This window comes from Petromyzon marinus, chromosome 27 (genome assembly GCF_048934315.1).
Source record: "Petromyzon marinus isolate PM22_M1 ecotype Great Lakes invasive population chromosome 27, UKy_Petmar_22M1.pri1.0, whole genome shotgun sequence".
NCBI lineage: Eukaryota > Metazoa > Chordata > Hyperoartia > Petromyzontiformes > Petromyzontidae > Petromyzon > Petromyzon marinus.
Genome location: NC_133693.1, coordinates 11,949,009 through 12,021,097, shown reverse-complemented (window position 1 = coordinate 12,021,097; position 72,089 = coordinate 11,949,009). Strand labels below are relative to the sequence as shown.

The 72,089-nt window shown below is 46.5% G+C and overlaps 1 protein-coding gene across 4 annotated transcripts; it reads right to left on the bottom strand.

Moving 5' to 3' along the window:
• Positions 1-20,998: 20,998 nt before the first annotated feature.
• Positions 20,999-64,763, bottom strand: LOC116946531 (zinc finger transcription factor Trps1-like). Of its 4 annotated transcripts, none has more exons than XM_032961501.2 (7): positions 62,776-64,763; positions 53,238-54,148; positions 51,555-52,348; positions 49,154-49,784; positions 34,920-35,042; positions 28,824-29,174; positions 20,999-25,381 (listed from the first exon to the last, which is right to left on the bottom strand). In XM_032961501.2, exons 2-7 carry the CDS (start codon positions 54,144-54,146, stop codon positions 24,503-24,505), a joined length of 3,687 nt encoding a protein of 1,228 aa, XP_032817392.2. In that variant the 5' UTR covers positions 54,147-54,148; positions 62,776-64,763; the 3' UTR covers positions 20,999-24,502. The 4 variants fall into 4 exon arrangements, with proteins under 4 accessions (XP_032817392.2, XP_075926246.1, XP_032817393.2 ...); XM_076070131.1 differs by lacking the exon at positions 62,776-64,763 and adding an exon at positions 62,080-62,115; XM_032961502.2 differs by lacking the exon at positions 62,776-64,763 and adding an exon at positions 56,197-58,144.
• Positions 64,764-72,089: the final 7,326 nt, after the last annotated feature.

Genomic DNA, 72,089 nt, shown 5'->3' with positions numbered 1-72,089 from the left:
TTTGGGGGTGTTTTTCTGCTAAGGGGACAGGACAACTTCACCGCATCAAAGGGACGATGGACGGTGCCATGTACCGTCAAATTTTGGGTGAGAACCTCCTTCCCTCAGCCAGGGCATTGAAAATGGGTCGTGGATGGGTATTCCAGCATGACAATGACCCAAAACACACGGCCAAGGCAACAAAGGAGTGGCTCAAAAAGAAGCACATTAAGGTCCGGGAGTGGCCTAGCCAGTCTCCAGACCTTAATCCCATAGAAAATCTGTGGAGGGAGCTGAAGGTTCGAGTTGCCAAACGTCAGCCTCGAAACCTTAATGACTTGGAGAAAATCTGCAAAGAGGAGTGGGACAAAATCCCTCCTGGGATGTGTGCAAACCTGGTGGCCAACTACAAGAAACGTCTGACCTCTGTGATTGCCAACAAGGGTTTTGCCACCAAGCATTAAGTCATGTTTTGCAGAGGGGTCAAATACTTATTTTCCACATTAAAATGCAAATCAATTTATAACATTTTTGACGTGCGTTTTTTTCTGGATTTTGTTGTTGTTGTTATTCTGTCTCTCACTGTTCAAATAAACCTACCATTAAAATCATAGACTGATCATTTCTTTGTCAATGGGCAAACGTACAAAATCAGCAGGGGATCAAATACTTTTTTCCCTCACTGTATGCTACAGACTGCACAATAATACATGCGATTCATTACAGGTAAGCCTATACCGGCTACATTATCAATCACCTGCATACCACCTGCAACGTCGTCAAATTTTAATCAAAGGTAATACAAAAACACATTGTTATTTATAATGTATGTATTGTAGTTATTGTTATTATACGCTTCCAATCCACTCCCCCATGTTTGCTCGTATCAGGAACGTGATCCCATTGTGTCTCCATTGTAAACAAGGTTTCTGCATTCGCGAATACAGGGTTTACTGTGTACACCACATTATATTAAACATGAACACTTTTAATCCTTAACTGCATCAAACGTCTTTTGATTGTTTGTGATGTCTATCGACTCCTTGGAGGTAACATTGGCTCTTTTAAAGATCCTCCAGACAACGCAGCGGGGCGGCTTCAATCGATATAAATGTTTTGCTGAGAGATCAATAATTGTGGCTTGTGCATTCAGTCAACAGACTGCCATCGGAAACTTATCAGTCGTGAATAGTCGCGATGTCACTTCAAGTTCCACACCGCGACCAGCCACGAACTCGCAGTGGATGTAAAATATCACGCCCAGAGCCTGTGCCGTGCCGAACCTGGTTCAAGAAGATCACAGGGCACTGAGGTCACCTGTCAGGTGTGACGTCACGCTCACGCCTGTCAGGCGTGACGTCACTAACACGCCTTTCGGGTGTGACGTCACTCTGACACCTGTCAGGTGACGGCGGAGTGCGGATCCATGTGAACAGGTAGAGATGCATGGAACTGCGTTCAGAGGGCACGCTCGCCGCCACTGGGACACATGTACATCGCACCTTCGATTCGCACACTTGGTTCACGTACGGTGCGAAAGAAGCTCAACATACGTTCGTACATACAGAGATACAAATGCACCCTTGGAGGGGCTCTCTACAGCTCCCTCCAGCGGATGCCCTTCCCGCTGGCAGTGACGTGACCAGCGATTGCAGGGCCGCGCCTTTGCCTTTCACCGTGGCTGGGAAGACTGCCTCTTACCGGCCCATCACCACGAGCGGTACGGCGAAACAGCACCGCTGGGATTGTGAGCGGTGGATTGTGCACGCTGTCGCCGTAACAATGAAGGTGGCCAAGAGTAAAGAGATGAAGCGAAACGACTGCCTACGAAGGGATAAGGGTCGATCGGCATTGAGCCGATCGTTGGGTTTCCCCATGCAAGCGCCAATCGAAGCGAGGAGGCTCGGCCTCTGACGTCCGCCGTTGGGAAACCGTGGATAATGTGGCCTAAACATATAGAAGAGCGAGGCAAACCCCGCGAGAGAGGTCGATATTACGAGGTTATGTCACGAGGGTGACCCAGGCATGAGGCCGTGGGAGAGAACGCTGGATGATGGCTCAAGAGATAGCCCTATCCTCGGCTCGGTTGAATCGAGTCAACAGCAGCCGAATGTCCACAAACACTCGGGTGGGCGCGGTGCACTTAATTCAGGTAACCCTCGATTCACGAAAGGGATGCGATGCGTCCACCGAAAAACCTGCGTGAAAAAATAAATTTCTGAAATCGGATCGGCTTTTCCCATTATATTAATAGAAAAATATTGTTTAACACGTAGTAGTAGTAGTAGTAAGAGGAGGCTTTCGCGACCAATATTTCCATCATAGAGGTTTTTTTGGGGGGGTTAGGTCGCGTAAATATAAGTGTGTCGTTAAACTCGCCACCACCCGACGCAGCCAATTCGTAAGGTTTGTCTCGTAAACAAAACATGCCAATTCGTTACTAGTGTAGTGTCAACGATTCAGATAAAGAGTTTATAGGAGGCACTTTCTTTATTTAATACTTTCACGGTCTCGTTCGCACACTCTCCACTGTAGCTCAGCCCGGCCTGTACACAACACCAGCCGTTTGACACTGACGGTGCTGACTGAGATAGCCAACTAGTCTCCTTCGTAGCGCGATATCTAGCGGAGACGTTTAGCGACGACGGTGACGAGACGACAGTGACGACGAGACGAGTCCATTTCCAGAACCGGCAGCCTCAAGAACCCGCTTTTGGATCCTTTTATGCTCCCAGCACGGCCCTGGCTTCGCCCTGACCGCGCCTCCCTTCTCGAACCTGCTAGCAGGTTCCAGGGGCCTCAAGACGGGGTCCTCCGTGACCCTTGCCCCAGTTCCTCCCTCTGCCAACACCCCGTGCACACTCTCACCGGCGTGTGTACTGTCTGTCCACCACAGTTGCCGCTGCTGTCCACCAGCCGGCGCTATTACACTACATCAGTACAGCATACCGGTTGTGTGTTGGAGAGTAAACCCGTAACATTTTATTCGAATTAAGACGTTTCGCCGGTAATTACAACCAGCCTTATCAGACGACAACCAGAGTTGTGGAGACATTCTCCTGTTTCAGTCTTGAATCCCAACAACTTCATGTGTTTGACGACCGCAGGACTGATGCAGCCTTTGGACCGGTGCTCCGGCGGAAGCCGAATTAGACGCACGTTTATCCGGATCGCACTTCGTATATTTTCTGTTTTTATTACTGTAGTTATTAGCCATGAAAAAAGAAAATGTATATAGTTCAGTATTTGCATTAAGTTGTTGCATGTACTGTATATACTATTTAGCGCTGAAAGCAAGCGTAAGCTGCCTTTTTTGTCACATACATCGTGCCAATCGTCAGACTGGTACAGCCTTTGGAGCGGTTTTGCCGGTTTTGCCGCATGCGATATGTTGGAAGCCGGATAATCGATGATCAACTGTAGCTGCGTTCTCAATCCAGCAATGTGTGAGAGCCTCCCCGACAACTATGTCGGTCATGGGTTGTTTTTTTACGATATTACACCACACTGGTCAGTGCGGCTTGGTGAAGGTGGAGAGGGATATCACGCGCCACTGTTAGCCATGCCTGGGAATTCAACTCCGGTGGTCAGGTCCAAACTGCAGAGCGCTAATCACGACCACGGCTCAAACTCCAGCATCATTCATATTACTATTAAAGTGTTATTATCATTAATTACTTTCATGAACAAGAAATCCCTATAAATTCGTACAGCATGTACTGTATTTAAAATTATACGCATTTGTTTTTTCTCACACCAAAACAAAATCGGCGTGTTTCATCGCCACCGTGGCTGGGCTGGCTCACGGGGGAGCGGCGATGGCACCCACGTCAGCGTGAATGTTGATCCACGCATCTGCGCAAACGGAGTGTTAAAGTGCTCGGGGCGACAACTCCCAATCTCCGTTCTTTTTTTTCCGCCGCATTGGCGTAGAAGGGCCGCGGTAACTTGACGTGAAAACAACACAAGGGGTAGCAGAATTCGGCATCTAGCCAAATACTCCGAGCGTCAATAAGTGCCTACACCACAATACTCGCAGGTGTGGGCCGTTTGATAGACTCAATGATCGGCAATCGTGAGATTTTAAGATAATTTTCACGGCCGGGTTAAACTCAAACCATCGTCTTTTTGGGGTGGTTAGTAAAATGGGTACAGCCGGGTAAGATACCGCTTGGAGGACGATCAATAATGTTCGTCCTTTTGCGATACCGGACCCTGCCGGGGAGCTGTGGAATGTGCACCACTGGCTCAGAAAACACGAATGCAGTGACACTTCGATTCGGACAAAGCAACGCGAGGGCCAGAGTGACTTCAGGACAGGCCCATTCCATGTTCCTGTCATAATTTTTTAAAGTTTTTTGTTTTATCATCTGAGACTTTCCCCCCCCAATCCCCAATTTCTGTCGGTTGTCAGATGAAGAGTCGAATTTTTGCCCTACGGGGAATCCCTCGCGTCGGCCCCGTGTTACGAGATGACCAGATGAAAGCGATTCCACGGAACCATTTCTGAGATCATTTGAAGTGACCTCTTATCAGAGTGGTGACCTCTTAAACAAACCCCACGCACCCTTCCATAGAGGAGGATGGCGAGCGAACTGATGTGTCCTTTATTATCTCACAGCTTGAATTTTACCAAAATGAAAAAAAAAATGGTCTATATGACAGTTGTTTCATGTGCGATAATTGGAGAGTGGGCTGAGATCGTCAATTCGCGACACTTAAATAACCGGTTTAATGAAGAGGGGCTGCTGAGATCTGCACCCAGGATCTTGGCGGTGCCCACTCAGTGTTCTGACCCCTAAATCACGAAGCCGCTTCAATCCAATCATTATTTAAGGAAAATCCAATACTCTCCTGACATTTTAAAGTATTTTTATATTATTCATATTTCAGCATTTTATCCCATTTAACCGAGCAGACACGATGTGAATTATATCCCACGGCGCTATTTCTTACCTTATGTAGAGATTTATACAGCGACTTTTTGTCCAAAACGGTCGTACGTTTAATATTTGATCCGTTTATTAAGGTGGTGGGGACAGATTTGTTGAAGAAACACACAAGGGTGTTCACAGCTCGTCTTAAAACTGCACGCTAAGTAATGACTGTGAAAAACTTAGTTGTGCTTTTTTTCTACGCACAACAACAACAATTTCGAGTTCTCTCGGTGCACGTGACCACCGCGTCACTGCTGACATCCCCGAACTGCTGGGACTGCGAGCGGATCATGGAAACAAAAAAAAAGCATCCGACAAATAATTCGATTTGAATCAACGATGTTGTATTGTTGTCGTTTTTGCACGACGCATTAATTGTGTGACCGGGGGTTAAGAGTCTCCAAACTCGGGGGCAGTTTCTCTTTCTTTCACTTCAATGCGAATAAAACTTGTGCACACACCGCAACGTCGAACGCGTCGCGTACAGCGAGTGCGATAGGTTACGCTACAACTCGAACTTGGGCCACCGGCGGCCGTGCTGCTGCTGCTGCTGCGTAGCTCTCCGATGCGTCTTCGCGTTGCTCGGCAGGGCGCTTGCCCGTGCCGGGGGAGCTTCTTCGGATTCAGATGTCACTCGCCGGCGAGAGTTTACCGCACCTGGGAATCAAACTCGGGCGGCTGGGCTCATCGCGCGGCTCCGCTAACCGCTGCGCCACCGCTCCCCGCTTTGTACTTCGCACGACGCTGCAGCGTCCGTAGCGCGAGTTTGCGCCGGGGCTGGGTCGCTGTCCCATTGAACGTGCGCTAACGCCCTTTCCGCAACGTCTCAGTTTTTGGTGACATTCTCTCGGGGGGGTAAATTTTTTTTTTTAAAAGGCCGATAAATCAATGTAAATAGGTCTTCAACCACTAATATGAAAATGGAGTGGCTAAGAGAGGTGACCGTGCCATATAGGAAAAGGCAAATGCATCAGCGCGATAAGGCCAAGGTAAACGTCTGCGTAGCAGATGGGCACACTTGAAAAGTCACTGCTCAATGCATGAGCGGCTTAGCGGGGCCAAAGTGGTGGAGGCAATTGATGGCACCATGCTGATTTACCACGGAAAGTTCCATCCTGTCAGCTGAACTTAATGAGGTGCAGTTAGTTTCCCTTTCTACCATACATCACCTGAGGCACGGGCCAGTCCATTCAGAGGCAGCAGAAATATGGTCAACGCAATTTATAATCCACCTCCGAGCCAGAAAATCTCAATATTATCGAGAGCAAAGCGGTCTATCAAAACGCACACTGTGTACGAGGGCACGCGTGCGAGTTTGTTGTGGTGTTCGCGTTCATTTGCTTTAAATTGCCTACGAGAATACCCAGCCTCACCTTGGGAAACAAAAATCAATGAACGTATTTTTTTAAATGGGTATTTCTTGGCCACGATAATTTATCCAAAATATGGAATATGATTAATATAATGCACCGGCGCACAGAGCTAGAAAACGATTTCAAAATAACTTGTCATGCTGAGAACGAGTTGTTTACAACCCCCCCCTCCCCCAACCCACATGCATTCATTCCAAAGCAAAACGGTTGGACGAATTTAATCGAATGTTGCTGGGTGTTTTTGTATGAATCCTCCAGCTTGTAACGCACCTTGCACCTACGTCTTACGGGTCATACATGCCACCTAGAGGGATCTGCAAACAGTGTTTTAATTCCCTGCATGTTTAAAACATGCGCGGTACACGCACGTGCAGTCTGCCACTGCATTTCGGGCCAGATTTAAATGTATAATTATGTCTAAAAAAAAATCTAATTTCTCGTGGCAACGTTTAATAACAGAAGCCGCGTTAATGGAAATTATGCACGTGTCGATTACTTTATTTTGTACATTTATTTGGCAGGATACCTGGCATAATGATAATCAATAATTTGTAACAAAACACACAGATACCTTTAAGTTGATGAATGATGCAAACAAGCATAAAGGAAAGGGTAAATGAAGAAACCTATGTCATGTTTTTTTTTATTAAAGGGTAATTCCATCTTGAATGCCCTAACTTCCCCGTACACAAAGGATTTTAATTAACTAGTGCATTTAGGAAACATGCGGTAATTGGAATTTGGAAACAGTTGCTTCTGCACAGTGGCTGGGTAGTGGCCATTCATCAATGTCAGCTCCGTGGTTTCCTTAAATAACAAAAAGCCAGATTTTTGCGGCTGTGCGGGAAATGCTGATTTTTTTTTCTTCTTTCACAAAGCCACTAAATCCAATGAACATTGGGGTTTTACAGCAATAAGCATGGACCGGTCAATCCGCCCACAATACGTGGATGAGAGCAATTGCAGACTGCATTGAGTTAGGCAGCCGTGTGTCATTCCTAAACCTCGTCTCCAGCTACCTCCGCCCTCCTCCTTGGGGTTAATTTCAAGTAAAACGAGTGTTGGGGACCGTAGGCACTGCCGGGAAATGAAATTGCAACACCTCGGCTGAAGCGCGCACACACACACACAAGCAAACGAGACGAATTGAAGCCAGATATATATTTTAAATATATTCTTGTCGGACAGCATCGGGTTGTTTTTTTTTTTCAAAAAACATTTGTTTCGGGAACAAAAATAAACCATCAGTGGATTGACCACTGACGAATGAGAACAATCTGATAACGGTTTGATCTCCATCTCACCAGTGAGCTGTCACAAGAACGATTGGCGCGTTCAAAGCTTGCACACGTGATCGCTGTATCGGTTTGGTGGAGGGGTTTACGACGGAGATTTGGCCAGGTCATCACGTGTGTCCAAAATACGAATAATGCATGTCAAAATATTGGTATCGAAAGCTCAGATCTCTGGGTTATACATCACGACTGTGCTACCATTGTCTGTCATCATGTTCTACCATAGTTTGGGCGCCACGGTGGCGAGATGTTAACTACCTCGCCTGGTATACAGGAGGTTGTGGGTTTGATCCCGACCCTGATGTTTGTGTATTTGTAGTTTGAATGTCTCTGTGTGGATTTTTCTCCGGATCCTCCGGTTTTTCCCTCCACATTCAGAAACATGCGTTTGGAGTATTTGGCTTATTTACATTTCCACGTGAAAAGCCACTTCGTTGAGATATAATTTCTGGCCGGATCGCTTCTGAAAAAGAGTTATATAGCTCAGTGGGTCTTACCTGGTAAGATAAAAAACATATATAGTTATTTGATTTACATCTGGCTATCGTCACAGTTCATTCTAAACCTCTCCGGGCCTTGAACTATTCTGGAAACCCAAGGACGAAACTTTGTGAGAATTCAAGTGGAGCCTTGCGACCCAAAAGTGGCACTGGGCTCTTAGAGCCAGCGCTGTGAAACAGAGATTCATTTCAGCTGGGTCGACAAGCCTAAACATTTTCCTGAACCCCGGCACACCACATCTAGTATACCATTTATATGGCTGCGTCATATGCCACCTAGTGACGCGTCAAATGTTCCGTGGGAATGTGACGTCGTGGCCGTGATCTTATTCAACTGTCGTGTGGTGGTCTCCGTGCGTGGAGGTGGACGGCGCGATGTGTACAGATTGTTGTGTGTAGATTGTTGCGTGTAGATTGTTGTGTGTAGATTGTTGTGTGTAGATTGTTGTGTGTAGATTGTTGCGTGTAGATTGTTGTGTGTAGATTGTTGTGTGTAGATTGTTGCGTGTAGATTGTTGCGTGTAGATTGTTGCGTGTAGATTGTTGTGTGTAGATTGTTGTGTGTAGATTGTTGTGTGTAGATTGTTGTGTGTAGATTGTTGTGTGTAGATTGTTGCGTGTAGATTGTTGCGTGTAGATTGTTGTGTGTAGATTGTTGTGTATAGATTGTTGTGTGTAGATTGTTGTGTGTAGATTGTTGTGTGTAGATTGTTGTGTGTAGATTGTTGCGTGTAGATTGTTGCGTGTAGATTGTTGCGTGTAGATTGTTGTGTGTAGATTGTTGTGTGTAGATTGTTGTGTACAGATTGTTGTGTGTAGATTGTTGCGTGTAGATTGTTGCGTGTAGATTGTTGCGTGTAGATTGTTGTGTGTAGATTGTTGTGCTTAGATTGTTGTGTGTAGATTGTTGTGTGTAGATTGTTGCGTGTAGATTGTTGTGCGTAGATTGTTGTGTGTAGATTGTTGTGTGTAGATTGTTGTGTGTAGATTGTTGTGTGTAGATTGTTGTGCGTAGATTGTTGTGCGTAGATTGTTGCGTGTAGATTGTTGCGTGTAGATTGTTGTGTGTAGATTGGTGCGTGTAGATTGTTGCGTGTAGATTGTTGCGTGTAGATTGTTGTGTGTAGATTGTTGTGTGTAGATTGTTGCGTGTAGATTGTTGCGTGTAGATTGTTGCCTGGAGATTGTTGTGTGTAGATTGTTGTGTGTAGATTGTTGTGTACAGATTGTTGTGTGTAGATTGTGGTGTGTAGATTGTTGTGTGTAGATTGTTGTGTGTAGATTGTTGCGTGTAGATTGTTGTGTGTAGATTGTTGTGTGTAGATTGGTGTGTGTAGATTGTTGTGTGTAGATTGTTGTGTGTAGATTGTTGCGTGTAGATTGTTGTGTGTAGATTGTTGTGTGTAGATTGTTGCGTGTAGATTGTTGTGTGTAGATTGTTGTGTGTAGATTGTTGCGTGTAGATTGTTGTGTGTAGATTGTTGTGTGTAGATTGTTGCGTGTAGATTGGTGTGTGTAAATTGTTGTGTGTAGATTGTTGTGTGTAGATTGTTGTGTGTAGATTGGTGTGTGTAGATTGTTGTGTGTAGATTGTTGTGTGTAGATTGTTGTGTGTAGATTGTTGCGTGTAGATTGTTGTGTGTAGATTGTTGTGTGTAGATTGTTGCGTGTAGATTGTTGTGTGTAGATTGTTGTGTGTAGATTGTTGCGTGTAGATTGTTGTGTGTAGATTGTTGTGTGTAGATTGTTGCGTGTAGATTGTTGCGTGTAGATTGGTGTGTGTAAATTGTTGTGTGTAGATTGTTGTGTATAGTTTGTTGTGTGTAGATTGTTGTGTGTAGATTGTTGTGTACAGATTGTTGTGTACAGATTTTTGTATGTAGATTGTTGTGTGTGGATTGTTGTGTGTGGATTGTTGTGTATAGATTGTTGTGTGTAGTTTGTTGTGTGTAGATTGTTGTGTGTAGATTGTTGTGTGTAGATTGTTGTGTATAGATTGTTGTGTGTAGATTGTTGTGTGTAGATTGTTGCGTGTAGATTGTTGTGTGTAGTTTGTTGTGTGTAGATTGTTGTGTGTAGATTGTTGTGTGTAGATTGTTGTGTATAGATTGTTGTGTGTAGATTGTTGTGTGTAGATTGTTGCGTGTAGATTGTTGTGTGTAGATTGTTGTGTGTAGATAGTTTAAATGTGTGTAGATTGATTAATGCCACCTCCCACCCCGTACAACCTGTGGCTACTTCTCTCTGAGCTTGCCGCCAGTTGCCCAAAGAAGTGATGAGATTGTGATGAATTTGAGTCTAGATTCCCAAAGACAAAGATGCCCCGTATAGCTTCAACAGGCTGTTGGGGCAAGTCCTGTTAGTGAGCACCTATGAAAGCCAAAACGGCACACGACGGGGTGGGTGGCCAGCAACACGCCCGGCCGCCTTTGTCTCCCTAGTGGCAACGTTTTTACACATCGCACCAGGTACTCATTACAGGCTGATTCGACCTAGGGAAGGCCCATGACCGGTTCCGATAATAGTCACTGGTGTTTGCTGTGATCGGAAATCGAACTCGGGTCGCCGCTCCCAACACGCACACACACACACATAAAGCCGGCCCGTTTAGGAGCTAAGATGTCGATTTGATGAAGGACAATGAAATCAGCCGACGACTTGCTGGGGAACGAGAGCGGGCGAGAGATTGATGTAGGGAGAGATCATTGCACGCATCCGCCAGTAGAGTGCGCTGCTGCTTTGCTCTCATTGCGCGCGCGTCCGCCCGGCAGCACTGAGCCGGAGTCACCCTTCTCCCAGGTGATGCCCGATAGAGCCATCGTCGTAAATGATCAACAACAACAGCAGCAACAAAATAACACGTTCACGCCGCCATATCGTGTGACGGGACGGTGTGATTCACGTTGACGCAAGGCAACCTCCAACGCAACGAGAACACGTGGTGGAGTATACTCTTTGGTTCTATTCGGGATCAGAGAGTATGGATCCTCGCAGTCACGAAAGCTTCAAATCTAGAACGTGGTGGAGTGTGTCGTGGTCGATGTTGCGTCTACGATTTGTTGTTCGGAAATGTTTTAAGAGAAGTGGGTTGTCGAGAGGACGGTCAAAGCCTGTGATAGCAAATGCTCTCTCCTTTCTCTTTGCGCCATAATAATAATGATAAAGGTCCTGATGGGCAGGGCAGTATTATCCAATATGCTCAGCAGTTTGACCATATTTTATTTTATTTATATGTAACCAAAGATACTTTCTTGAATAAATATATTTATATAGCGAGGATAGGCACAGCGCATGTAACAAGGTGAGAGAGAAATTCGGCACCTGAGATTAACTTTTCGAGATTTTTGTTTTCATTGCAACATTTGCAAAAACGTCTTCAAATGGTGTTTCCCGCACATTCTCATTGGCGAGTAGTGCGAGGGAAGACAAGCGGCGTCGTTGGTCTATGGTTGATTGGAGGCAGTTGTTTGTTGTTTGTTACCAGCGTTAGCGAGCCACAGCGGCGGTCGTGACACGGGGCAGCAGCAGCAGCAGCGGCAACTTTCAGAGTCATCACTGAAGGCCAACGAAACAGAAGTGCTTAGGGCCTACACGAACCTTCATCCGGCCCTGCTCTTGGGATGAGTTCAAATCTGAAGGAGTCGTCACGTGGTTTCCCGTTCAGTTGTAACTCTCATCTCCTGTTCACAACCCAGAGCCAGTGACGGAAAAGCCACATTCCTATGCCGGGGGCGCGGAAGGGGGGGGGGGGTGATATTTCCATAGGACAACCAACTGTGAACTTCTCCACAATGTGATACCCATTTTATTCATCCTGTAATGATGATTGGCTGAGTTAACCTCTGACGAGGATTCGAACTTGCAAGCTTTCACTGCGCCACCGAGCCGGGCCACCAACTTTAGACAATTGATGGCAATAAATGCATTGCCACGGAACAAACACTGAGTTGGGGTTGTTCAACAATAGGGTGGTATTCTTTGGGTCTTTCGGTAAAGTCACGTAGAACATTTTTTTTCTTCTCCTGATGACGATTGCTTGTGTTGCGATCGAAACGTCGTAGTTTTTTTTGTAAAAAAAATAAAATGTGTTCTACGTGACTTTACCGAAAGACCCAAAGAATATGAACTCCTGCAGTCACGCAAGCTTTAAGTCGAGATTTAATAATAGTGTGGTATTCAGTGCAGCTGCGTCTATTGATCTTACGAAGTGTGTGGGATGCTTCCGTGGCGTAACCAGTTGGCCACGCTCGACTCGCAATCCAGAGGTCGCCCGTTCGATCTGCCGGCGCGGCAGTCAAAAAGCTGGGCAAGTTTCTGAACCTACCGCCCCGGCATCTGTCCACTCAGCGGTTAGTTGATCGGTAGGTAGCGTGTGGTGGGGTAAAGTGTTGGGTGCTCCCACCTCTTCCAAGGCATCTAACAAGTGCGTAAAGTCGACAAAATATCCTCTCACGGGACATCCATTGAGTACGCATGGAGGGGGGTAACCCAAATGTGTACGCTTGTGTATGGGGGGTCTACTGACAATGTACGGACAGGAAACGGGGGGAGGGGGTGGGGGTGAAGCCTCGATAATAATTTGTCTACATTGAAATCAGTTAGTCCGGCGGTGGACTATCTGTTTGCTTCAACACGTTAATATTATTAATCCTTGATCGTTTCTGCGTGGATTAAATATCGGCCGTTCTATAGGATTCGGGGGGGGGGGGTGCGTCAGGCGTACTCAGGTGGGCGGGGGGGTAAAAAGTCCGCGTGCGTACAGGGAGGTGGAGAAGGGTTGAGTTTTGACAGATTTTTGCGCACCTACTCAATCGATGGCCCCTAAGCCAGGATTCTTCATTGCAACTGGTGGCCCCTGGTGGCCCCTGGCGGCCTCTAGTGCGGGCCCTGACGTGCGGCAAACCCCGACAATACACGGACGGTGAAGACACCCCCCACCCATCATCATCATCGTCCTCGTCGTCGTGCTGCTGTCAAACCCGACAATGGTTCCAAATGGCGTGGCGGCCACTGACGCTCATGATGTCTCATCGGCGATAGTGACCCCACTCCTCGCCCCGGCCCTCAGTAAATGAGTGAAGAACGCCGCTCTAGAGGGGGGGGGGGCTCTCCGCTAGAGGGGGGGCTCTCGAGCTCCCCCCCCCCTCTAGCGGAGGCCTTTCCGCCAGTAGTGGCGTGAGCGAGACATTGCAAGGCTGCGCCTTTACCTGTTTCACGAAGGGGGGGGGGGGGGGTGGTGGTGCAGAGCGGCACCTCTGGGCGCGGATGGCATCGGCCATTCGTCACGGGCGCGAGCGCAGTGCTCCATCACCGTCAGCGTCGTCCGTCAACCCCCGCCAGCCCTCATTATGAACTCCACTGGAGACGATATAAATGGATGGGCATCCGTGATTGCCTGTGATCGCGGTACAATAACCTCACTGGGTCATCGTAGTCGCAATCAGCCATCACTCGTCTCGCGGGCGAAGCTGAATGCGTTCAATCTTGACTTAAAGCTCTCGTGACTGCAGGCATTCATATTCTTTGCCTCTTTCGGTAAAGTCACGTCGATAGGTTCAAAGAAAATAACAAAAAACGACGACGTTTCGGTCGCAACACAAGCGTTCCTGATGACGAACGCTTGTGTTGCGATCGAAACGTCGTTCGTCATCAGGAGCGCTTGTATTGCGATCGAAACGTCTTAGTTTTTTTGTTATTTCCTTTGAACCTATCGACGTGATTTTACCGAAAGACCCAAAGAAAACTCAATGCGTTCCCTCGCTTCGTTTTTTTCCCCCCCTGGACGTTACCACTCCTCGCTCTTCCTCTCGGCCGCGATTAACCGTGGGCAGGAGGATGAATTCCACCGCCGATTGCTACAAAAGGGGTGAAATCGATAGCACGTGCCATTCATGAACTTTTTTTTTTATTGGCCACGATTTAGAGGGTCTCGCGGACCGAAGCGTTTCAAGGCAATTTTTGACATCGGAATTGCGTCCTCACTTCCAATGGGGAATGTTTTAATATTTCCCCAACGCAATACCCATGGGATGAATAAGTCACGAACAACAATTCCTGCTCGTGTTTGTTTTGCAATTCCCCTTCCATTCAGCATACGCTTGGTGACAAAGGCCTCTTCAACGGACCAATGTCATAACCATAAACTTTAAGACGAAACGTTTGAAATGTTCGTCGGATAGAATGTATGCAAATGGAGGGGAACGGTCAACACGCACACACACACAAACAGGTAGACCGAAACAGCGGTGCTTGTGGTGCTGGACAGAGACGGAGGGAGTTAATACGGCCCCCATCGCGTCTCTCGTGGTTCCCGTGGCTCGTGTTGACTCAGTTAGGAGGGTCCTGCCACGTTGGTTTGCATTAAGAGGGACGGGGTGGTGGGAGGCGATGATTGCCGTGTATAATTACAAGGCATTTACTGAGTTTATTTGCGGCTAACTTTTCAAATTTGGCATATCGTTGCAACCCAGTATATAGTCAACAAATACAAATATCCCCCGTATAGCCTTACTAGACTGTTGGGGCAAGTGATGTTAGCGAGCACCTATGAAGGCTGGAAACGGCACACGAGGGGGTGGGTGGCCAACACCACGCCCGGCCGCCTTTGTCTCCCCAGTGGCGATGTTTACACAGCGCACCAGGTACTCTTTTGAGGCTGAGCATATATCGACATACACACGCGCACACCGTACCTGGCCGATATTATTGACGTGCTTTTCTTTCCTATCCTGTGCACTCCTGTCACGCTTTTGTGTTGTTTGTTGTTGTAACTCTCTGACCTGTCCCTGTTAGTCATCTGTGAAAAAAGAGCTTCATAGCTCATCGTATTCCTCCAGTATGAATATTACGATTCTCTATCTGTGCGTTTGTTAAAATAAAAATCTTCAGTGATTGTCTATGGATGTACCGGCTCCCATCACAGGAATATGTAATTTCCACAACTGCCTCAGGGTCAGTGGCAGACACTTTGACTCTGAACAAAGCCAAGATGCTGCAATGTGGATGGGAGATGTTAACTATCTCTCGTGGTATTCAGAAGGTCGTGGGTAAGATCCCGACCCTGACGCGTGCTGTATATTTGGAGTGTACGTGTCTCCCTCCCCGTGGTCGCGTGGATTTTTCTCCGGGTCCTCCGGTTCTTCCATCCACATGTAGAAACGTGCGTTTAGAATATCGCACTGCTGTAAGTGTCCACGGGATAAGCCACTTCGTTGAGCTGTCATTTGCGGTAAGGTCGTTTCCGATAAAAAAGCTACATATAGCTCAGTGGGCTTTACCTGCTAAAATAAAAAAAAGATAGTATAGTTTAGTTTAGTAGCTGCTGGTATATATTTTGATGAAAGCGGTTATAAGAACGTTTCCCAAGGGATGCAGATGGCGTTTTCATCTAGGATTAAGGGGTCATGCAAAAATATGGGTTATTAGGCGCTTTGGTTATTTATACAGTGGGTCCAATCGCACAGTAATATTGCCTGTAATAAAAACTCAGCGGGCATATTGTATAAAAGGCTGCCTCTTCAATCCTACAATTACCACTTGCTGAGAGTCTTATACCGTCATAAAATGAACGTGGAATTTTATTTGCAAATGTAATATGATGTACCGAGTAATATCGTAATAACATTCACAAATAGGATAAAAAAATTACATTTAACTTTGCATGCCCACACTTACAATTGCTTCATAATCATTGTCTGAATGCCTTGCGCACTGCTCTCTGCTAATGTACAGGGTGGTCCAGATGTTTTAATCCCCTAAAACTTCATATTTGTTTTGCACACCAAATGGGGGTGAAAAGAGAAATGAATAAGCAAAGGAAAAATGAATGCGAGGGGTCAAATAATTGTGGTTCACAAAACATTTTGGAGCCACGCCTGCACGGCGTGAGTGTGGCCGCTGCGTCACCTGGCCCCCCTGCAAGAAGTCGCTCCGATGTGGCCACTTGCCACGTGGACTCTTCCCCGAGTCCTTCCACCACCTCCCTTTCCTTGGTTGCTGCTGTCCAGCGGTGGCCCTGCAGGCTCCATTGCTCTCTGACAGCGCATGGCGGGTTGTAACAAACTAAAACAAAAATCCGTCTCATTCCAGAAGTGCGTCCGAGGGTCACGTCCAGCCACGAGAGATGGAAGCAGTGAAGTCCGGCTCACATTTCGCGGCAGTTGTCGGATGGATTGCTGCATCGCAGGATCGTGAGAGGTGGCGACGGTTTGGGGACAGGCGGGGCCTTCATCCAGCAGCGGATTGAGCATTGCTGACGATGAGGATCATTATGCGACATGCAGAAATAATAAAATGTATATTCCCCGCCAGGGTTTCAAACGCATACGAGACTAACGTTTTGATTTAAAGCTTTCGTGACTGCAGTGATTCATATTATTGGTTCTTTCGGTAAAGTCACGTTGAAGGGAAACAATAAAATAATAATATATATAAAAACAATAAAATTCTCACGACGTTTCGACTGCAACACAAGCAGTCATTATTGTATTGTTTCCCTTCAACGTGACTTTACCGAAAGAACCAAGAATACGAGACTAACGTTGTTGAGAAGGGCCCCCTTCTTCAGAAGAATGAGAAAGCTGTCCTGTCCTGAAGTTGGACACATCACCGTAGTTTGTCTCTCTGGCGGGGAGTATTCTCACCAACGTCAATGTTCACGTGAAGGTTGGCGGGTGAGCAAGTAGTAGTATTCAATTTCAAATTGAAATCGCTATTTGAAACAATTCGATTAGCAAATCGCAAAGGCTACGATTTTTTTGCGATTTGAAAAGTCCTATTATACTTACTTATTGGAAGTGTTTTATTTTCTTATTATTATAACTTTATTTATTTAACTTAACAATTGTTCAATGGTTTGATTGTTTTATATCAATTAAAACATTTTAATAAACAAATGTTGGAAGCAATTCATATCTTTTAAATTCTCATCCTTGCATTAGAATATATAGATCAGTTCATATTTTGATGGTATCATGTGGTAATGCCCCATCACATGTTTTAAATCTATTACACAGTGAATATTGAACTGAAGCTTGACTTGAAAAAATGTAATCGCAAATCAAATCGCAATCGCAATATCTGTCAGACAAATCGCAATTAGATATTTCCCCCACATCATTCAGCCCGAGCAAGTGGACGGATTCAGGGAGTAGAAAGCAAGCCTGTGGCGAACCCCCTCCGATCGAGGAGTTGCCCGTGCCACTCTTGCCTATCCCAAAAGCGATTCCAGGTCGATCGCTTGCGGGTGGTGAGGTTGCCACCAACCCCTAGAAGTTGAGATGGAAGAGTTCAGGGGCGAGGGATACCTGAAGGCGCTGCTGCTGCTGCTGTCGCCGCCGGCTGGCGAATGGGGCAGTGATGGTGAGCGCGTCACGTGGGTGCACGTGGACATATATAGAGAGAAGGTCGACTCAGCCTCAAATGAGTACCTGGTGCGGTGTGTAGTAAACATCGCCACTGGGGAGACAAAGGCGGTCGGGCGTGATGGTGGCCACCCACCCCCTCGTGTGCCGTGCCCGGCCTTTATAGGTACTCGCTAACAGCACTTTCACCAAAAAGTTTTTTTAAGGCTACACGGGGGCTCTTTATCTTTTTTTTGTGGGGGGGGGGGGGGGGGGCTGTGGCGTAGCGGTTAGCGCGCTGCTATACGAAACCGGAAACCTGAGTTCAAGTCCCGGTTACGACCACCAACACCAGTGACGATTATCTAAACCGGTCCCGGGCCTCCCCTAGGTCGACTCAGCTTCAAATGAGTACCTGGTGCCGTGTAAACATCGCCACTGGGGAGACAAAGGCGGGCCGGGCGTGGTGCCGTCCACCCATCCCGTCGTGTGCCGTGCCGGCCTTCATAGTTACTACTCGCTAACAGCACTTGCCCCGACAGTCTGTGACTGGCTGTACAGAAAGCTCTTCTTCGTCTTTATGATGATATAATCGAGGCGCTGGACACTGGCGCTGTGGTTGTGACCTCCCGACGGAGGTGTTCGCGTTAATGGCGATAGCATCAGGAAATGAGATGTAGTGGATTAATGGGATTACGGGAGGAAGAATCGCCACTTCACGTGGTGATGCCGCGCGCGCCGTCCCATTGTCTCGAGGCGTGATTCAGCTGTTGCCACACCACGTGCTGCAATTCAGAACACGCCCACTCTATTGTCTTGGAAGGCCCGCACGCACAATGCAATCCCCATGCAAATCGGTGAGATGCAATCCTTCTTTCGTACGGCTGATGCAGATGCAGAGCAACGACTACAATTTCACATTAAGTTTGTCAAGCCCAGATAACCGCGTCACGAGTGACGGAGTGTACCGTCGCTGCGATGTCTCCTTATTTGTGGACCGGGCATTTGCGTCGCTATACGTTGGACGGTCTGTTCCGGATGACCACAGTCGCGCACTACTGGAGAGTTTTTTCATTTTTCCATTTGTGCATCCACTATCCGCATCTACTGCCATGCTTCGTGGAGCGGATGCGGCCCACTCTGTTAGGTGCGAAATCAACGACGAAATGCCATCAACGCTGTGACCGAACATCGATCGCCAATGTCCCACTCTCCCGAGCAACAACACGAGATGCAATCCTATCGATGGGGAGACAGATTTGTGCCACGCACGACTGCGTCGTTTATCGCGCCAGGAAATCGGTTGCAATCCCGTTGCACGCCGTCCCGCCCCTGCTGAGTGGACTCTTCTCAGCCACGGCACGATCGCGATCCAACGATCATGCAAACAGTGCTGGGGTCGGCGTCGCCTAGCCGGAGGACTATCTCATGCGGTGACTACTGCGGATGTAAACCACGTGCGTCGAAGTATGCTCGAATGAACATTATGAGACCTCCTTTGCCAGAAACAAGATATAGTAATAGCCAGTTAAAAGGGTAAAACCTATTACTATATGCTCAAATTCTTTCGCACCGTACATAACCAACCGTGCTGATCAGAGGTGCGGGATAAGGACAACAAACTAAACACCAAAAGTAAGAAATGAGTTTTCAATCCAGATTTTAAAGTTCATAGCCACCAGCGGGCTTATTAATATCGGAAGAGCATTCCAGACGGCCGCAACAGCGCATCTGGGGATGATGCATCGTGAACATCGTCGTCCACTCCGGCAAAACACGTGGCAGGACCCTCCTGAAAAAAAGGCCTGAGACTCAGTGAGGCTCTCCTGGTTAAAGAGTAATACGTGTTTATGCGTGTGCATGTGGGTAGCGGTAGCGCAGTGGTTAACGTGCTGCGCCAAGAACCAGGCGCACCGAGTTCGATTGCCGCTCACGGACAACACCGATGACGACTATCTGAATAGATTCAGGGCCTTCCCGAAGTTGACTCAGCCTCAAATGAGTACCTGGTGCGGTGTGTAATCATCGCCATTCACGAGACAAATTTGTACTTGGTGCGGTGTGTAATCATCGCCATTCACGAAACAAATCAGTACCTGGTGCGGTGTGTAATCATCGCTATTCACGAGACAAATGAGTACCTGGTGCGGTGTGTAATCATCGCCATTCACGAGACAAACGAGTACCTGGTGCGGTGTGTAATCATCGCTATTCACGAGACAAATCAGTACCTAGTGCGGTGTGTAATCATCGCCATTCACGAGACAAATGAGTACTTGGTGCGGTGTGTAATCATCGCCATTCACGAGACAAATCAGTACCTAGTGCGGTGTGTAATCATCGCCATTCACGAGACAAATGAGTACCTGGTGCGGTGTGTAATCATCGCCATTCACGAGACAAATCAGTACCTGGTGCGGTGTGTAATCATCGCTATTCACGAGACAAATGAGTACTTGGTGCGGTGTGTAATCATCGCTATTCACGAAACAAATCAGTACCTAGTGCGGTGTGTAATCATCGCCATTCACGAGACAAATGAGTACCTGGCGCGGTGTGTAATCATCGCCATTCACGAGACAAATCAGTACCTGGCGCGGTGTGTAATCATCGCCATTCACGAGACAAATCAGTACCTAGTGCGGTGTGTAATCATCGCCATTCACGAGACAAATCAGTACTTGGTGCGGTGTGTAATCATCGCCATTCACGAGACAAATGAGTACCTGGCGCGGTGTGTAATCATCGCCATTCACGAGACAAATGAGTACCTGGTGCGGTGTGTAATCATCGCCATTCACGAGACAAATGAGTACCTGGCGCGGTGTGTAATCATCGCCATTCACGAGACAAATCAGTACCTGGCGCGGTGTGTAATCATCGCCATTCACGAGACAAATCAGTACCTAGTGCGGTGTGTAATCATCGCCATTCACGAGACAAATCTGTACTTGGTGCGGTGTGTAATCATCGCCATTCACGAGACAAATCAGTACCTGGTGCGGTGTGTAATCATCGCTATTCACGAGACAAATCAGTACCTGGTGCGGTGTGTAATCATCGCCATTCACGAGACGAATCAGTACCTGGCGCGGTGTGTAATCATCGCTATTCACGAGACAAATGAGTACCTAGTGCGGTGTGTAATCATCGCCATTCACGAGACAAATCAGTACCTGGTGCGGTGTGTAATCATCGCCATTCACGAGACAAATTAGTACCTGGTGCGGTGTGTAATCATCGCCATTCACGAGACAAATGAGTACTTGGTGCGGTGTGTAATCATCGCTATTCACGAGACAAATCAGTACCTGGTGCGGTGTGTAATCATCGCTATTCACGAGACAAATCAGTACCTGGTGCGGTGTGTAATCATCGCCATTCACGAGACAAATGAGTACCTGGTGCGGTGTGTAATCATCGCCATTCACGAGACAAATCAGTACCTGGTGCGGTGTGTAATCATCGCCATTCACGAGACAAATCAGTACCTGGCGCGGTGTGTAATCATCGCCATTCACGAGACAAATGAGTACCTGGCGTGGTGTGTAATCATCGCCATTCACGAGACAAATGAGTACCTGGCGCGGTGTGTAATCATCGCCATTCACGAGACAAATCAGTACCTGGTGCGGTGTGTAATCATCGCCATTCACGAGACAAATCAGTACCTGGTGCGGTGTGTAATCATCGCCATTCACGAAACAAATCAGTACCTGGTGCGGTGTGTAATCATCGCCATTCAAGAGACAAAAGCGACCGGGTGTAATGCTGGCAACCCCACCCCCCTGGTGTGGCCTTCCGGCCTTCATTGGCGCTCGCTAACAGCACTTGCCCCAACAGTCAGTCACGGCCACAGGGGTGATATTTGTCTTTGTTACGCACAAGGATCATTCTTTAGCATCAAGTGTAATTTGTTGTTCCGCGAACACCGCGCCGATTCTCAAGGACTTCTCAGGAGGGATCTGCATTGCGATGCTTGGCCAATTCCTTAAATTGCTCTCCCTTCCTTACCCATCACTCTCATGTGTGCTCTTTAGTTTATTGCCTGGGCAGCAATGCCTCCCGGATGGGACGAGTTTTGCGCTTACTTTTTGTCGGTTTGCGAAAAACCGTGTTTTGAGTTCAAGCATGACAGTGCAAACAGATCACACAAGTGACATTTTTAGTTTAATAAAAAACGTTTTTAATTAACATATTGTAAATCCTACAGTACTCGACAGGCACTGTTAAGAATAAACAAAAGCATTAAAATGTTTTCAACATTTGACACGTATTACACTAAAAAGTTAGAAAGAAATGCTGAAAATGCACCAAGCAGCTGCAATAACGGAGAGTACCTTTCGGGGGGGGGGGGGGGGGAAGAGACCAAGCCAGCTTGCATTAAAACAAACACTTCCTCTGTGCAAAAAAAAATAACAAAAGAAGTAAAATACAGTATACTTTACGTAGCTAGTATTTTGAAAAGTATGTACTCTACGCACATCAATATAAAGTAATCGCAACTGCAATGTGTGTGTGTGTGCTTTTAACCAATGTAACAACAATTCCCTCCCTATTGCCGCACGTGGTCCGTGTTAGAATCTATACGGCAGACCCCCCAGTGGGTCTCAATTCAAACTACAATCCAGTATGTATCGCCAATTGTGTAAACATGGCACATGCATACATATCAGGTATATATATTTTTTTAAACGTTAAGACTGAGAGGCAATACAATATGAATGTAATAAAATGTTATACATATGTTATTCTGGGCTCAGGATGAAGATATACACGGAGTCTTATTTATTAAAATACAACTGATGTGCGTGTATTATTTTGCAATGGTGACATGCATTCCACGAGAACTTGCAGATTTTGAAAAGTGAATGTTTGGAATGTTGAGAGTATTTTGTGCTCAAAATACAGGCTTCAATATATATGTTGAATGTGCATTTTGTTTTTTACACATGCATATCGATATATATAGTAAAACAGTCATGTGCACTATAGACCAGCTAAACTTAAGATTTGCTTAAATAAATATTGGTATGTCAAACGGCAGAAATATCAAAGGGGCCTGTATTTTGGCAATAGCATTACAAAATAATTTAGTTCCAAAGACATGCTTTTGAACAGCAGTACAAAATCTGTGGAAAAATGTGGATTGTTTTAAAGATATATATAAAAACTAAATATGTATATATTTTAATACATTGTACAGTGCAATCCTGTTGCATTTTCATGTGAATACGTTCATTTGCATATACTAAATGTTTTCCTTGCACACTGTAAACTTCGTATAATTGTCTGCTTGAGTAAATTCCTACAAAATAACTAAAAAAAAACAGATATGCTTCAACCACAAGGAGGGGATGAAAAAGATATTGATTGGCAAGTTAAGCTTGAGTGATCGCTGCAGAAGATGCTATTTCACCAAATTCAAACCGATCGCTCTCCATCTTAAATGATAACAGAAGAGCAATACTTTGCGTGGCTTTGGGTACTTGTAAGCAAGTGTAACGTATAACGATCGACTTCTTAACGTGTTGTCACCGGACGTTAAATGCAGCCGTTTGCGTTTGCATTACACTCTTGCCAAATAACGATGATCGATTTTTTTTTGCATTGCATTTGTATTCCCTGTACAACAACAACAAAACAAGCACACAGGGCGGCAAAAAGGTTCTGGTGCCTTTCGGCAAATGTGCGTAACGCAAAAAAAACCACAGCATTGCCCGTCGGCTAAATTACACGCGACTGCTAGCACGCATTTGACTACAGCACGCGGGAGACTCGGGCACCGTCACCAGCGAGAGAGAGAGTTCAGGGAGGATGCTGACAAGCACTCAACAACGTGCTCAGCACTCACGATTCTCGCAATTACTTCCACCCCAAAAACGGCATGGACAGCACGTAACATCATCCCTTACCTGTCGCGGTTGTAACAGGCCCTTGCGCAAGTATTCGTGCGAACAAGCGACCACTGTGCATCACGTGAACTATAGCACGAAAAAAATCCGGTTCATTAGCATGCTTACTTCTAAAGAGTACAAATAGTCAACGGGGCCTTAGCTCACACCGCCGCCACAAGAGCGACGGGCTGCGCACGTACAAGCACAGAGGCCCACGGTGTGCAAAGCGGAGAGGTGGGCGGGCGGGCGGGCGGGCGGGCGGGCAGGCGGGCACCCCAGTACGAGCTCGTGCGAACCATTGGCAACTGCAGTCGGGGGCAGCGTCCCACGATACGCACGTACAAAAATAACTGTGACGGCGCGCGCGAGCGCTCTTCTTCTCTCGTGGCCAAACAGTGTTACGCACGACAACACGAGCGGCCCCTGCCGATCGCCGAGTTCGGCCCCGATCAGCCGTGCTGTGGTGATACAAAGACAATTCTCAAAGACGGCTTTCGCTGTCCTATTTTGTAAACTCCCATCGAGAGCAGTATTGACCCAATATGCTTTACAAAGGCACTGGTAACTCTCCATTCACTCGCAGAATGGCATTCGTGGCAGCTGCTACTGCCTACAGCCGCATCCGAAAAAATGTTGATATTTAGCAAATCATTGTTTTAATGCAATACATTGGTAACTGAAGCCTTATCGCCCAATCGGGCGCAGCGGTATCTAGCGATGCTGAATTCTTAAAGTAATGTTTTGTTTAACGGTACAATGTATCAATTCTAATTTTCGTTAAAATTAATACTTGACAAATCTTGAATAGCTGCCATTGCGATGAGAGCCAACTCTTACAAATGCAGAAGCGGAGTGCAAGTTGAATCTGCAATTATCCAACAAAATACTTGGATGTTTGCAAAAAAAAATATACAATTTAGGGGAATTTCAAAAGATGCCCGTACAAAAGTGGCCAATTTAGTGTCGATTTATTTGACGGTTGCTCTACCAATTACCTCGCGCCGTCTGAAATGGGCATAACCTTAAAAAGCAGGATTTAAAGGCAGGATTTCATATTCTTAGTTCTTTCGTGACTTTACCGAAAGAACTAAGAATATGAATTACTGCAGTCACGAAAGCTTTAAATCAAAATTTAAAGCAGGATTTGTCAAGTAAACCCGAACGAGAAGCCGTGTCCTTTTCACTGGCTGCCAGGCCTCTGCGGCAAAGGCACCGCAGGCGAGGTCTTGTGCAGGCCACGCTGGATGTGCACGGTGAAGTCGTATTTATCGAGACACTTGTGCTGGCAAATGCTGCACTGGAAGGGGCCCTCGTCCCCGTGGCAGCTCATGTGCAGGGTGTGCAACACTTCGTCCTGGAAGATGATCCCGCAGCGAGCGCACTTTGTCGAGCAGCCGTCCTGCGTGCCCCTCTCCACCGTCCTCGGCCGCGATGCGGCAGGCGGCGGCGGCGGCGGTGCCGGAGCCGCCGAGCCGGCGGGCCGGCTCTCCCGCCTGGCCGCGGCAAAGGATCTCGCCGAGACGCCCCTGTCGGGCGTCGACGTCTTCCTTTTCTTCACCACGAGATCGAGGGGCCCGTCGCTCGCCCCCGCGCCGCTCAGGTGAGCGCCCAGTCGGTAATAGGAGGCGTACGCCTCCCAGTCCGAGAGGTGCATGGGTGCCTGGCCGGCCGGAAATCCGCCAACGTAGCTCTCCGGGTTGGCCGCCATCATCATCCTGTACTTGCTCCAGAGTCGCAGCCACTCCCCGTTGAGCGGGTAGATGGTGCCGGACAGGGCTGCCTGCAGGGCGGCGGTGGGGACAGCGCCGGCGGCCGTGGAGGCGTACTGGTACTTCTCTATGGGGCTCCCCGGCGGGGTGCAGTGTGGCCGGTGAAGGTACTTCTCGATGGGACTGCCCCGAGACAGAGACTCGCGCTCCTCCAGCGGGCTCACGTAGCACACGCGCCCCAGAGGGTGCTGCCTCTCCGCAGGGGCGGCGGAGTCCGTCCGTGCCTCCCGCCAGTTCGGAACGCCGTCGCCGTCGCTCGAACCTCCGTGGAACGGGTCTGGCTTTGTGCTCTTGAAAAGCGGAAATGTTCCAAAGTTAGCACACAAGTTGGAAAAATGTTAAGCCTCAACTATAAATGCGGACATTCGCGGCATCACGTAAACTTGATTAACACACAATGAGGTGCACTAATGATTGCGATTTCATCTAGCAAATACAGAAATGTGAAACGCAAATACAGGGGGCTTCAAAAAAATGTTAACACTTGGGAGAATTTGCAACAACACCACAATAAATGTGCTGCTGCCTCCGGACTCTGGAGACCACCTGGAGAAGATTCCAGGTCACGTGTTGACAGTGATGGCGAACAAGAGACTCTTTGACTTTTTGAAGCTATTAACATAATTCTGTTATCATGTTATTACAGTGTATAATCGGTTATTTTTCCGTTAAAAACGAAAGTCCCACATAAGTGTTTCCTTTTTTTTAAAGCACCCTGTTCAGCGTGTCCTTGAAATAATGTTAATGGCTAGAATGGATTTTTGAAAGAGAAAGGTCAAAAGTGAACAATGCGCAAAGCAGCACTGCTTAGTCCTGTCAGCCGTGTCTCCATGCTATGTCAGGCAGCGCCAGGCCAGTGCTGCACAATGCAGAAACTACTGCAGCATTGGGCTTGCAGGCTTTATTTGGGATTTTAAGAAGTGTTTTTACGCCATTGCTTACTATACAGGCGGTGCATCGCTTTTACGACACACTGCAATCCTGGAAACGTGTGTCGTTGTAAATCGAGACCCCTATTTTCCCATTAAAAACAGCAGAAACATCACCCGTTTTTTTTTTACTTTTTATACCAGTCATATTTAGCAAGAGTTTAATCGGTAAAAAAAAATCCACACAAAGAACCACTTGATAATAACAAAAGCTCCACGCCGAGTCACTTTGGAAAACCAGACCGGCTCTGTTCAAATGTGTCGCAAATAAATCCTCCGCGTCGTCAATATATCCACGATGGTGTTATGTCAATGTCGTAAATGTGGATTGGACCGTCGTAAACCGGACACCGGCGATATAAATAACATTACAAACTGCGAATGGGCAAATGTTGTGCTTGTGGAAATTAACGGGGTTATGTTAAGGAAATATTTTGAGGACAGGCCGCAGACTGAGTGCACACCAGTGGCAAGGTTATTGTACGCCATCGGCATGTGTCTCTCCACCGCTGTAAAAAAAACACCACAAGGGTTTCCAAAGAGAGAAAACTCCTCTTCATAACAGAGGTTTTTTTTTTGGGGATTAGATTGCATAAATGTAAATGTGTCGTTAAACTCGCCACCACCTGACACAGCCAATTCGTAAGGTTTGTCACGTAAACAAAACGTGCTAATCAGTCACTCGTTCAGCACGCCGGTGTGTTGGAGAGTGAATTCCTCTTATTTGTGCATTGGCTTATCCGCCGAGGAGACTGTGCATGAATCGTGTATATATACGGAGGATTATTTTCCCCGTACGATGATTTTTTTTTGCAGTGAGCTGGAGGCTTCCCTGGGCTGCTTGCGAAAGCCATGAGATCCTTGGTAATGACGTAACATTGGGTAAGGAGACGATTTTGAAGGGGGAACCACGTTTTAGAAACTTGCAGCTGAAACTCATGGGGCTGGGATAAATCAATTATGTGAACTCTTGTCACTGGACCCTACCCCCTGTATGTGCCTCTGAACACAGTTCTGTATTTGGCAAAGGAGGAAATTTATCATGAAAATAGTTTCCGAATTAGAAATGCACAGCTTGTTGTCCAGAACCACACAGAGAAGAAGAAGAATTCTCAACACCGATCAAACTACCAAATCCTTGTGTTTTGTCAAAAATAAGTTCAACAAACATACATCATCCAAAATGTTTGGCTACTACTTCCAGGTTCACCAGCACAAGATATTTACATAAACCTTGGCCAATTAGGAACTCCCTTCTCAACCAAAAACAGGAAATATTAAACAGAAGCGAGACCATAAATCGTGCAACACTGAGGCCGCAAGCAACCAATAGCCCACAAATAAAATAACATGAAAATTGGACCTATTTGAATAATATAGTTGTAACATATGAAAGATGGAAAGTTTCCACATAAAATAGCACTGTAGAGAGTTTTATTAGGATTCCGACACTCCTTCAGACTAGGGCCAGGAATCCAACCACTGCAGTTAATTTAACACGAGTCACTGCATAAGTAAAACAGAGATCCATTATACAAGCAAAGCATGAAAAGAGAACACGTGTAAGAACAGGATTAAAAAAAGACCAATTGGTAGATAAATGCAACAGATTCAAAGACGCTCTACAAAATTACATTTAATTTAATACCACACCATCAAAACCCATTCAGAATACCCTCAAAAACCCTTAGCAAATAGGGGATATCACCACAATTTACCAACTCGTGTCCCCTCTGCACAGCTGTGCTCAGAGTGGCTGACAATGCTACTGGCCAATCAAATGGGTGTCTTTCAATTGGCGTCTAACCTCTGCAACGACCTTTATTGATGAGGTGATCAGACCAAAGCAAGCTGGATCTCCAAACTCGTAGAGCTGTTTTAACCCCCCCAGTGTCATACGGTTCATACGCTACACACCTCTCCTGTTTCGTACGGATGCATCACTTCACATGATAAGTTTATTCAATGCAATTAACATATATCCTATTTGCCCCATTCTACAAGTGTATGGCTATCACAAAGGCTTCAAGTTTCACGGGTGATTAAAGTTTTCCAGTCGGGGTGATGCTGTACGTGATTTTTACCCAATTAGGTAAATCGCGAGTAAAATGTCACGCTTGGGAAGTTTTGCGAACGTGACGCTGGCACACATGGACTACTCTTTTTTTCATAACTTCACAGGATTGTTTAACGTCCACTGCAAAGCAGACAGGGAGTGCTTTACGGGCAGTACGCCCGCATAATTAACCATGGGGTGATCCTCTGGGCTGGGAACCGTGAACCTCTGCAACACGCGGACAATGCACTTCCGCTCGGCCCACGTGATTCGATAGGGGGGGGGGGGGGTTCACGGTTTCTATCCACGCTCACAATCACAATGACGAAATTAACTCGAAGAAATCCACGTTGGGATGAAGGCCACCCCACGCTGTGTCAGTGGCGGTGGCTGTTTGGCCACACTTGAACCAGGTGGTCTATTTTGGGTTGGTTAAAGAATGGGCCCAGGACCGGTTCAGATATCTGTCGCCACTGACGGTAGACGTGTGGCTTGCTGGGAACTCGAGTCATCGGCTTCACAGCACAACGCTTTAGCCTCGTCTCTCCCATCTCTCGAAAATATTAAAACATTTTATTCACAACGTGTACAGCCTACCTTCAAAAGAGATGAAGCTATTCTTCAATATACATTTCAGAAACGTTTCGAAACGGATTTAAGCTCATTAACAACACTGTTATGTTTCCCACCCCCCCCCCCCCAAATAAAATAAACGTACACATATATTCCATCCACCAAGGGACATACCTGGATGCTAAGGTCAGCGGGCGAAGTCGCCGTAATGACGGCGGACGTAGGCACGTGGACGTGGCTTGCAGACGCATGAATCCTGCTCAAGGATGTTGGCACTTTGGGAGGATGTCCAGGTGAGGCTCTCTGCGGCCCCTTCTCCCAGCTTAAGGCACCGTTTGCCATCCTGTTTTCAGCGGTATGGCCGTCGCTGTTGTGAGTGCTGTTGCCGGAGAGGCATTTCTGCTTGCCGCTCATCCCAGAATGCTGGTCTCCGTGCGGAGGGTCTGGCAGCGTCCGCTTGCGGGTGCGGCGTCTAATTATCTGCTCTCCGTTATTTTGCTTGATGATGCTCAACGGTCGAGGTGCCTACGTTTGCCGGAGACAGAACACACGTGAAATGCACACGCGTGAGAATGCACCTCGCACACGTCCCACAAGACACAAGCGCGGACAGCCCACGGACATGGCAAAGCCTTTCGAGGCCAAGCATGGGTAAACCGGAATCTGGTGAATGTTGAACAAGCGGCCACAAAACAAATATAGAATTCCGGCCAGAACGCCATTCGCACCGTGATTAAGCTGTGGTTAGAAGGTTATGAGGGTTGAATGCTCTGTGGTCATTAATTTGTCAAATATATAACAAATAACTAATGTATTTTTTTTATTCACAGTACTGTGTTTAGATCATTAATGTCCAAAAGCGGGTGAGCCAAGGTTATTAGCCAGCACAGCGGTGGAAGACTGCTGCCATCGGCAAATCCGTGCCTTGCTAATTGGAACTATGTGTTCTCTCGGTATTTTACATTTATTTTGCGAATAAATGATTGTAGATGAGTTCTAATTTAAAGATATTAAATTAATTAAATGTTTTAGTCTACAGTTTGAAGGCATTCGTCAATCGTTACTACGAATAAAGATTTCAACTTCTAACGTGCTGCGGCAGTTATTCGCTCCCTCTCGCAGACGGAAAACAACTCGCGAGGAAGTGCAGAGGAGCGGGAAGGCAGTGGCCAGGCGGTGAGCTGATGGAAATCTCCCCAGCGCCCCCCTCCCCACCTCCCAAGCTTTGCGATCCTCTATATATGAAGGTGTTATTGGCCAATTAATGAGTGGTTCCATGTGGGGGTGAAACCGGGGAACCGAGAAACGCCATGCTTGAGAGGGACGATGCTCAATCCCATACAGAATAGACATATTAGTCCACACTTTGCTGAACTGCCTTCTCCCGGGCAAGCCGGGGTACGGAGTTTCACAACGTTTGAATGATTCATCAATCATGGCTGCATTACAGGCGTGCATACAGTGAGGGAAAAAAAGTATTTGATCCCCTGCTGATTTTGTACGTTTGCCCACTGACAAAGAAATTATCAGTCTATAATTTTAATGGTAGGTTTATTTGAACAGTGAGAGACAGAATAACAACAAAAAAATCCAGAAAAACGCATGTCAAAAATGTTATAAATTGATTTGCATTTTAATGAGGGAAATAAGTATTTGACCCCCTCTCAACCAGAAAGATTTCTGGCTCCCAGGTGTCTTTTATACAGGTAACAGCTTGTTACCTGTATAAAAGACACCTGTCCACAGAATCAATCAATCAATCAGATTCCAAACTCTCCACCATGGCCAAGACCAAAGAGCTCTCCAAGGATGTCAGGGACAAGATTGTAGACCTACACAAGGCTGGAATGGGCTACAAGACCATTGCCCAGCAGCTTGGTGAGAAGGTGACAACAGATGGTGCCATTATTGGCAAATGGAAGAAACACAAAAGAACTGTCAATCTCCCTCGGCCTGGGGCTCCATGCAAGATCTCACCTCGTGGAGTTGCAATGATCATGAGAACGGTGAGGAATCAGCCCAGAACTACACGGGAGGATCTTGTCAATGATCTCAAGGCAGCTGGGACCATAGTCACCAAGAAAACAATTGGTAACACACTACGCCGTGAAGGACTGAAATCCTGCAGCGCCCGCAAGGTCCCCCTGCTCAAGAAAGCACATATACATGCCCGTCTGAAGTTTGCCAATGAACATCTGAATGATTCAGAGGAAAACTGGGTAAAAGTGTTGTGGTCAGATGAGACCAAAATGGAGCTCTTTGGCATCAACTCAACTTGCCGTGTTTGGAGGAGGAGGAATGCTGCCTATGACCCCAAGAACACCATCCCCACCGTCAAACATGGAGGTGGAAACATTATGCTTTGGGGGTGTTTTTCTGCTAAGGGGACAGGACAACTTCACCGCATCAAAGGGACGATGGACGGGGCCATGTACCGTCAAATCTTGGGTGAGAACCTCCTTCCCTCAGCCAGGGCATTGAAAATGGGTCGTGGATGGGTATTCCAGCATGACAATGACCCAAAACACACGGCCAAGGCAACAAAGGAGTGGCTCAAGAAGAAGCACATTAAGGTCCTGGAGTGGCCTAGCCAGTCTCTAGACCTTAATCCCATAGAAAATCTGTGGAGGGAGCTGAAGGTTCGAGTTGCCAAACGTCAGCCTCGAAACCTTAATGACTTGGAGAAGATCTGCAAGACGAGTGGGACAAAATCCCTCCTGAGATGTGTGCAAACCTGGTGGCCAACTACAAGAAACGTCTGACCTCTGTGATTGCCAACAAGGGTTTTTCCACCAAGTACTAAGTCATGTTTTGCAGAGGGGTCAAATACTTATTTCCCTCATTAAAATGCAAATAAATGTATAACATTTTTGACATGCGTTTTGATGGATTTTGTCGTTGTTATTCTGTCTCTCACTGTTTAAATAAACCTACCATTAAAATTATAGACTGATCATTTATTTGTCAGTGGGCAACCGTACAAAATCAGCAGGGGATCAAATACCTTTTTCCCTCACTGTAGCCACCACCGCCGGCTAAAGACTTACTCACATTGCCCACTCTTCCAGAAAGAATGGCTCTCCACCCAATGAGTCTGGCTTCCACATGGTCTTACTGCACACGTGCTTAAAAAAAACCTGGGCAAATACAGGGCGCAAGATGCTATGGGAGTATAACCGAAGGCAGTCATTGGAGCATATCGCAAGCTGTTACCACAGGAGGTGGTAAAACGTAGCTGAACGTGTAGAATTTCGCAGTCGACATTCTGATTAAATGATTGATTTCCGGGTTAGTCCACGGAATGGTCTGGCCAGGTTTCTGTCTTGAGACCATCAACTGCCTGACACAGCCAAGCAAATAAAATTGTCACATGGTGTATGTGCGTTTAAAAGCGCCAACTGTGATTGTTTCAGCTCACTGGTCAAGTCAAAGAAAATAATCCACACAACCAAATTTAGCAATGGGATACGAAGTTTAAATTGAAACTACACAGCAAGCATCTGCAGGAACATCCAGCAAGTCAGAATTAAATCGAGTTCAACAAAGCTACCGATTGTGTTATGTATTGTATAAATGTTGCCTTAAACTTTCGTGACTGCAGGAATTCATATTCTTGGTTCTTTCGGTAAAGTCACGTAGATAGGAAATAAAATAAAAATTATAAAATTAAATTAAATGCAAAAAACCCACGACGTTTCGATCGCAACACAAGCGGCCTTCATCAGGCGCCTGTTATTTTAATTGAATTTGTATTTGTTTTAATCTACGTGACTTTACCGAAAGAACCAAGAATATGTATTGTATACTTTTATTGTATCTAACTCAGACCAATAACTTATAGAGAGGGTCCTTGATTATGACATCTGGCCATTCACCAGCATCTGTTCAAGCAAAGCCTGACTGCTGATAAGACACTGTCGAAACCGGTCCAGAGTTTGCTTGTTTTTTAAATAATGCTGTTGAAGAACTCCCAGGAGGCCTTATTAAAAAAAATCTCTTTTTTACGGAGGGACAGATGTGTGAATAATATATATTTCCTCATTATTATTTTTTGCATGTAATAAGAAACTAATTTTCTAGACTACTGAAAAAAATCAGTGCTGCCCTAACACCAGGCATATTTTATAAAAATGCTCGCTTATTTATAACAATCGCATTCCAGTTGTGTCGTCCGCATCAGTCAGGACCAGAAAGGCGCTCTAATTGACATAGCCACTAGACTGCGCTCTTTACCTGCGCTGATCATCTGACAATTGAGACGTCGGCAGAACGTGTCTGCCAAAAATGCCAAGCCTAGGCTTGACCAAATCACAGCAAGTGCAAAACCAATCGTTTCCGATGTTGTTTATTGTTTGCGTAGCCATGAGTGACGGAGCTGAGGACAAACATCAAATGTAAAATGAGGTTTTCCTGGCGGGGCCTGTGGTTTTCTTTACCGTACACAACTATTACACCCTCGGAGACACCAGGTCACCTTTAATATAAAATAAACATTTCTATATCATTATACTCATTATAATATACAGCCCTCAGTAAATCAACTACTGAATGAATGCCGCCCCATGTCGTATCGGCCATGGGGGCTGTTTGACCATACTTCACCACACTGGTCAATATGGGGCTTATTGAAGGGGGAATGGTTTAGATATCAACTGTTACTGATGCTAGCCGTGGCCCAGAATTCAAGTCATGTTGCTGGGTTTACAATACACAGCACCATGCCGGTCAACCCATATGGTTTACTCGTAATCTTGTACAGGCAAATTGAGTTTTCAGGTCCATTCGGCGTACAGCCGTTTCAATACGGGCTTTGTAGAATTAACGCTTTTTATAAGGGCACGGGGTGGCTAATAAGGTCTGAATTGGTCTGTAATAAGGTCGGCACTGATAAGGGTTTCTTGACAGGTATGGAGCACCAAACACGGCACCACAACTTGGCATATTATATGATGTACTGTACAGTAGTGAGATGGATGGGAACGGTATGGGAAGACGTTCGTATAGCAGTGGATAGATAATGATTGTACGATAATTATGTCATGATAATAAAAATATATATGACAACCTGACGTCCCGTAAAGGAACGCGCCCTTTGACGTTGGAAACGGAATGCCGTTCAATTAAGATCTCGAACGGGAAGGAGTTGTCTGGACATTCCTGCCCACGGCATTAACAACAAGGTCACTGCGTCCTATCTGTCGTGGCCCTCACCACTAACAGACGTTCAGTGCGAGTGTTGTTTTTTTATTGTTGTTGCTGATTTGCGCCACTGCTTCCGCACGCGGGACCGCGCGGTTTGCAATGGAGAAAGCGCGCAGAGACATTTACGTGAGCGGAGGGGGGAGCTGGGGCGGGGGGGGGGTAACGACGACGTGCCATCGAATAATTGTATTAAAACACCGCAGCACTTCTGTTCTGAGTGTTCCACAATGACACAAATGCACTGTAAGTGTGAAGGTCCGCCTGAGATAGAAACCAGCTTTTCCAGCTGGTTGTTCAGTTGATCATTTAAGTGCCATTATTGAAGCACTTCTTTCAAGTCTGTTAAAGGCCAGTGGGTGTGGTTGGCAAGGGCGTGGAGGGGGGTTCCTGTCATTACATTACAGGTTCAATTCACTCATGAGAATTCCTCCGCGTACACACACACACAAGAACACACACACACACACAAGCACACGCTCAACGGTTTCTTTGAGATTTATAATATTTGAACAAATCTCCAAGTGAACAAATATGTATACATGCTACTTGCAGTGTTGCGAGCCGTATGATTGGCAGGCGTGTATGTGGAAGCGCTGCAATGATAACTCAGTGGCTACTGTCATTCCTTAACAGCAAAATACAAGACATTAAATAATCATCCCTCTAATTACAGCCAATTCACGACTACCAACCCCAATGACAGCACGTTATTTTGCACGAGTTCAAACTGCGAATAAATGACATTAGAAGTTCAAATAATTGTACATGTATCATCGCAGGGTGTGTCATTAATCACCAGCGAAACGTCTCAGTACTCGAATTGTAAATGTTGTGGGTTTACTCTCCAACACACCGGTGTGCCGGAGCAGTAATTAATTGGCACGTTTTGTTTACATGACAAACCCTGCTAATTGGCTGTGTCGGGTGGTGGTGGCGGATTTCACGACACATTTATATTTACGCGATCGAACCAAAAAAGAAACCTCTACTGTGGATTATATTGGTCACCAAAGCCCTACAACTGCTACGTGCTAAACTGAGGGTGGGTGCGAAAGTTTTAAAACTTACAGAATGCAGTTTTTCGTAGAGGCCACAGGCATTGCAAACGTAGACACCGCCGGCGTTCTTCCTCCAGAGTGTCGTCGTGGTTGTGAGGCAGTTTACACAAAACAGCCCCTGCCCTCTCTTCCTCTGTTTGGAAAAACAGAGAACACATTTAACGGGCGCCATGGTGGTTCAGAGATGTCAACTGCCTCGCCTGGTATGCAGGAGGTCGTGGGTTCCATCCCAACCCTGGTGCCTGCTGTATATGTGGAGTTTGCGTGTTTCTCTCTCTCTCTCTCCCCTTGGTCGTGTCCAATTTCTCCGGTTTTTCACTCCACATTTCGAAGCAACATGTGTTTTATAGTAATTCACTTCGTTGGGCTATCATTTGTGGCTAGGTCCCTTCTGAAATAAAAGAGCTATATAGCCCAGTGGGGCCTTACCCGGTAAAATAAAAAAAATAGTTTCGTGAAAAACTTTTTTGTTTAATTAGTTACCATTTAAACAGGTCCACTGCCCATGTAATTATTACAATGCACGCTTCCTGCACGCAGCACAACACGACACTCCACGTTCATCCATCGTTGGTTTCGTGGCTGCGTAGCTTCGCGCTATCCCTGTCCGTTCGGCTAGCTTTAAAAAAACAAAACAAAACACAATTTTAATTGTTGCTGCCAAACGGTAATTTGTGCAGGAAGACAGAAACGGCTGCTTAATGTGCATGTTAAAGACCCATGCCATCATTGCGAGCTTCAAAGTGAATCAGGCTTACACCAACATCTGCAAGCATGCCTATTGAATGTCAACTTCTGCTTAAATGAGGGGAAAGAGACGGACACAGAGCACATATTTACCCCAAGACCTTATAAGATTTATCAGTGCGCACAAGCAAATACAAAGCAACTTGGGACCTCATACTGGACCTAAAGTATCCACTTCACAATTCCCATTTTTAACCCGTTCCGAAATGTCTCAAATTTTTGGTAAAAAAAAAATAGTGAAAAGTTAAATGCACAAATCTTTGTACAAGTCTTTACGACAGGGCAAATTAAGAGTTATTCAGTCCACAAGCTAAGTCACGAGATTTAAATAATCTGCTATTAAATAAATACAAAACTTGTTGTTTCGTATGGCATCCATATTAATGTAGAAACACATCATCCTGCACAACAAGTTTCATAGATTGCTCTCCATGTTAAAATGTAATTTCACTCCACACGGAGTGGCAAGGACAAAGTGCCTTTAAAGAGAATGTGTGGGCAGCCACAACATTGGATCCCATTACTTTACAGATACTGTATAGATAGAAAACCCATTCTAAGTTACCATGCACAACAGAGCACAGAGTAAGTAGGTAACTATACAATTGGAGTTAAAATAATAACTGAAGCTATCAACAAAGTATACTGACTGTTGCTATCAATGCATACAGAGACATTCACGCATTATTTACTTTAGAACATTGCTTCAAATGTAATTCATACAAAGTGGCACACCTTTTACACAGTCTGGGAGATCACATGTTCAAACTACGCCTTTTTGACCCTTGACATATTTTCGTCTTATTGTTTCCCGAATTCCTTTCGAAACGTATTATCATGCAGAGTCCTTAGTCGATCCGTTGCTAGATGAAGGAAGGCCTTCCCCAGGCTGTGTGGGTTCATTACAAACCACGCGGGTCAGTGCTGGTTCGTGGATGGGTTTGTCCCGTTACCCCCTGCCAGCGGGCGTTCAACGCTCCACGTGTCCTTAAAGCGCACATAGCCTGGGCACAAGCGCCGTGGGGACGTCTCCGCCGCTCAGTGGAGAAGGGCGGTTGTAGTTGTTGTGGATGGGCACAGGACGGGATTATAGATCGCTCACATGGACGTGTGCCGCCACTGGGAATCGAACTCTGGTCGCATGCTTCATAGCGCGAAGCACTGTGCTAGGATCCCAGTATCACGCACGCACATAAATACTCCTCGCGTTATCTGTCAACCAAAATAGTGACCTTATCTGCAAACGCTTATCTCCATTATTGCAGATAATTAGATGAACTTAAGAGTACAACCCCTCATTCATTTTTGTGAAAATGACTAACAGGAAGAGACCCTTTCACTATTAAGCTCCAAAGCCAACCTAGAATAACAAACTATTCTGAAAATTGCCGTGTGCACACAGCCCAGAGGTATGCGGCAATACAGCTTCACTTTACCTGAACGGTGAACCCTGCGTGGAAGAATTTTATTTTGTTCATACAAAAAGTGAACAAAGGGGGACATCAGCCCATTCTCAGTGCTGCTTAACGCCGTGGCATCGCCCCACGGGCGTTGCCAAGCGGAGAAGACCGCTGGACCCCCCCCCCCCCCCCCCAACGGAAACGCCAGCTCGCCTGGTACCCTCGCACGCTGTTAACTACCTCGCCCGGTGTACAGGAGGTCGTGGGTTCGATCCCGACCCTGACGCCTAGTGCATTTGAAGTTTGCGTGTCTCTCTCACCGTGGTCGTGTGGATTTTTCTCCGGGTCATCCGGTTTGTTCCCTCCACATTAAGAGACTCAACACCGCGCGTTCAGAGTATTTGGCTGCAGTGCATTACCACGCGATAAGCTACTTCATTGGACTATCATTTGTGATAGCCAGGTCGCTTCTGAAAAAAGAGCTACATAGCTCAGTGGGCCTTGCCTGGTGAAATACAAAAAGTTTAGTTTTACTTGTCGACAGTTGAACTGCAGCTTTTGCACCCCCTCCCCCCCCCCTGTTATGTACTATTATGGACCTAGTCTACACCCATTGCGTGGGGGAGTGATCGCGGATGCCCGCGAACGCCATTGAACGCGACGAGCCCAGCAGCAGCAGCAGGCGGCGTAGAACGCGTTCTAGACGGCAGTCACGATGTTGTGCGCCGTGCACAGCGTGCCGAAGGTGTACACAGAGTGGGCGCTTCCACGATCGATGACTGCGTTGCTGCTCTTTTGACATCGACACGGTTCAGGTGTTGTGTTCACCGCTTCATGAGCAGGTTCATGGTTCGTATCTGGGAGCCCACCGCCCTGGTTAATACTATGTGAAACTATTTTCTATTTTACCACGTAAAGCCCACTGAGCTATGTTATTTTTCAGACGCGACCTGGCCACACATTATAGCTCAACCAAGTGGTTTATCACGTGGGAATGTATAGCGGCCAAACACACGTTGTAATATCACTCCAAAAATTATCTCACTTGGGAAACACGTGATGAACATCACCCCCATCCCTGTGAAAACTTGGCAGGACCCTCCTAAAAGAGAGGCTTGAGCCTCAATGAGGCTCTCCTGGATAAACAAGTGTGGTAGTAATAATGATATAATAACCCTCACTTCAGTAACATGTGGAATTTGTCATGCGGCTCCTCTGTACGCGAAAGAAGGAGTAAGTAAAGTAACACATTCTACATCTTATCGAAATATTCAAACGAAAAGAAGCCCATCGACAGATACAAATTAATTGAAGATAAGCTCACGGATAAAAAGGAGCGATTGTTATAATGTACAGAGCGGCTCTGATATTTATTGGACTGACTTCCGTAAGTAATAAAACAGCCGCTCCACACGTGATCATTGATAAATCATCATCGGATGTAGTGCTGACAAATCCTGCCTTATGAGTGTTCAAAGTACTGTGTAATGCGCCAGTACAATTAAATGCCTTCCATTCAAATAGCCTATTATACCGGTCTACGATTTTTAGACGTCTGCTTCAGAGATTAAATGTGCTGTTTATTATGGATTTTGATGTGCTGAATTCAATATGATAATAAAAAAAACCTCATTGACTACTGTTCCCAAGATATTTAAGTTTTTTACATTTTACGTCTATGTATATAGGGTTTTACTCATAAATTGTAAGATGATTATCTTAACGCATTTCAGCAACTTACGAGAATTGCTGTGACAAGAAAAATTTAAGTGGTGTAAGATGAAGTAAAATGCATTGGTTTAAATCAACTGGCATTTAAAAATAACCCGAAGCATCACTTTTGACACTGAACAAATTCGTTTAGGAGATACTCGGTTTGCACAAATAACAAAACACTCAACGCATTCGTCAAAAACACTGCTCTAACAACAACTGAAATAAACACACACATACCAGGTGACGTTTTGGGCAATGGCCCTCACGCATGGCACAGGGATGTACTGCGATACAGTACATAGGCATTGCTATATTTACACTCGCGTGAACCTCGCTGTGCACGCTGATTTAAAACGGTCACGTGGAGTTTGTGTCAACACACTCAATTTTCATGCTCCTCGGCTGCAGTGTTCCCGGCTGCGATGTGTGGTGCTACAGCACCGACGGACGTGAACGCAGTTTTCCATCCTCGTGTCCAGCGCGGTAATATTTAGGTTACGGCTTACAAACCGAGGTGCACAGCTTACGTTCGCCATCCTGCCGGCGTTTGTTACGTGCCTAGGAGAAATGGTGTAGCAGTGGTGTCATCTTATGTATCCATTCCAAGAAGCTATTACTATTTTGTTGCCTTGTACTGTTTTTAATGTACCAGGTAAGGCCCAAGAATGATCAAGTAAAGTCTCGTCCCTTCACCTGATGAAGGCCGCTTGTGTTGTGGCCGAAACGTCGTGAGAATTTTATTGTGTTATTTTATTTGATCAACTTATTATTTTATTCTCATTCTACGTGACTTTACCGAAAGAACCAAAGAAGATGAATCCTTGCAGTCACGAAAGCTTTAAATCGAAAAATGATCAAGTACACATTATTATCCACTTTCATTGTCAATTATTTATCAACTGACGACGGAAGAGCGGTGGCGAGCGGTGGCGCAGCAACTACAGCGCTGCAAGCGACGACACCGGAGTTTGATTCCAGGGCACAGCTAACATCAGTGGCAAGTTTATCTGAATCAAACCGTGGGCCCGTCCCACCTTGAGTAACCTGCACTGACCAGCGTGAAGTATCGTCAAACAATCCCTACGACTGACGCAGAGTGAACTCAAGTCGCCAGGTCCATAGCACAGTGCGCGCACCCACCACAGCACCACCACTCAACCCTTTCAATAGTGATTAAATGTCAATATATATAGATTTTTGTTTTATTAATTCGACCTATATATGTCCAAAGCACATGGAATGTGTTCGATTCCGTCAGGTCTCAGGATCGAAGCAGGGTTGGAGTATGAACCGTGTAGTGCTTTAATGATTGACCATCATGCGAAATGCATGTTTGGAGGCTGTTTTGGGGCTGCAGTGTCGGCATAGTGCAGTGTAGCTAAAATCCATTGCCGTACTCTGCTAAACTCCAATGTCTGTGCATCTCACATTCACTGACCAGCACTGGTCAGCATGGTGAAGTATAGTCGAATAACCGCCATGAACCACACGGCGTGGATAGCCTCTCATCCAGCAGCGGGATTGACAAAAGGTATGCACTTATCTTACAAAAGGGATGCAATTACTTATATTTATAAAAAAAACGGTCCACATCACACGAGTCTCAGAAGCAACATCAACTTCTATCAACAGGAGGTATTTAATTAACATGATTAACAGACACAACACGGTAATACCACGTATTTATCTGGGGGAGCCTCGCCATGGTCCAAGACTCCATGTCAGGAGGATCCTGTACTGGGATATATTTGTCCAATTCCATTTCATGAGTGATTCCCTTTTGTGGGAGGAAAACGGAAATCCCCCACACTCGGGCAGAAGGACGTTAGGAACCGGAGTTGCCATATTACCTACCATCTCCTGGCCACCTCGCAGCCACAGGGAGTTTCACAAATCTGCCCGATCCACCAATGCTTGCCTTTAAAGTGGTGATCGCAGGCTTTTCACAATGTGCGCTTAACATTTAAATCCATGTTAGATTTGACCAAATACATAGATATTGTCAGTTTGAGCATTATAACCCAAAAAAAATGACGGCATGTGCAGTGGACGGACTATCTGCCCGTGGATCGTGATGATGATTAGCTTCATATCCACACGTACTAATTGGATTTAGAAAGCGAAATAATCTTGAGAAATAAAAAAAAAATTACCCCAATAAAGATGCAAGGTCAATGCCATTGGCTCGTGGCAGGATGCATAAAGTCCTAGACCAGCAAGAGGGCAGTAATCACCATTCCTAGACAATTAGTGTCAAAGTGTGGACAATACTGTACCAACAAGTCACCTCACTATGAAGGAGTCTGGCTCTTCAGCTCACCGAGCCAAGTCTCAGCCAACGTCCATCTTTGCTGGTAAATCGAGGAAGATTAAGTGTGTTGTGGACGTTTTCTAAATGTGCACTGCATCAGAAATTATATTGTACGCCTCCTTTCTTCACAGAAAGGAGAAACGTTGACCACAGCTCGAGATTATAAACGCGTGCATTGCTTGTGACACCACTTGCTGTGACGTAGTGGCAGATGCTATTTGTATATCAAAACGGTTAACTTAAAACCAAGTTGTACTATGGTGACTGTCAAGATTCGAGCACATTTGAATTTGGATATAGAAGTCAAGATGATTTAATATAATAACAAAGACTACGTAATATGTTGCATATAGTAACTTATAACCAAAAAATCATGTGCCCATTCAGCAATGTGCACATTCATCTCAATCTTATACGTGTCTGGCCTCGGTTAAAGTCACGTATGTGTTTGTAAGCTATTACACTACACATGTATAATGGGGAGCAGCACGTGTAAGGGTTAGCGCACTGCGCTACGAACCTGGCGACCAAAGTTCAATTCCTGCTCACGGCCAACACCAGTGACAATTATCTGAACCGGTCCTGGGTCTGCCCTAGGTCTACTCAGCCTCAAATAAGTACCTGGTGCGGTGTGTAAACATCGCCTCTAGGGAGACAAAGGCGGCCGGGCGTAGTGCTGGCCACCCACCCTCTCGTGTCGTTTCGGCCTTCATAGATGCTCACTAACGGCACTTACCCAAAAAGTCTGTTCAGGTTATACGGGGGATATTTGTCTTTGATTTGTCTTTGTAGAACAACACATCAATGGCATTTTTTTACGCGGATGGGTTCTACATCTATTTTATCATGGATAATGGCAGTGATTGCAAAATAATTGTGCAACACAGTAGCTAATTAAACGTCAATAGCCTGGGTAGGTCTGAGTAAGCTGTAATTGTTTACCCAAATTCACTGCAATTGTTAGGTCCAAAGATCTCACTGCATGGTGAAGTCTTGAACGAGGGCACCCAGAAATAAGGTTTGTAGGGTAGGGAACACGTTTCTTGAGTAACAGCTCAGCCAGAAAATAGGTTTGTAGGGTAGAGAACACGTGTTTTTGAGTAACATTAGCTCAGCCGGAAAAGAGGTTTGTAGGGTAGAGAACACGTTTCTTGAGTAATATTAGCTTCAACGATAGCGGTGTGTGGCAGGTGTGGAGACTCAACAATGACATTTCATACACCAAGAAATGTGGACGTGTATACACACTCGTGTGTGCTTAAACATGCAAGATGTCCAGTGTCATTATTCGCATGGTAAAGGTATCCATCGCTATGTTTGTGCACGACGTGGATAAAACGCAAACTTTTAATCGCTCGTCGCAAAATGCAACCCGTGTCGGTTACGTAAGAGATTTGAAACTGACTAATGATTTTAGGTATTTAAGTTGTCATTAACGTGATGCTTATTAAAACAATGGGAAAATTGAGATATTTAGTGTCCATAAATCAGTAGAATTACATTTTTATTTGGTCCACTCATTCATCCACTTTTATTCTCATATTGCCACCTTGACTGTAAATTTAAAAAAGCCTTGTTCCATGTATTTTAGGTCATGCAGATCGATGTGAAATTATTGCGTTGAAGAAACATCCCGGGCTGCAAGTTGGACATGGAGTTGCAGATGAAGTTGCCAACGTGGCATTTTCGTTCAACAAAAAAACGTGAATTAATTATTAATTAGGTTACTAAGGGATTGTACAACTTTGAGAGTATATTTCCAACAACCCCACACATCCTATAACCAAATGCCCACATTCATCGAAATGTCTATTGAACAAGATTACCGACTGCACAGTTATGGAACACCTATTTTTGTACTTTTTGTGAACATTCCCATAGTTTTCCTTTATACAACAACAACAACAAACTTTCATTTCTACGGGGATGAATCGAGAAACCAAACGTCCGCATAGCTTTGTTCACTTGAGTTGCATTTAGCCCCACCGATGTGTTTCTGGGTCATGCCACGTTTGATTCGAAATGATGCGCCCACGTTTACGCCCCACATGTTACGTGGGTTCATGGTACTATCCTTACTCAGTCTAACCCACAGTAGAGTCATGGTACTATCCTTCCCCAGTCTAACCCACAGGACAGTCATGGTACTATCCTTCCCCAGTCTAACCCACAGGACAGTCATGGTACTATCCTTCCCCAGTCTAACCCACAGGACAGTCATGGTACTATCCTTCCCCAGTCTAACCCACAGGACAGTCATGGTACTATCCTTCCCCAGTCTAACCCATGGTACAGTCATGGTACTATCCTTCCCCAGTCTAACCCACAGGACAGTCATGGTACTATCCTTCCCCAGTCTAACCCACAGGACAGTCATGGTACTATCCTTCCCCAGTCTAACCCACAGGACAGTCATGGTACTATCCTTCCCCTGTCTAACCCACAGGACAGTAATGGTACTATTCTTCCCCTGTCTAACCCACAGGACAGTCATGGTACTATCCTTCCCCAGTCTAACCCACAGGACAGTCATGGTACTATCCTTACTCAGTCTAACCCACAGGACAGTCATGGTACTATCCTTCCCCTGTCTAACCCACAGTAGAGTCATGGTACTATCCTTACCCTGTCTAACCCACAGTAGAGTCATGGTACTATCCTTCCCCTGTCTAACCCACAGGACAGTCATGGTACTATTCTTCCCCTGTCTAACCCACAGGACAGTCATGGTACTATCCTTCCCCTGTCTAACCCACAGGACAGTCATGGTACTATTCTTCCCCTGTCTAACCCACAGGACAGTCATGGTACTATCCTTCCCCTGTCTAACCCACAGGACAGTCATGGTACTATTCTTCCCCTGTCTAACCCACAGGACAGTCATGGTACTATCCTTCCCCTGTCTAACCCACAGTAGAGTCATGGTACTATCCTTCCCCAGTCTAACCCACAGGGCAGTCATAGTACTATCCTTCCCCAGTCTAACCCACAGGACAGTCATGGTACTATCCTTCCCCTGTCTAACCCACAGGACAGTCATGGTACTATCCTTCCCCAGTCTAACCCACAGGACAGTCATGGTACTATCCTTCCCCTGTCTAACCCACAGGACAGTCATGGTACTATCCTTCCCCTGTCTAACCCACAGGACAGTCATGGTACTATCCTTCCCCTGTCTAACCCACAGTAGTCATAGTACTATCCTTCCCCAGTCTAACCCACAGGACAGTCATAGTACTATCCTTCCCCAGTCTAACCCACAGGACAGTCATGGTACTATCCTTCCCCTGTCTAACCCACAGTAGAGTCATGGTACTATCCTTCCCCAGTCTAACCCACAGGACAGTCATGGTACTATCCTTCCCCTGTCTAACCCACAGTAGAGTCATGGTACTATCCTTCCCCAGTCTAACCCACAGGACAGTCATAGTACTATCCTTCCCCAGTCTAACCCACAGGACAGTCATAGTACTATCCTTCCCCAGTCTAACCCACAGGACAGTCATGGTACTATCCTTCCCCTGTCTAACCCACAGGACAGTCATGGTACTATCCTTCCCCAGTCTAACCCACAGTAGAGTCATAGTACTATCCTTCCCCTGTCTAATCCACAGGACAGTCATGGTACTATCCTTCCCCTGTCTAACCCACAGTACAGTCATAGTACTATCCTTCCCCTGTCTAACCCACAGGACAGTCATGGTACTATCCTTCCCCAGTCTAACCCACAGGACAGTCACGGTACTATCCTTCCCCTGTCTAACCCACAGGACAGTCATGGTACTATCCTTCCCCAGTCTAACCCACAGGACAGTCATAGTACTATCCTTCCCCAGTCTAACCCACAGGACAGTCATGGTACTATCCTTCCCCTGTCTAACCCACAGGACAGTCATGGTACTATCCTTCCCCTGTCTAACCCACAGGACAGTCATGGTACTATCCTTACTCAGTCTAACCCACAGTAGAGTCATAGTACTATCCTTCCCCAGTCTAACCCACAGGACAGTCATGGTACTATCCTTCCCCTGTCTAACCCACAGGACAGACATGGTACTATCCTTCCCCAGTCTAACCCACAGGACAGTCATGGTACTATCCTTCCCCAGTCTAACCCACAGTAGAGTCATGGTACTATCCTTCCCCAGTCTAACCCACAGGACAGTAATAGTACTATCCTTCCCCAGTCTAACCCACAGGACAGTCATAGTACTATCCTTCCCCAGTCTAACCCACAGTAGAGTCATGGTACTATCCTTCCCCTGTCTAACCCACAGGACAGACATGGTACTATCCTTCCCCTGTCTAACCCACAGGACAGTCATGGTACTATCCTTCCCCAGTCTAACCCACAGGACAGTCATGGTACTATCCTTCCCCAGTCTAACCCACAGGACAGTCATGGTACTATCCTTCCCCAGTCTAACCCACAGGACAGTCATGGTACTATCCTTCCCCTGTCTAACCCACAGGACTGTCATGGTACTATCCTTCCCCAGTCTAACCCACGGTACAATCATGGTACTATCCTTCCCCAGTCTAACCCACGGTACAGTGATGGTACTATCCTTCCCCAGTCTAACCCACAGGACAGTCATAGTACTATCCTTCCCCAGTCTAACCCACAGTAGAGTCATGGTACTATCCTTCCCCTGTCTAACCCACAGGACAGACATGGTACTATCCTTCCCCTGTCTAACCCACAGGACAGTCATGGTACTATCCTTCCCCAGTCTAACCCACAGGACAGTCATGGTACTATCCTTCCCCAGTCTAACCCACAGGACAGACATGGTACTATCCTTCCCCAGTCTAACCCACAGGACAGTCATAGTACTATCCTTCCCCAGTCTAACCCACAGTAGAGTCATGGTACTATCCTTCCCCTGTCTAACCCACAGGACAGACATGGTACTATCCTTCCCCTGTCTAACCCACAGGACAGTCATGGTACTATCCTTCCCCAGTCTAACCCACAATACAGTCATGGTACTATCCTTCCCCTGTCTAACCCACGGTACAATCATGGTACTATCCTTCCCCAGTCTAACCCACGGTACAATCATGGTACTATCCTTCCCCTGTCTAACCCACAGGACAATCATGGTACTATCCTTCCCCAGTCTAACCCACGGTACAGTCATGGTACTATCCTTCCCCAGTCTAACCCACGGTACAGAGTAATCAATAGCTGGCCTAGAATACCTCTCCTCACCACGCCACGACCAGGCATATTTCAAACAATCACCCCCTGCTTAAAGACAGATTTGTTTCCAGAGGAAAAATAATCAATGCAACGACAAGTGCTGCGTTGTTTTGTTCTACTCTTCGCTGCAAATGAAAAAAAGACATGAGCTAAACAGAGAGAGAGAGAGAGATCGGTGTATGACTTTAACAAAGGCAGTCGGAAATACCACGGCAGGCGAGGCGGAGGATACAAAAAAATCAACAAACGGAATTAAGATAAATTGCACAAGAACATCCGATGACCACAGTCATCACCCGCAGTGCACCCCAATCATCGTCAAATCTCGGAAGCCAAAGCAGCGTCGTCGAGGTTGGGTCCTCGTGCCAGCACGCGCGATCGCCATGCATAGACCAGGTGTTATAGTCTGTGGGGGCCATGCGGTGGCCAGCAGAGCAGAGAAGCAAGGTCAATTGTTCTTCTGTACTTCAGTGTGAATGTCACCCCGCCTTCAGAGAGCCGCAGTGGGTAGCGCAATTAATGAAGTATGGCCATATAACCCTGGCATGACCCGCAGTGTGTGGGGGGAGGCTCTAGCATCCAGCAGTGGATCAATAAAGGGCTGTGCAAAACACTGCACAGCAAAAAAAGCTACGATTCAAGGGATTTTCTGTATAACTCATTTCCAAATGATACTTCGTATAAGCAAAAGGCAAATCGGTAAAAATGACCGACAAAATCTCCCCAATCACATACGCGTACGTGGAATACGGCATTGACGTTGAAACGATGAAGGTTTTTATTATTATAAATGAGCAATCGCTGATATTTCCCCACCTTCTCACCAACAAATGCCACCCAGAAGAGTTTTTTTCTTCAACGGTTTTACTTAACTTGATTCCTGTGTCGTGGTCAAATCTTGTCTTTAAAAGTTTGTCTACTTCCTGTAGTCCAATCAATTCCACATTTTGCACGCGTACTCAGATCCGGCGACAATGCATGCCTCTATCAAAATCGGCATCAAATAATCAATGCATTCGCTACTTTAAAGCAAATTACATTTCCTATGGATGCCTTATTATTGAACGAAAAATATTGTGTAGATCAAAAACGCCGCATGTCACTAAACTCTCGAATCGCCTGGCCCACGAAGCAGGCGCCACGTGTCACAGTCGCGCACGCTCCGTGTCAACGAGTTACGGGCACCCTCACTCCACACAAACAAAGGTTGTACATTGAAGATTCATTCATAAAGTTATCAATTAATTCAAGTAAGCGTTGATGTTGGAGCAGGCGCCGCATCATTGACGTATTTCTCGACCGTTGTTTTTAAACAAACTTTTTTAAAGGAGTTTTTTTTTTAATGTGATACCAAAACAGGATTTCTCCACAATTCCGACTGGCGTGATGATGGTGTTCGTCATTACCGGTGAAACGTCGTACTCGAGTTGTAAATGTTGTGGGTTTACTCTCTAACACGGTGTGCTGAACTAGTAACGAATTGGCACGTTTTGTTTACGTGACAAACCTCACTAATTGGCTGTGTCGGGTGGTGGCGGGTTTAACGACACATTTATATTCATGCGATCTAACCCAAAAACCTCCGTTCTGGATAATATTGGTAGCGAAAGCCGACCGCGTGTTAAATAAACGCCACCCACCTTCCCCGTGACAAAATGGCCATTTAAAAGTCGCACGGCGTGTGAAGTTGAAGGAAGGGGATCACCATCAGAAATTGTTAGGTAGCCCTCCTCTCAACTCAACGTCGGAAACTTTTATCAGGGCATCGTTTTCTCCCGGCCTGGCTCCGCTGTGCATCGTTTGACTTCCCCCATAACCCTTGCGGGTCGCGTCTGAGCCGCCGCTTCTCGTGCTGTGTGACGTTCAAGCCGTTTCGGACGAAATTTAGCATTTATTTAAGGGCGATATATGTTTTAACAAAAATGTAATCACTTATCGTAACTCGTATATAAGAATGGAGGGGGGGGACAACGATATGGCCAAACAATACTGCACTCTAATAATCGCAAGAGTTTAAACGAGACAACTTAATTTTATTAGAAAGTGTTTGAAAGCTGCGTCGGAAATTACTTTTATGAATACGAGTATGTGTATATGTATATGGGGAGCACAACGCACACTTTTTCACGCAATGTTATTTTGACATTATGTAACACGATCTGCTAAAACCCTCTACAAGTCTCATTACCCTTTGCTGTGATCCAGAAGTCACGTGCGGGTTTAAAAAAAAAGTTTACAGCTCTTTTAAAACACCCATCATTATGGCATTACATAAACAACTGGACTAGTTTTTGGGGGAAAAAACTATTTAAAGTAAAGTACTGCATAGTATTCTTGGTTCTTTCGGTAAAGTCACGTAGAAGGGAAACAATAAAATAATAAAAATATAAAACAATAAAATTCTCACGACGTTTCGACTGCAACACAAGCAATGATCATCAGGTGTTTGCTTGTGTTGCAGTCGAAACGTCGTGATAATTTTATTGTTTTATATTTTTATTATTTTATTGTTTCCCTTCTACGTGACTTTACCGAAAGAACCAAGAATATGAATCCCTGCAGTCACGAAAGCTTTAAATAAAAAAATACTGCATAGTAGTTATGAAAGGTATTCTTTGACGAAAGCCATACACCTTTAAAACACAATTACAGTATATTTTGGGTATCCAAATAGTTTTTTTTTATTTTGCAAAGAATTCCTATTTTATTTTATTGAATCAGCTATATGTTTACAGTAGACCAGGCTTTATATTTAAATTATGAACATGACGATTTGGTTGATTAAACATTTCTTAGAATCAAGATACAGCTGCACGCGTGTTAGTCTCACTTTTTTTTTGTACAGTTAAGTAAATATTACTCACTCTGAGTGATGGGAGCTCCTCCCTGGATTTTTCACCATCCGCAGCTGGGAAGGTCATGAAATCCATGCCGGACATCACGCTGCCTCCGTCCTCCACAGGAGCCACATTGTGGCCCTTAAAGTTCTGAGTCCTGGCGCTGAGGTCGGAGGTTAAATGTGGCGAGACGAACTGCGTCATCGACTGCCTCGTCGCGAAGTAACCTCGTGCGGCGCTCTGCGCCGTCAAAACGTTCTTGAGGACCGTTTTCGATGCGGAGCTCTCGAGCTGTCGAAGGCTTACCCCGTGCTCTGAACCGGACGATCCAGATCCCCGAGTGCCGAGAAGATTGTTTAAAGACCTCGCGCTGAGCTTGTTTGACTGCAGGCTTAAGCCGTTACCTGTCAGATCGCACGGCTTCTCGCTCTTAACAGGCGCCACCAAGGAGAAGCCAGATGTGGCCCATGTGGCGAGCAGATTGGTATAGAGTGCCGAATGCTCGGACTTGATAGCGCTCTCTGGCCCCACCGCAACGGGTGACACCTGGCTCATGCAAATTACATGCAGGGGAACTTTTCGGAAGTGTTCTTCAAGGGAGGGCGCATCTTCAGCAACAAAATCGCAGTGTTGGCATTTCATGACGCCGTGAATTTTTCTGCAGGCGCAAAAAAAAAACCCAGCACACACATATATAGAAACAAAATCCATACGTACGTTTTAAAATGTACAGCGCAGCAAGCCTTAAAGCTTTCAACACGTAATCATGCATTGTATTGTGACACAGTTATAGCCTGTGACAAAAGAGGGCTCCGGCTCATATTTTTTAAAGGTGCGAGTTCAAATGCTGGCTGGAGGTTGACGTAGTCCATTGTCCATGGGTCTGCTGTCTATAAAGCGAGCCCTACCTTGTCAAACATATACAACGCTTGTCCTACGGAGAGACTGGCTCTGCCATGTAGCAATTGGGGCATTTACACAACTTCCTCCTGCAGAAGGGAGACGTCCTCCCATCGATCATACAGAAACGATTCCTTGACAAAGTAGCAGTTACCAACGTTTGTATTCCTGTACTTATACGCAGTCATGGTAGTCCTTGAGCCAAATACCGTATGTTTCAATTATCGGTACCACCAGAGGTGGCGTGACCTGTGCGGCTCCAATTTCTTTATGTGGGCAATAACGATGAATTGTGATAACCATTTGAAACGAGTGGGTTCTCAAATAATTCACTCTTTTCGGCCATGTAAATACATCGGAATGACGAACGTTTTGCTACCTTAGGTGGTATTGATTTCTGCTCTGCCTCACAAACTGCGTGGGGGGGTGGGGGTGGGGAGGCGCAGTGGGTCAGTGGTTACAGCACTGCGCTATTAACCCGGTGACCTGAGTTCGATTCCAAGCTGCGGCTAACATTGGTGATGAATGACACCTGAACCAGTCATGAGACCTGCACTATCGGTATGGTCAAAACAAACCCCATAATCTGCATGGCATGAGGAGCTGTGACTTAAGGCTTAAGTTACTATTTGACTGACTGTGCAATAAATGTAGACAACTATGGAGAGACTTGTCCCAGCCATAGTAATGTATAATTTCCAACGTTGGCTCAAGGCCACCAACAGAGATGTGCATCACCCACAATCCAGCTGATTTTATCTAAACCTTGTCATACTTTATCAGCATTTACTCTTTTGGGCATACACTATGAAAGTCATGAAACATGCCACATCAGTAAAAGTGTGGAGGTGATATGTCTACCAAATCTTGCAAATACTTATTACACATATTTGATCAAAGATGGATAAATTAACAATACGTTTATCGACAGGAGGCATAACTCGCATTACAATGACTTTGAACAGGTAACCCATAGTAGGTAATGTCTGCCCATATACTTTATTTACATTTTCGCATGCCAACAGAATGTCTTCGCATACTCCTTCCTGTTTTGACAGCTTCAACGATAGCATTTTATTTAGAATATTCTCATTCGTGCCGTATCGCATATCTGTTTTATTTGCCGTATATTCCAGTAACAAAAGAAAAAACGTACATTGGTGTGTCGCGTGGGATGACAGCAACAACGTCTGCATTCAACGTGTAAAGTATATCGTTTCATCCCTTTAACGGCTGCGCTCATATTTCACCATCACAGGTAATCGAGCTGTACTTTACGAAAAAGTTGCGTATACGGATCTAACGGCTTGCTTGAACGGTCTGTTGGTGACGACAGACATTTTATAACACCTTACCCCTACCGTTACTCCCCCACGTCGGGGTTCGTGCTCAACTTTTTCCTCCGTGAACGGTTAATTATTAATTTTAAAAGCATGCATAATCATGCACTACTACAATACCAAGCTATGTGGCATGTGGGCAAAGGGTCAACACTTGAAGGGTGATACCGTTAGCGGATGTGACCAACCTGCAATGCCGAGCAAGTCCCTCCTCGGTGGGTGATGTAAATATACATTTTGTGCACTGATATGAAGTGTCACGACGTTCGTAATGCACGGAGATTTCCAGTGGTTGGTCCGGGCAGGTCTCCTGATTAAGACCATCTTTGCCCTCCGGCAGCGCGGTGTGTGTTGGCGTCACGGTTCTGGAGTCTCCTCGCCCGGGGCCTTTTATAACGGACGAGTTACCGTCGGCGAGCCAGCCTTGACCATCTGTCACCGGAACAACTTCATCCATCACGGCCCCCTCCGTCGCTTCCTCCTGTTTCTCAGCAGACGGTCCTGAAAATGTATCACCGTGGATTTCACGGTAGTGGCACATCAACTTCTCACCGTCGCCACCCTCGCAGGCAAAACTACACAACCTGCATTGGAGACGCCGAAGGGAATCGTCGCTCTGTTCAGCGGCGGCACTGGACGTGCCACCTGCAGCGGGCAGGTGCGACAAACCCTGACCTTCAGATGCCGACGCTTGCTCAACATTTTCACATCGCGCATTTTGACTCGCCGCAACGGGACCATCCAAAATCTGCCCGTCGGCGTCTAAGTCTGCGGCTGCGTTGCTTCTCCTGTGGTCATCGTTGGGATTTTCGGCGGACAACTTCAGCTTGCTGGGATGCACGGAGAGGGCATGGCTCTCCAGCTCCGCCGGGGCGCTCCCGATGTACGTGAAGTTGCAGAACTTGCACCTGAAGTATTTTGTGTCGCCCTGGCAGTCAGGAGTCTTCCGCCCAATACCGATAAGGGTGCCCTGTATCGCCACCTTCAGGGATAATAATGCATATGCATTGTTAACACAAGAAATAGGAAACCAACATTTTGCCCAAACTTGTCTACTGAAAAATATTTGTACTTTTATGGTCAGCAGCACAAGGAGAGTGTGGAAGAGAAATGCATTTACAATCTGATGGTTCAAATCATGCACAGGAAATTACTCTGCCGTCCATCCTTTTCGCGGTAGCTAAAATTAGTACAACTTTGTGCAAAGTTAACATTGTTAAAATTCTTATACCCTGGCTCCTACCAGACGACGTTAGTCCCAACCGGGAAGCAACTTGTGAGCCCAGTCCTCTAAAAACTGAGATCTCCCATTGGTTCAAATATGAGTAAGGAAATATTTAAACATTTTAACTACAGTGTTTAAAAAATACACTTTAAAGGCTGAGACAATATAAATTGCTGTACTTCCATAATAACTCATTTTCTACACACTAGTGTAAATTCGTTTCACCTTTTTACCACTAAACATTCATCATAACCACATAAAGCTGGCAATTGTCCGGAAAGCATGCATCTTTAACATCTCTTTCAGGGGGATCCTGAAGAGACTATTGGGCCAATTCCTCAGCGAGTACTGTGCTTATGGGAGTAAAACAGAGTACCGTATACTTGGAGCACACGTACACAGGGGAGGATAACACGAAACTATCTATAGTCTGCGTGCACTACCATCTCATCAGCCAAAATGTTGCAGGTAGGTGCCCCGCACACTGTATACGTCTGCATGACTCACCAACCACTGCCACAAAAGTAGTGTATTACCGGCATGCCCCATCATGCCACTTATAATTCCCAGTGCTGATCGGGGTGGGGAGGCGGGCGGGGGGGACAATGGCAGCAGCTGCTCATCAGTTAGCTTTGCGTTTACTCACCTGCACATCGTAGGAACCATTCGAGGACGAGGTGGTCGTCTTCTGGATGACTGCAATCTTCAGTTTATCGGCGTGGCCTGCGAGCCCCAACATTTCGCTCGTCTCCAAAAGGCGGCCCGTGCGGTGCAGCGCCAGGATTCGGCTATCCAGGTCCGCGTCGTGCCGTGTGCGGTTGTGCAGCCCTAGGTGGTATTTGCGAAAGTGCTTCACGAGGTCAGTGGGATCGTTGCCATAGTAACTGTAGCCGCAGGCACTGCAAGTGAAGTCTTGCAGCTCCGGCGTTGGGGAAGTGCCAACATCGTCCGCCTTTACCGTGATCTTGACGTCGTCGTCAGGGGACTTTGGGGAAGGCTGTTCGCCAACCTCGTCGGCTTCGTCGTCTTTGCCGGCGGTAGTTACTTTGCACGTTGTGCTAGTGGTCGAGTCTGGCTCGCTCTTTCTTTGAGTGTCGTCGGCTGCGATTTCTGCCTGTTCAGAGTCATTCACTCCACCGTCTGAAGTTAACTTCTCCTGTGTTTGTTTTGTACATTCAGGGCTGTATGTTTTGCAGAAAGCAGCGACCTCTTCATGCTTCACTGGCGGACAATTGCCCGTACTGTCCTCTCTTTTCATCTCGGCTTGACCAATAAAAAAATCACAAGTCTTTGGCAAACAGGTCTCTGCTGCAACACACAGAAGACTTGTTTCCATCATGACTGCTTGGGAATCCCCCTCTGGGCCTGCCTTGGGATTAATCTGCTTCTGTTGTGCTCTCTTGGAATTCACAAGTCTTGACCTCAGTTGTCCATCCACCCCATCGGTTGTAGTTTCCTTTAAACTTGCGCGTATTTTGGTTCTCTCTGAACTTGCGGCTTCAGTATTCGGTGCATCCAACACATTTCTTAATGGGAGATTCTTTCTGCGAACCATTCCTAAAAGTGTAAAAAAAACAAAAATTTGAATTAGCTCTATTCACAATCGATGTTGGTACCTCTGCTCAAACAAGCAAAAGGGTGGCCACTCCTCTCAGTTGGGAGCCATAAGCCAGTGTTGGAAAATCCACATTCCCATGGCAGGGGCCAGTCTTTCTTTATAGGAATACCACTGGCCGCATCACACACAGTGGCGTTTTTGTTGAGTCGAAATCATAGTTCATAGTTCATTTATTTGGTATAGCCCTGTGAGCCATTCGGCTCTTGAATCGGGTGCAACCGTAACAAACAAAAAATGAAACGACAGTACAGTACTGGACTGCAAATCTTTAAAATACGCTGGATTAAAAACATGTCATTCCAGCTTCGTATTTCATGGCATGTCCTCAAATGATTGAATTTAATTTCTTAATGTATTTTACAGATTATATTAAACATCGCCACACTATCAATATGGTACAACTTCCAGTATTTTAATAATTTTACAATGCTTTTACTTAAACCGATTCATTAATTAATTTCTAACACAACAACAATATTATAAAGTGTTAGTACACAATGTATTACACACAGTACCTGAAAATGTACAATTCAATGCCAGTACTTGATACCAATATTTCCTGTTGGAGTACCCACAAAACTATACTGTGCATGTGCTTTTAAGACTGCGACTTTTTCCATCAAAGTCTAAACTCGTATGGTGAAACGTATATTAGTGGTAACAATAAATAGGCTGTATATACAGTGCGAAAATAACTTTTCGCTCATGGTTAAATATTTTCATTACAATGGTGGCATTTTTAAATTTTACAATCAAATAACACTGCAGTAATGGGCCAAACATATTTCCTGATATGTTTTAATTTGCGTACTTCAGTGTGATACTTTGGCCATTAAACAGCGAAATGTGTAAGTGAATCATCACGGAGCCTGGTTCGTGAACGTAAATAATTAAACAAGCCTAAGCGTGATGAATCTCAGCTTTCTGCAATGGTCAATTGTCCGTTAGCCCTGCAATGTTTCCCAACAGACGGGAGCCACCACTAAAAACCCCAGACACATGAAAGCATTTCTCTCTCACCGTCACCCTAACAACCACACGTGTCACTTCTGGAGGCTCACAGCAATTCACTAACTAGAGGCCATAAATCACGTGCTTTTTACTTGACGCGGTTGTATCAGAGTTCAAAAAAAAAACTCGTGACAGCGTTTGCCAGTGTTGTATTGGACACGCAACAGGCGTGATCGAGACGTCTAAACCCAGCGTGTAGAGGAATGTACTTGCCACTGAATATAGAGTTCGGGACTGTCTGTACGCGTTAACTTTACACAGCGCACTTTTGAAAGCAACCTGCAAACTGGAACATACGCTTCAAATTAACTACCGCAATCCTATTCAACGCACACGATGCACGGTTATACGAGTCGCGGTGCACGTGGTTAATTCACAAAAAAACACACGAGCGCAGGGTACGAAGAGGTGCGTGCTTGGGATTGCTATTGTGAAGCAACAAGAGGAACACGTCGATTGGCGAACATAGGCAGGTTTTTTTGTTTGTTGGTAAAGACATCATCCACGCTGCCAATGAAAGTAAAACGATAAGAACGAAGTGGCAGCCAGGGAGTGGATAGCTAGCGTCCGAGAAACCACGTCCACGCGTTAAGAGATACGTTATTACATCGCGGAATTGTGGGATGGCAGCGGACCTTTGTCCAACAGAGGATAGACCAAGGCTGATGATTATTATTATTAGTTTTAAACGCTCCACGCATACACGCACATCCGATTAGCACGGTTGGCCACGTAGGGTGCGAAAGAAGTTCAACGTACACACACACACATCTCGAGCTATGCGCTTTTAATTCTAGATTTTTAAAACTCACTTCTTTAGGAAGCGCTTTTGTGTGTGTTTAGCTCGTTGTCCTTCCCCCCGCACCTCCGATTAGCACAGTTGGCTACGTAGGGTGCGAAAGAAGTTCATCACACATAAATACACACACAGCCAAGCGCGGTGCGACACCAGGACCCACACACGCGCGACACTTACCCTTAAGCGAGGTTAACACACATTAATTTAAACACTGAACAGTTAAAAGCCATCAACGTTCAGCCGCGGTCAGTCCACTGCTGGACGAAGCCCTCTCTCCAATCTGCCACCAACTCCCGCCACCGTGCGATGTTTAACAATCCACCGTGCGATGTTTAACAATCCACCCATTCCCACTGGCACTTTTGTGTTGTGCTCCAGCTGCAATGTCTCGGCGGACGGATTCTGTCGCCTGCGTGCAAAGAAATGAATCGTGTCTGGCCGACGATACACACTCACTGCTCGACGCGTACACACGACCGCGGGAAGTGATCTCTCGACACGACTCCAGTTGAGGCTACGGGACTCAACGAGCATCCGCTAGATGCGTCTACATAACCATATTGCAAGTGCACAGCAGATGAATTGACACGACGAGACGTCGTTGACGAGACGCGTTCTCGACCCGACTGGTGGATGAATGTGCGCGTAAGAAGATGCGTGAACTCGTGCGTTGATGTGTGTGTGTGTCCCACCCCCTCGTGCGCCGTCCCGGCCTTCACAGGTGCTCGCTGACAGCACTTGCCCCAACAGTCTGTTTAAAGACTATACGGGGGATATTTGTCTTTGTAGATGGGGGGGGGGGGGGAGCGATTGTGTAGTGGTTAGGACAGTCCTCTACGAACCCGGCGACCACAGTTCGATTCCCGCTCACGGCCAAACACCGCCGACGATGATCTGAATCGGTCCTGGGCCGCCCCTAGGTCGACTCAGCCTAAAATTAGTACCCGGTGCGATGGTTACACATCGCCACTGGGGAGACAAAGGCGGTCGGGCGTGGTACTGCTGGCGACATCACCCCATCGTGTGCAACAGTGCCGGCCTTAATAGGTGCTCGCAAACAGCACTTGCCTCAACAGTCTGTTACAAGCTTTGTAGATGTGTGTGTGTAGGTGTGGATGTGTATGGGTGTAGATGTGTGTGTATGTGTGGATGTGTATAGATGTGTGTGTGTAGATCTTTGTAGATGTGTGTGTAGATCTGTGTAGATGTGTGTGTAGATCTTTGGAGATGTCTTTGTATATGTGTGTGTAGATCTGTGTAGATGTGTGTGTAGATCTTTGTAGATGTGTGTGTAGATCTGTGTGTAGATCTTTGGGGATGTCTTTGTAGATGTCTTTGTATATGTGTGTGTAGATCTGTGTAGATGTGTGTGTAGATCTTTGTAGATGTGTGTGTAGATGTCTTTGTAGATATGTGAGTAGATCTGTGTAGATGTGTGTGTAGGTGTGGATGTGTATAGATGTGTGTGTAGATGTCTTTGCAAATGTGTGTGTAGATGTCTTTGTAGATGTGTGTGTAGATCTTTGTAGATGTGTGTGTAGATCTGTGTAGATGTGTGTGTGTAGATCTGTGTAAATGTGTGTGTAGATCTGTGTAGATGTGTGTGTGTAGATCTGTGTAGATGTGTGTGTGTGTAGATCTGTGTAAATGTGTGTGTAGATGTCTTTGTAGATGTGTGCGTGTGTAGATCTGTGTAAATGTGTGTGTGTGTGTAGATCTGTGTAAATGTGTGTAGATGTCTTTGTAGATGTGTGCGTGTGTAGATCTGTGTAAATGTGTGTGTGTAGATGTCACTGGGCCTCATCATCAACAATAGACATGGGCAGCACGCGGCCCATGTCCAAATACAGTAACGTCGCTACGCGTCTCAGGTTCACAAGGAGAGAAACTCGACACATGCAGCTCTTACAAACAACCCAGTTGTCAAATGTAATGTATATGAAAGTTATGGCTCCGACGGCGAGCGACACAAACAACACAAAAGGAAAAGACTTTATTTGAAACGGTAGTGGGGTAGGTCGTGGTGGTGTCGCCTGAAGGTTGAGTCGAGGCTGCCCTCGCTGTGTGCGCGACACGACTCACAACCACCACAACCACCCCTACACAACCACCACAACCACCCCATACACAACCACCACAACCACCCCTACACAACCACCACAACCACCCCTACACAACCACCACAACCACCCCTACACAACCACCACAACCACCCCTACACAACCACCACAACCACCCCTACACAACCACCACAACCACCCCTACACAACCACCACAACCACCCCTACACAACCACCACAACCACCCCTACACAACCACCCCATACACAACCACCCCATACACAACCACCCCTACACAACCACCACAACCACCCCTACACAACCACCCCATACACAACCACCCCTACACAACCACCCCTACACAACCACCACAACCACCCCTACACAACCACCCCTACACAACCACCCCTACACAACCACCCCATACACAACCACCCCATACACAACCACCACAACCACCCCTACCACCCCATACACAACCACCCCTTACACAACCACCCCATACACAACCACCCCTACACAACCACCCCATACACAACCACCCATACACAACCACCACAACCACCCCATACACAACCACCACAACCACCCCTACCACCCCATACACAACCACCCCTTACACAACCACCCCATACACAACCACCCCTTACACAACCACCCCATACACAACCACCCCTACGCAACTACCCCATACACAACCACCCCTTACACAACCACCCCATATGCAACCACCCCATACACAACCACCCCTACACAACCACCCCATATACAACCACCCCTAAACAACCACCCTTACATAACCACCCCATACACAACCACCACAACCACCCCTACACAACCACCCCTACACAACCACCCCTACACAACCACCCCATACACAACCATCCCATACGCAACCACCCCTACACAATCACCCATAAAACTCCACAACCACCCCATACACAACCACCTCATAACTCCACAACCACTACATACATACACACACAACCACCCCTATAACTCCACAACCATCCCATACACAACCACTGCATACACAACCACCCCTATAACTCCACAACCACCCCTATAAAACTCCACAATCACCCCTACACTACCACCCCTATAACTCCACAACCACCCCATACACAACCACCCCTATAACTCCACAACCACTACATACATACACAACCATCCCTATAACTCCACAACCATCCCATACACAACCACTGCATACACAACCACTCCTATAACTCCACAACCACCCCCATAAAACGCCACAATCACCCCTACACTACCACCCCTATAACTCCACAACCACCCCAATACAACTTCACAATCACCCCTACACAACCACCCCTATAAAACTCCACAATTACCCCTACACTACCACCCCTATAACTCCACAACCACCCCAATACAACTCCACAATCACCCCTACACAACCACCCCAATACAACTCCACAATCACCCCTATACAACCACCCCTACAACTCCACAATCACCCCTACACAACCACCCCATACACAACCACCCCTACACAACCACCCTATACACAACCACCCCTATTACTCCACAACCACCCCAATACAACTCCACAACCACTCCAACACTCCTACGACTGGACATCTACAACCCATAACCTCATCGATTACTACCTCGTACCTACGACTACATGCACGGTACTGCAACCACAGTAAACACTTACTATTGTACAACCTTCCTACACATCCCGCTCCTACAACCGCTCCACACCACCACCACCACGTCTACAACCACACCACCACGTCTACAACCACACCACCACCACGTCTACAACCACACCACCACCACGTCTACAACCACACCACCACCACGTCTACAACCACACCACCACGTCTACAACCACACCACCACGTCTACAACCACACCACCACGTCTACAACCACACCACCACGTCTACAACCACACCACCACCACGTCTACAACCACACCACCACGTCTACAACCACTCCACCACGTCTACAACCACACCACCACCACATCTACAACCACACCACCACGTCTACAACCACACCACCACCACATCTACAACCACACCACCACATCTACAACCACACCACCACGTCTACAACCACACCACCACCACGTCTACAACCACACCACCACGTCTACAACCACACCACCACCACGTCTACAACCACACCACCACATCTACAACCACACCACCACGTCTACAACCACACCACCACCACGTCTACAACCACACCACCACCACGTCTACAACCACACCACCACTACGTCTACAACCACACCACCACCACGTCTACAACCAAACCACCAGCACGTCTACAACCACACCACCACCACGTCTACAACCACACCACCACCACCACGTCTACAACCACACCACCACGTCTACAACTACACCTCCACCACCACGTCTACAACCACACCACGTCTACAACTACACCACCACATCTACAACCACACCACCACCACGACGTCTACAACCACACCACCACTACGTCTACAACCACGCCACCACCACGTCTACAACCACACCACCACCACGTATACAACCACACCACCACCACGTCTCCAACCAGACCACCACCACCACGTCTACAACCACACCACCACCACGTCTACAACCACACCACCACCACGACGTCTACAACCACACCACCACTACGTCTACAACCACACCACCACCACGTCTACAACCACACCACCACCACGTATACAACCACACCACCACCACGTATACAACCACACCACCACCACGTATACAACCACACCACCACCACGTCTCCAACCAGACCACCACCACCACGTCTACAACCACACCACCACCACGTCTACAACCACACCACCACCACGTCTACAACCACACCACCACCACCACCCCATTGCCACCGCCACCACTCCGAGACACAGGGAATGCGCTGCGACAAGGCCGCTCTCGAACCGAGTTACCTCAAGTCTCACGCGCGTGGCCCCATCGCCTCCAACCTCCCTCTACAACCACCACCACCTACCCCTCTACGCACCTACCCCTCTACCCACCTACCCCTCTACCCACCTACCCCTCTACCCACCTACCCCTCTACCCACCTACCCACCTACCCCTCTACACACCTACCCCTCTACCCACCTACCCCTCTACACACCTACCCCTCTACCCACCTACCCCTCTACCCACCTACCCCTCTACCCACCTACCCACCTACCCCTCTACCCACCTACCCCTCTACCCACCTACCCCTCTACCCACCTACCCCTCTACACACCTACCCCTCTACCCACCTACCCCTCGTCCATCACCTCCTTCCTCGTCCGAGTGGGACACCGGCTCCACGCGAGACTGCGCTCCCGGTAACCCGGACTCCCCTCCCCAGCGACCTGGACCTTCCATCTCCTACCACCACCATCATCATCAGCCCCCACCATCACACGCGATCATCGCCTGTGACCAACATCATTCCCATCCGCCTCTCTACTCGCTCGCCTACCCTACGCTCGCACCTCCTCACGGGTTCAGCGAGTTCCCACTCAACACAGTCCCCGACTGCGTCTCTCTCTCTCTTCATCGTTATCATCATCATCATCCCTAGAGCATAACGAGCCACCACTACCCGGTTACCAGCGGCCCTGCTGCTACGACGGACCCACGTCTCTTATCACCCCTCCCCGTCGCTCGCTCTTCACTCCTCGTCCGTCGGCACCACCTACGGGGGGCCAGCCGAGGATGTCCCCAACTGCGTTAGTGGCGGTGTCTCTGTCCGTTCCGGGGCCTCTCTCCCCCTCACCTGTCATCTGCTGTGCCCATCTCTCACCTGTCATCTGCTGTGCCCATCTCTCACCTGTCATCTGCTGTGCCCATCTCTCACCTGTCATCTGCTGTGCCCATCTCTCACCTGTCATCTGCTGTGCCCATTTCTCACCTGTGAACTGCCCATCTCTCACCTGTGAGCTGCCCATCTCTCACCTGTCAGCTGCTGTGCCCATCTCTCACCTGTCATCTGCTGTGCCCGTCTCTCACCTGTGAGTTGCTGTGCCCATCTCTCACCTGTCAGCTGCCCATCTCTCACCTGTCATCTGCCCATCTCTCACCTGTGAGTTGCTGTGCCTATCTCTCACCTGTGAGTTGCTGTGCCCATCTCTCACCTGTCATCTGCTGTGCCCATCTCTCACCTGTGAGCTGCCCATCACTCACCTGTGAGCTGCCCATCTCTCACCTGTCATCTGCTGTGCCCGTCTCTCACCTGTGAGTTGCTGTGCCCATCTCTCACCTGTCAGCTGCCCATCTCTCACCTGTCATCTGCCCATCTCTCACCTGTCATCTGCTGTGCCCATCTCTCACCTGTGAGTTGCTGTGCCCATCTCTCACCTGTCAGCTGCCCATCTCTCACCTGTCATCTGCCCATCTCTCACCTGTCATCTGCTGTGCCCATCTCTCACCTGTCATCTGCTGTGCCCGTCTCTCACCTGTGAGTTGCTGTGCCCATCTCTCACCTGTCAGCTGCCCATCTCTCACCTGTCATCTGCTGTGCCCATCTCTCACCTGTCAGCTGCCCATCTCTCACCTGTGAGTTGCTGTGCCCATCTCTCACCTGTCATCTGCTGTGCCCATCTCTCACCTGTCATCTGCCCATCTCTCACCTGTCATCTGCTGTGCCCATCTCTCACCTGTCATCTGCTGTGCCCATCTCTCACCTGTCAGCTGCCCATCTCTCACCTGTGAGTTGCTGTGCCCGTCTCTCCCCGGCGAGCGAGAGGAGTCGCGACTCGCCATAAATCCCGGCGGCTCCGCGCTGCGAAATCCTCTCCACCTCCTCCACCTCCTCCTCCTCCACCCGCGCTAACCGCCCAAGTCGCCGTGTCGTGTGGGGTTAGTGTGGTGCTGTGTATTAGTGTGGTGGTGCTGTGTATTAGTGTGGTGGTGCTGTGTATTAGTGTGGTGCTGTGTATTAGTGTGGTGGTGCTGTGTATTAGTGTGGTGGTGCTGTGTATTAGTGTGGTGCTGTGTATTAGTGTGGTGGTGCTGTGTATTAGTGTGGTGGTGCTGTGTATTAGTGTGGTGGTGCTGTATTAGTGTGGTGGTGCTGTGTATTAGTGTGGTGGTGCTGTATTAGTGTGGTGGTGCTGTGTATTAGTGTGGCGGTGCTGTGTATTAGTGTGGTGCTGTGTATTAGTGTGGTGGTGCTGTGTTAGTGTGCTGTGTATTAGTGTGGTGGCGGTGTGGTGCTGTGTATTAGTGTGGTGGTGGTGGTGTTAGTGTGGTGGTGGTGGTGCTGTATTAGTGTGCTGTGTATTAGTGTGGTGGTGCTGTGTATTAGTGTGGTGGTGTGTATTAGTGTGGTGGTGCTGTGTTAGTGTGGTGGTGCTGTGTATTAGTGTGGTGGTGCTGTGTATTAGTGTGGTGGCGGTGTGGTGCTGTGTATTAGTGTGGTGGTGGTGGTGATAGTGTGGTGGTGGTGGTGTTAGTGTGGTGGTGCTGTGTATTAGTGTGGTGGTGGTGATAGTGTGGTGGTGGTGTTAGTGTGGTGCAATATCACTGTGGTGCTGTGTGTGTAGTGCTCTATGTGTGGCACTGTACGTGTGTGCTAGATGCGTATCGTATGTCTATGTATGTACTGTACTGTGTGGACTTGTAGGTGAACGTGGACGCAGATCCTATATATTCTTTGTTTCGTGCATTCGGGTGTATATGTATACGGTGTGTGTATCCTGTACACCGTGGAGCGTATACTGCGTAGTGTATACTCTATACTGTGTGTGTATACTGTGTGTGTATACTGCGTGTGTATGCTGTGTGTATACTGTGTGTGTCCTGTGTGTGTGTGTCCTGTGTGTGTATCCTGTGTGTGTGTATATACTGTGTGTATACTGTGTGCGTGTGTATCCTGTGTGTGTATCCTGTGTGTGTTCTGTGTGTGTATCCTGTGTGTGTCCTGTGTGTATCCTGTGTGTGTCCTGTGTGTATCCTGTGTGTGAACTGTGTGCGTGTGTATACTGTGTGTGTATCCTGTGTGTGTATCCTGTGTGTGTATACTGTGTGTGTATACTGTGTGTGTGTATCCTGTGTGTATACTATGTGTGTATATACTGTGTGTGTGTCCTGTGTGTGTATCCTGTGTGTGTATCCTGTGTGTGTATCCTGTGTGTGTATCCTGTGTGTGTATACTGTGTGTGTATACTGTGTGTGTGTCCTGTGTGTGTGTATCCTGTGTGTGTATCCTGTGTGTGTATACTGTGTGTGTATACTGTGTGTATCCTGTGTGTGTGTCCTGTGTGTGTATACTGTGTGTGTGTCCTGTGTGTGTATCCTGTGTGTGTATACTATGTGTGTGTATACTGTGTGTGTGTATCCTGTGTGTATACTATGTGTGTATATACTGTGTGTGTGTATACTGTGTGTGCGTGAACTGTGTTGATCTCGACACTGACCGCCCTCCGTGTCTCGCAGCGCTCCTGGGGTGTTGCTATCCGATTGATGATGATGATGGTGGTAGTGGTGGTGGTAGTGGTGGTGATTGACGGTGCTCTCTGTGTCTGTGTGCGTCTGCGGCTACTCCATGGCGCTCTCTCTCTCTCTGAGCCCTCTCCCCCAGCTCCCTCGCTCTCACGGCTCCCTCCCTCGCCCCGCTCGCTCGCTTGTGCGAGCTTTTATCTGCAGCCCTTATCACTTGTCAGGACCCCCTCGTACACGTCACCGGCGAGACGCGCCCTCGCTCCGCCCGCCAGAGCCTCCTCACGCACTCGGCACGCATCCGCTCTCTTATCACCCCTCCCCCTCCTCATCCTCCTCCCCCTCCTCCTCCTTGCTGCCCTCCCCCCCCTCTCTCTCTTATCACCCCTCCCCCTCCTCCTCCTCCTCCCTGCTGCCCTCCCCCCCCTCTCTCTCTTATCACCCCTCCCCCTCCTCCTCCTCCCCCTCCTCCTCCTCCTTGCTGCCCTCCTCCCCCTCTCTCTCTTATCACCCCTCCCCCTCCTCCTCCTCCTCCTCCCTGCTGCCCTCCCCCCCCTCTCTCTCTTATCACCCCTCCCCCTCCTTCTCCTCCCCCTCCTCCTCCTCCTTGCTGCCCTCCCCCCCCTCTCTCTCTTATCACCCCTCCCCCTCCTCATCCTCCTCATCCTCCTCCTCCCTGCTGCCCTCCCCCCTCTCTCTTATCACCCCTCCTCATCCTCCTCCTCCCCCTCCTCCTCCTCCTCCCTGCTGCCCCCCTCGCTCTCTCTCTTATCACTCCTCCTCCTCCCCTCCTTGCTCCCTCTCCCCTCTGTCTATGATTACCTCCTCATCCTCCTCATCCTCCTCATCCTCCTCCTCATCCTCCTCCTCCTCCTCATCCTCCTCCTCCTCCTCCTCATCCTCCTCCTCCTCATCCTCCTTCTCATCCCTGCTGCCCCCCCCCTCTCTCTCGATCTGTTTTACGACCAGAGGAAACGAGAAGATGCTCGGTGTAGTCGGCTTCGTCCATCATTTCGGGTTTTTTTTTCAATGCTTTGCTTTATGTACCCCCCCTTCTCTCTTATCAACCCTCCTCCTCCCCTGTTGTCTCCCCCCCCCCCCTCTCTCTCTTATCACACCCCCACCACCACCACCTCCTTTTCCTCCCCTGCTTGTCCCCCTCCCTCCCTCCCTCTCTCTTCCAGTCTCAGCGCCACTCATCACCAGAACCACAAAACTCGTCACCATTATACCAGAGATTCGTGTTATCCACACCCCCTCCACTCCTCCACCCCACCACCCTCACACCCACGGGAGCTATCCCCCACCACCCACCACACTCCTGGGGAAATCTTTTCCGGCGCTCAGCCTCAGACAGCTCCTCCTCCTGCTGAAATTAAATCCTGAGATGGCCACGATAATGGCTTTTTTATTTAAATGCCCCTCCCCCCTGTTTGAATCACCGTGCTTACATATCTCGTCTGTTAAGGAGAGTAAACAACACGTCAACGCCACGTTCAAAAATAGACACCATCAATGTTCTTGCTGCGAAATCGAAGGTGCACGCGCACGGAGTTCCACGGCAATGTACTCTCGGTTGTAACGTACCGCATGCGATGTTTTAGGTAGTAACTTACTTAACATCGTTCAATACAGCGTTGGCGTCTCCCTGCACATTGCCAATGTCACCGTTGTTAGGTTTGGGGGATAACATAGAGAGAGAGAGAGAGGCGCTGATGTCAATCGTGTTACTCTGTCAGTCATGAGATGACCGGCCTACTCAAAGATCCCGTTTTCTGGGGGTTCGACTCCAGGTTAAGCCACCCGTGATTATACCGTGTTCCCGGGTGCACCGAGTCGCTGCTTCCAGCCACCGATGACTGAGCAAAGGAGTGGTCATTGGATTTATGTTTCGACTGAATTCAGCTCAGTCCAGCCCGGATATTTAACAAACAAAAAAAAACTTAACATGCGACAAGCCACGTTTGTAAATCGTATGCATGCAAGGCGTGTCTCGCACTCGTGCGTGCCGAGAGGCGCTGTGAATGCCGCGAGATGAGTTATGTACCCACACGGGGTGGCGTTCAGCCCAGCTGCGCGAACTCCAAATGGGTATCTGTATTTCTCATGGCACCGACACGCAATTGGACTGCAATGGGACTGCAATTGAAGGACCGTCAATGGTAATGTTTATGAAGATAATGCCTGCTTTGCGATTAATATTTTCTCAGTGTTATTTTCTTTATTATGTTTAATCTTTGCATATATAGTGTAAACAGCATTGGCTTTAGCTCTACCCTTATGTGTTTCTCTTTTCCTATACTAAATGCAACCCAAACTTTCAGATATAATAAAGTAGCAATTTGTTTTATTGTGATCTCATTCTGCTTCATAATTCTGCAAAAATACACAGCCAATTATTCCATACAGCGGTTTCCAACTTTCAATGACTTGTAGCTTCATATACATTCTGTAATTTGACATTTGCTTGAATTAAATTGCAATGACTGCATTTACAAAATATATCTAATCATCTAGTGTGTATAATCAATGCAATAGTATTTCTGTTTTCTCCCATATGGACTCATTGTTCTATTCTTGTTGAAGGCGAGTTCTTCAAATTAACATTACTTTTACAATTTCCTTTGTATTTGTAGAAAACAATTAAAGGTTGTATCTCGCGAGCATTTAAATATATAGCCAAATATGGATTGAATTTAATGTTATTATGGAACAGCTCAATCACAATAACCTGATCTCCACAAACACAGAGTACACTAATCGCGTGTCGTGACTATGTTTTTCTGCAAAGGTTACATATGTGAGGTTGTGATTGTGACTGATTTAGCTCAATAACTTTTTTCGATTTGAAAAAAAGCAGGTATTTGACTAAAAAATACTTTATTTAATTGCTTAGATTTGTTTTGAAAGTTTCAAAAATTCAGGGAACTGAAAAAATGCATTCCGGTATACAAGAAGCACTTAAAGTGTAGCGGAATATCATATTAATGATTTCCCCTAGACCTGCTTAGGTGTACTTGACATCTTTATATCGACTCTATATTTGCTGTTCCCTTGTGCAAAACGCAGTTGAGTAAGGGAGTATACTGTATCACCATTGGTCAAATACATTTCCGTACAAATGTGCGTTTCATAATGTGCTCCACGATAATGATCCGATGTACATAATTCACCAGTTCTTGGCCATCATTCGGAACTGAGACTTCCAATATCTACATCATGGATATTGCAGGCCAGAAGGAACACCCAGAGAATATGACATTCATAAATTACCGGGAAACTAACACGTTGAAAAGGAAGTCTCTGTTACGGGTTTAGGTCTATATTTTCACGTCAAATTAACATCTGCAGGGTCATTCTGCTTTTTTTTCTTTCAAATAGAAGACCTTAGGTAACTTGCTTTAGACCCAGGAAACCGTGTAAGTTTACACATCGCTAGTTGAGTGCAGAATATGTCGAGGAGTCACAGTGATCCTGGGGTAGAGTTGTGGTGCAATGGTTAGCTCACTGCACTATGAACCTGGCCACTTGAGTTAATTTTGCTGGCCATGCATCACATCAGTGGCGAGGGATATCTGAATCGGTGCAGGGCCCACCTCTTAACAAAGACCCCCCGTATAGCGTTAACATCCTGTTGGGGCAAGTGCTATTAGCAAGTAGCACCTATGAAGGCCGGCAAGGTACATGAGGTGGGTGACCAGCACCACAGGTGACCGCCTTTGTCTCCCTAGTGATAATGTTCACACACTGCACGTGGTACTCGTTTGATGCTGAGTCGACCTAGGGGAGGCCCAGGTACACGTAAAATATTCGTCACTCACTGCCACCGCTCCCACAATGAACTTGTGCTGATCGACGCGGTGAAGCACGGTCAAACAACCCCCATGAGCGAAATGTGTGGGGAAGCCTGCATATGTCGAGTCGTGGACGTATTAACCAAGGACTGTGAAATCATTATTTCTCTTCTTCTTGGTTCTTTCGGTAAAGTCACGTAGAAGGGAAATAAAATAATTAAAAATAAAACGTAATAAAATAAAATTCTCACGACGTTTTGGCCAGAACACAAGTAGCCTTCCTCAGGTGAAGAAACATTATTTTTCTATCAACAATCATTCTCAGCTGAGGTACGCTTAGGTATACGTTTTTAGAATATGCTTCCATGTTATATATTGCACCGTAATTAGATGTTAATTTTCATTTTTTTTTAATATATTACGATGCATGCCTTGCAAGGTGAATGTATTCCTGATTATATTATACATCAAGTAAACAAGTCAAATTCAAGTTGTCTCCAATGTAAAAAATAATACCCCATGACTGATCTGGCATGGTGTTGCAGCTTCATCCAGCAGTGGATTGACAAAGGATTGAAATTGTGTACGTATTATAAGCAATAGTAGATTCCATTTTTAAAATTAGTATTTTCCCAGGTCAGTCCTGTGGAACATACACTTCCTATTTCACTCTCAGATGCTCCAGAAGGACTGATTGATTCCATTTCGATGTTAGATCTTAGCACAGATCATTAGGTTAAAAGAGTCAATCGCATTGGCTTTGGTGTTATTGGTCGGGCTCGAGTTGGCATTAAGGTACGCATTGATTTATTTATGCACAGTCAGAGCAGTGCCTGGTTTGCACATTGGTGTCGAAATTAACATTTTATAATGTATTTAGTTGAGCATTGGCAACATCAGCATAATACTACGAACAGTAATTTGTGAAGAAATGGGGTTCAGTTGAGTTTTAAAATAATAAATGTAAGTAACATAAATGAAACACGATAGGATTAAGCTTAAAATATCAACTAATCACTGCACGTTACCGCAAAACAAAGCGGTGCATTTTTTTTTCTGGTCATTATTTAGATAATTGCCATATTTATACTCGGGTAATTGCTCACAGTTGTCATAAAACGAGTGCGATACATTACAGTTTCGTAAATGAGCGTCTGACGATACCTGGAGGTGTTCTGCAGCCGGAAAATGTTTCTGGATATTACGAGGTCTGAACAGGAGCGTAACGTCCAAAAATTCATCACGTTACACGAATACCTTTAGAATGCCACGATACGCCGGCGAGTATTCGGGCATTTGCCGCTCCTCAATTTGGCTACAGCGCACTGTGTTTCCTGAGACATATCTCTTAGATGTGTGCCTTTAAGATGTTTCTGGTAACAGTGGGATGTAGTCGATCATGCGGATCAGCTAATGCATTACTGAGTGCGGATACATTTTGTTAAGTGGACTCGCTGAATGAAGATCCTAAGGCCTGTACTCTGGCTTATCGGAGCTCTTACGGAATATACAATGCGTCTATTAACCCCCCTCTCTGCTAATGTAACACTGTTATTGAACTAACAACTTATATGACAATAGGGTTTTCCCCTTTTTTCTGGAAACAAATAAGGTGTTAAGATGTTAAAACACCAAACTGAACCCTTTTACAAGGAATCATGTCTGATAATATATTGGCATTGTCCTTATTATCAGAGTATGTTTTTTGGTTTGCATTCTGACCACAAGCATTGCGGTTAATGCAGACATGATTCCTTGTAAAAGGTTTCAGTTTGGTGATTTAACATCTTAACACAGCTGTTTTGTTGCCAGAATAAAGGTGAAAAACCTATTATCATATTTTGGTACTGGCAAAGGAGGTCACATGATGTAGATAACAACTTATAATTCGGTGAGAATTACACATCACACACTCGACCCTGATGCCTGTATATTTGGAGTTTGCATGTACTCCCCGTGGTCGCGTGGATCTTTCTTAAGGTCCTCTGGTTTTTCCCTCCAAATTTAGAATCAAGATGAGTTCAGAGTGTTTGGCTGCTATACATTACCACGTGATAAGCCACTTCGTTGAGCTATCACGTGTTGTCAGGTCGCTTCTGAAAAATAGCTATATAGCTCAGTGGGCCTTATCTGGTAAAATAAAAACAAAATACAATAAAAAAAACAATAACCTTGTTCCATACAAGAAAGATGTTTAATCTTATCTATTACAACTTTGATTATACCGTTTCTTTCTGACCGCCGGGCATTTTGGACCTCAGGACCTGTACTCAGCAACTACGATAAAAAAGCAAATGTGTTGGTATGAAGGGTAGAGGTCGATACTGGATCCATCAGGCCCGGAGACCACCCAATAGTTTTTGGTCAATAGCTCGACAAAGTTGTTGAAATGCAACGTTCTTGCAACAAAGATTATGCAAATATAATTGCATAATTTGAAACGTTTGGATCCACCCTTTAATATTAACCAATTGAATACTCTAGTAACATCCCACCCTTTTATAATTTACGTGTAATGTTTGTGTTAGTTATACTTTTACTGTTTAAGAGAGAAAAATGCTTCTTGTGCTGGAAAAGCATTGCAGATATTAAACACCCAGCCCGATACGTAAAGTGAGCAGTTTTCGTTGGCTCTGACGATAAATGAACCAATAATTGGTAGAACGGTGGGATCGTGTAAGGGTGGATCTTGGAGGTCAAGTTTTGACTTTGCGGCAGGCATGGGATCTAGCAAATGGAAGGAAGCGATGGCAGGGTGCGATAGCAGCAATGGCATTTGTGGTGATAACCTCTTGATCTTTGTTGAAATAACCGAGAGGAATGGTAATTATTTCTTGCAACACTAATTGGCATTGTCTTCAAAGTGCAATTCAGTTGAGTATTTTTTCAACGATTTGTAAATGTTGTCAAAATATAAATAAAAACAGCCCATGTTAAACCTGTATGAAACACGCGCAATGGTATACCTGTGCTAGCTAACAGACAGTCTCTTTATTATTGGTCACTAGTCATTGTTATTGGCCAATAATATCAGGACTTTTTGGGTAATCCAAGCCCAGGGTGGACTCTTGTATTTGGTCATTAGATGTCGGGGCAGTGGGTGCCATGGTGATAAGGTGCTTACAGCAGCAACGAAGAGGCAGGTGAGGTGTTCGCGAGTGGGCATGCGTTTGGAAGGTAGCATTCGTTAATGGTAGGCAAACCTACCGTGTGACTTGACCGCTAGAGTTCATATTAAATATGTAAATATATATCAGCTGTGCTCCCTACCAGTGGTTGTCATTCAAAGTGGCAAAAGAAACAGAGCCAGCTCCGATTAATATAATTTATCTTCATCATGAAATTAACCGCACAATAGTTATGTATTTTGTGATTGCACAGACTAACAAAACATCAGTGTATCCTATACAATACCGCAACGTTATGAAAATTAGGGCAATCGCGTTTCACACTCAAAATTTAAAGCCATAATGAACAACACCCTGATCGAACCACTGTAGCTCGCGTCATATAAATGAACATTGACAGAACAATTAAATTGTGCTGGTCATATATAAGAAGTACCGTATACAGTCAGTCCCAAGGGCAGGGTTACAATATTAGCAAAATTCTGCAACTGAGAAAAAATATGTCTGTGACTCCTTAGGGGGGCGATTGGTGACACGAGAATAATTAAGTTCATTAATATTTGTCTTACCACACTTTTATGTCTGTGTATTCCCTGAAACGGCAAGGCAGGCGTTCATAATTAGTTTGTGTTGGGTTAGATCATGTAGGTATAATGGC

Excerpts from the sequence above, each read along its gene's own strand:
- LOC116946531 (XM_032961501.2), bottom strand. The coding sequence starts at position 54,146 with ATGGTTCGCAGAAAGAATCTCCCATTAAGAAATGTGTTGGATGCACCG. Across the intron at positions 35,043-49,153 it reads AGGAGCTCCCATCACTCAGA|AGGAAGAGAGGGCAGGGGCT; the intron begins GTGAGTAATATT and ends TTTTCCAAACAG. Across the intron at positions 25,382-28,823 it reads CCGCTGACCTTAGCATCCAG|AGCACAAAGCCAGACCCGTT; the intron begins GTATGTCCCTTG and ends CCGCTTTTCAAG.